We start from the raw sequence: 69701 nt of genomic DNA, 5'->3' as shown, positions 1-69701 counted from the left end.
ACATAATGCCAACCACAAACTGCCAGTGACCGACCTATATAACAGCACCGCCATTCAAAATGCGAACACCAAACAATAGCAGTACAGGGTAGGCAAAAACACCCCCGAAACATGGCCAATCGTTCGAGGGCGAAAAATTCCTACCCGGCCCCTAAAAAACAGGCGACCAGCCTCTGCCTGTACTGCTTGAAGGGCGGGCGGGCGGGCCGAGAGCAAATTCCAAGTGCGTGTTAGGGGGCGGGGGCAGCCTTTTCAAGGCTGCCCCTAGCCCCCTCCCTACCAGGGATAACCCATTGCCTCTGATCCGCGTGGGGAGGCAATGGGCGGCCCCCAGCCTCAGCAGTCAATGGACTGCTCAGCTGGGAAGGGGCCAAATTTTATGTGGCTCATTGGCAACTAAATAAGTGCACCCTAGACAATGATCTACCTATTCTTTGTAGTTCAATCAGATTTACAAACCAAATTATTGATTTTAACTTTAAAAGCTAAGGCTGAAGACAGATGAGATTATAGTTTTTACAGAAATTTGTAAGAGAAGAATGAGAGGTGCTTATCCTACTATTAGCTCAAGTCAGAAAGATTTTTCTTGGACTATTTTTAAGTGTTTTAAACATACTTCAAACCCATTTGACCAAAGATGGTAATGTTATATGAACCATGTGTCTATACCAAAGACAATGATATTTATCACACCAATTTCAAATCTGTTTCAATTGATTCTGATGCCAGCATTTTAAAAAGCACTTATGATTCTTAGGCCCTTTCTGGGTTTGTGTTTACTATGGCTCTCTCCTCCCACTTCTGTCGCTTCAAAAACCTGCTTCCATATTCACTTGCACACTCAACTCACCCTCCCATAAGATTTTTCAATTCCTTCCACATCCTTTCCCCAGCATTCTGCTGTTACTCTGCTGTATCTCTGTAGTTTCCAAGAGTGGTTTTTCAGAGAAGTATTTTCCCCTCCTCTTCTTAATTCATTTCTAAGCCTTTCCTCAGATTTTTCCCTTCCCCTCCCCTGGAAGGCTAATTGGTCTGTTCTTATTGATCACTTTCACATTTTGCAGGGTTTTTTTTTTTTTTTTTTTTTTTAAATAGATTAGGAAAGTAATTGCCTTTGTCTGACTCATTTGCTTGGTTGGTTAAGATGCTGAGCTATTGCATGCAAGTTTGAATCTTCTTCGGGGCAATTTTGTATTTGGAAAAAAAAGTTTCCTTTTAAATTGACTCTGACCACAAACATTTCAAATGTGAGAATAATGCTGCAGAACCAACTTGTGGCAGCAGCAGCCTTTTTTATAAAGGTCTGGTCCATCTCAACATCTCTTTGCCTTTTGTCATCTCATTTCTAAATAACAATGAGGGGAACTCAGGCTGCAAAGCACTGACATCTCCACCTCCACCCTCTCTCACTAAATTCTTAAAACAGTGTCTGCCAGTGTGTGTTTTTCTCCAGCAAATTCCTTGACTATTGATAAGGGGGGAGTGGAGACAGTTATGGTGTTCCCACAGTAGATTCACCTGGAAGAAAGGCACGCCCAGTGTGAAACTAACCAATCAGGAGAAACCAATCCCAGAACACTACCCAGGTTTTCTCATTGATATGTAGACTATATACACCACAATTCTCAATAGAAATTGGAGAGAAAGAAAAAGATGTAGAATGCAGGCACAGCATTCGAAGTAAACCAAATGGCTTGACTTCAGTGAAAATCAGAAGTAAGCTGTGTATGCAGAATGGACCTTGCTTTAACTATTTTTCCTCATTTTTTTGTTTTGTTTGCCATTTGACATGCCACAGAAGAGAATGACCATTCTTTCTAGTGTAGGATTTCATTGTTTTAACCCATAGATTTACAGGGAAAAACAACAGATCTCACATATTAAAAATGGCTTTAGCAATTATTTTGTCAACATGGAGCATGGCTACACTACATCTGGGAAGTGCCTTTAAATGCTGGATTTGTGCAAATTCTGGCTGTGAATTCTCATTAATAAGATACGGTCACAGCTACATGCTCACATATTGTGCATATGCTCACAACCACTGTATTCTTATTAGTACATATTTTCCAGGAGTCAGTCCTGGCATTAAAAATAGGTTCCATGGGTGAGCCCTGATAAAATTAAACCTGGAGTGTATCATATCAAGCTGTACTAATACCACAGTTATAACTATGATTCCTCTTTGTTTTCCTATTTCAAAGCATCTTACTCTAAAGAACATCTGTTGGTACAACATTATGCATGGTTGCCTTGCAAATAAATTATTGACCAACTGGACCATTACTTCACACAATGAAATAGCAAGAGCATTGTACTGAATCTATTTATCCTCTAACAATGCCTACCATGACTTACCTGGGAGGCATGTAAGGAAGTATTCAGTACCTTTCTGCAGGAACAGCTGCTTTTGAAGATAATGCATTTGTTATTGAGTCACTGGAGGCTAGTCCCCTGAAGAAACTGGAATAACCAAGGGAGAGGGACATGATGATATATAGTGATAAAATACGTGATTAATTAAGTTTGTGTTAATGAGCTTGTCTCAAGTGATTTTTTTAAAATTTTGAATCTGAAGTGGGTAATTATGGGTTGGATATACACTTAATATGTTTCCTTCTAGCATCACAAATATCTACTGGTTTTGATATATATTGATAAACGGTTCTCTTGATTATGAGGAGCTTTCTGGTTTTTCCATTCATTTCTTTAAAGTTCCAGTCTGGATGATAATAGCCCAGATTCTCCCCCAGATCCTTAAATAGTATCACACAAGGAACAAGAATCAACAATGATGGCCATCAGGCACAAGGGTCTCACTGTATGTGTGTACAGAAGATCTGTATATATAAAATTGCATGCATATATACCTGTATACATAAAGTTGCCTTGCCTGAAGTTCTGTTTTTGTGCCCAGATTTTTTACTCATGGTTTGAAGAGGGTGTCATTCAATGGCAGTGATGCTTGTCATATATGTAATCTGTACTGGGTTCAATACTGTTGGGAAATGAGCTTTTTATCTCTCCTCACACCATCATAGTGTATTTGTACACCTGCAGGGTTTTCTCTGGTTTTTCTCCAATATTTCCCAAATGTGCTTTGCTGTGAAATTTTGGAATGCCAGAAGGCTGCCTTGTGGGTGGGGCAGTTCAGATTTTCTGGCTCCCACTCACACTGCAGCTATTTTCCCTACCCTTTTTGCCCACCACTTTTTAAAAATAAGCATTTAAATGTTACTATAGTGTTATGACGACCTATGCTTCAGGTTCTTGGGATTACCAGTTATCATTTTTAAAAGTATCTAACCTCTCTCCCTCTCTTGGATGCACACCTTAATGCAGTGAGGGGTAAGGTTGCCAGGTCCCTCCTGGCCACCCATGGGAGATGGGAAGGTAAGGTGGCCCGATCCAGGTTGGGAAATTCCTGGAGATTTGGGAATGGAGCCTGGGGAGGACAGGGATCTCAGTGGGGTACAATGCCATACAGTCCACCCTCCAAACACAACCATTTTCTCCAAGAAAACTGATCTCTGTAGTCTAGGATTGAGCTGTAATTGCGGGGGATCCCCAGGTCCTAAGGAGGCTGGCATCCTTAGTGAGGGGGGTTGTTTGTATCAGTGAAGCTGAGAGCAATACCATAAAGGGTCTGGACTTTGTCAAGAGGCTTAATGCCTAGCAGAGTCACTCAAGGAGGTATGTTCATAGCTGAGACACCAGAATAAGATGCATCCAACCATTTCAGGGATCAATGTCCACAACAGCAAAAGGAAACAGATAGCTCTAATGGAGATGATGGTGGAGGAAGGGAAGGTATTGGCCAGCAGCAGGAGTGGAAAGTGACAATGGCAGTGACACTTCAGCTAAGCTTAATTTTGTGTAGAAGGCTGCAATGGAAAACCAATTCTGATTATTTATTACCTTGAAAACTCTGTGATGTGACAACTGAAAACAAAACAAAAAAAGCCCTTTGGCCAGGCAGACGCTGCAGGATGTGTGTGGACATTGGGTAATGTCCTTAGTGTTGAAAGGTATTTTGTTCCTGCCTTTGGAGATCCTGTCAGGATAGGACACCCATGGCAATGACTGGCATGGCCCTCCTCCCTGGGTGCCATGGATCTGTTTCTGTATTTTGCGGGTGGAGATCTGACAGACAGGCTTCTGGGTATGGCAAGCCCCACCCCCCTCCACATTTTACCCACACTTGGGTAATGTCCTTAGTGTTGAAAGGTATTTTGTTCTTGAAAAAAGTATGCCACCGAGCTTTGGGAAACTGCACTTAATTAATTTTAATTGAGGCAACACCCTTCTTCATCCCTGGGACTCTCCAGTGTCATGGCTGAATCCAGGTGTATTACTTAGACTCCCCAAGTTTCAGATCCCCTGGCACTTAAGGATCTAACAGCACAATCCTAAGGGGGGGTGCTCTGGAAGCAAACTAACTCCTAGATTGCTGTAAATGCCAGTTATGCATTTATGTTGGTGCAAATGGGAGTTACATCGGTGCAAGGGTGCTTGAGCAGCTGACTGCTCATGGCTTCAGGCAGAGGGGTGCTGTGGTTGGCCAGTGGTGCAACTGGGATGTAAACAGCCATGCCGGCATAGGTGGGGGTGGTGTTGAGGACGTGGCCAGAGTTAATCAGCTTCCTAAGACCTTTCAGCCTTGAAACACCCCCTGCTACAGAAGTAAAGTTACAACAGTGAAAAAGCTGGTGTGCACAATTCGTTCCCATGGATCACAAAAATAAAGTCTGCCACCATCACTGACCTAGCCTCTATCGGTGTGTGCGTGTGCAGAGTGAGGAACAGAGATATGTACAATAGTGAGCTCCGGTAAGAAGGTGAGCCACACACCAGCACCTAGTATTAAAACAGTGTATTTACAGAATATATACAAAGTAACTAGTGCAGTGACAAACATAGATCTGAGCGACAAAGTGCTCCGCCAGCATCACCTCTCGAGTGAGAGAACTATACACAGGCAATGCAGTCCTTATATATGTACATCAGCCAATCAAGGCAGTCCATATTCTTGCTGACTCCAGCAGGTACTTTCCCTTCGTCATTGTCCAGCCAGAACCGGCTTGCTGACAAGGTTACTCTGACCTGACCTGTCAGATAGATCCACCTGCTGGCTTGTTGCTCCTGTCATGCTGTGTAAAGGAGGACTCCACACACACCGACAGCCTCAAAGCCCCTCAGGAATCCGATTATGGGATGCACCAATCCCCTCCTGCCCTGGACTGGCCAAGCCTCCTCTCCAGCACCCAATCATGGCCTCCCCTACAAAAACTTCTGCTCTGGCCTTACACAACTTTTTTGGTAGGGAACACAGCAGGGGACTGTCTTGGAGCTCTCTGCTGTGCTGACTTAGAGTGTGGGGTAGGCACTTTGGTGGTGGGTGATGCACAGAGAGGGCAGTTAAACAGCACAAGGCGAGCACTTCAAAATGCAAGGAGGAGAGCAAGGTCATTATTTGGTGGCTACCCTCTCCCCTTTCAGAATCCCAACAGATACCCAACCTCCAGAGGCTCAGAACATATAGGTGGTCGGACAAAGAAAGGTAGGTGCAAGCAAGCACCCCAACTTGCCTCCCCCTCCCCTCGCTCACAGCTGAGTGGCATGGAAGCATTTCTGGCACTCAAGCCCAGTGGTGAGCTCAGGCATGGTGACAGTTTTCCATGGGATGATCTGTCCACTGCCTGGTTCCCACCCTCAGCAGGGCACAGGATGGGGAGGAGTGGGTCTTGTAGCTGCTCTTGAGCTTGTGGTGAGCTAGTTTGGAAACTGTCCCTTTAAATCCTTCCCTTGCCGGACACAGCTGTGAGCTGCAACTGCCCTGGCTAAAGGATTGAAAACAATCCAGGAGCACTTAACCCCAGGACAGGTGAGTGCAAGTTGGTGGGTTCTATCATGTGCCAGGGGTGGGGTTGCATCCATCTCCCTGGGCTGCCTTTGCAGATCCTGTCAGGACAGGACACCCATGGCAATGACTGGCATGGCCCTCCTCTTTGGGTACCATGGATCTGTTTCTGTATTTTGTGGGTGGAGATTTGACAGACAGGCTTCTGGGTATGGCAAGCCCCCCCCCCCCAACACTTTACTCAGTCAGCTGTTTCAGCCCCCATCTTGGAGCGGAACCTCGTGCCCAGCAAGCCTTTCCAATTTCCACCCAGGATGCTGTCCTGCTTGATTCTAGTGCAATAAAGCCTGTGTTGTGCCCCAATGTTGCCTTTCCCGCTTGGTTTCTGCTACACAGACAGTTTCATGGTTCTTGCCACCCCACTCCCTGCTACACTCCCTCCCCACCCCATCTGCCATTCCCCCTGTGGGCTTATCAATCACTTTTCTATTGCCCTCATAAATTCATCTCAAGTGCTGTAGAAAAGATGTATGCATAGGAGGTACTAAAACAGGGCTTTAATTAATCTTCAAAGGCTGGTGGCTCACTCTCCTTTTAAACTTTTTTTTTTTTGTAGAAAGTAATTCTTTATTCCGAATTCCAAAATTACAATGACTATAACAATAAAAGTTGAATACATAATATTCACTTGAGATTCATACTTATAATACAATTAAACTTTTAACAGATGAAAGACACAATTGAAGCCATCTAATAGAAATGGTGCCAGACTGTTGCAAAACTGTAGTATTCTGATGTGAAACCATCTAACCCTGGTGATTTGTTGCTTTTCATTTATTTAATAACCGATACTAATTATGTTTCATCTATTGGCTTCCCCATTATGGAGATTTCACCAAAGACAAGGATCTGAAGAATTCATTTATAGACTCTACCGATGGGTTAGTAGAAGCATATAATTTAGAGTAGAAAGCCTTTGAAAAGATACGTGACTTACCTTGAGGATCTCTAAGACATTGAGCAGTGTTATTAGAAGCTTGCTTTCATACTCTCCGTGCTAAAATACGAGAGGACTGAGAGCCTTTATACCAAACTGACTGTTTCAGAAAAAGAAGACTCCATTTAATTTTGTTAATTTCTAGAGCCAAAAGCTTAGTGCGTTCAATCAAAAGCTGCTGATAAATTTTCTTGGAACAAGTTTTTTTTATGTTGGGCTTCTAGATTTTTAATGTTTTCAATGAGCTCATTGCGTAATTTGGTGTGAGACTTATAATAGGCTGTTGAAAGTGAAATGAGATGCCTCTGTAATACAGCCTTATAAGCATCCCAGACCACTGGGAGTGTAACATCATTAGTGAGATTAGATCTAAAATATTCCACAGTTAGCTGCTTAAATTGATTAACAGTGGCCTCATCGTGCAACAGCAGGTTGTCCAACCACCAGGTGAAGGTCCGATCTTTATTGTCATTAAGCTTTAAAGTGCAAAGCACTGCAGCATGATCTGACCAGCACTGAGGGTCTATGGTAGAGGTTTTCAAAGCATTAAGAAGCATTTTAGAACATAGTACATAACCTATTCTGGTATGTGTCTGATATTGTTTCGAGAAATAAGTAGTCGGGCTCAAGTGTCTCCAAGTGTCAATGAGATTAAAATCCTCTATAAGCACATCAAGACCTGTGAAATTAGGACAGCCATAGAAGGCACACTTTCTGCAAATGTTTGATTTCCTGTCAGCATTAAGATCAACCAAATAATTTAGGTCCACCCCCATGATAAGTGGGCCCTCCTGAAAGCCTTGAAGCTTAGTCAAAAGGTCCCAAATGAAACCAAATTGACACGAGTTAGGAACATATGCTGTCTCCAAAGTGATTGTAATGCCATTAAGAGCACCCTTTACAAAAATATACCTGCCACAAGGATCCTGGACAACCTCTTGACAAGAGAATTTGATGGAGAGAGAGTTTAAAATTGCCACTCCACGCGAATGTGAAGAGCCAGGTGCTGAAACACTAAATGAGAAATAACGGGATCTAAGTAAGTAATTAATGTCATTTTTAAGATGTGTTTCCTGAAGGAAAAATATATTAGCACCAGAATGTTTTAAATAAGATAAAACATGTTTGGTCTTAATAACATTATTTAAACCCCAGCAATTAAGAGGGAGGACTTTCAATGATCTCATGAGATAGGAAAAAGGAACAAATATAGGGCAAGTATTGAAAAAACTGAGGGACACAGCAACGGTGACCTTCCAAACAAGAAGGAGAGACTAAACAGGGGTAACAGTATAATTTGGAACCTACAGGAGAAATACCCACAGCAAACAAGCTACTTGGAATCTGCCCGTATGTTAGCTTTACACACAAATAATAAAGACACAAGAGACATCCTTTTAAACTTTTCAAGCACTTGTCATCAATGTGATCAAGCTATATTTAAATTTTGTTTCCAAATCTTAATTAAACCTTGTAAGTTCTACCTTGTAAATAGATAAGAATTTGGGCCAGTTCAGACAAAACAAAGTCCTCATGTACTTCCCAGTTCCTGACAACCAAATGTGCTCTGAGGGGTTACATCTTTCTTTCTTTCTTTCTTTCTTTCTTTCTTTCTTTCTTTCTTTCTTTCTTTCTTTCTTTCGGGAAAATAAAAATCCAGAAACCAAATAAAATGAACAATGAGGTATATATAAAACAGAAACAAAAGCATAACAACAGTGATGACAGATCTATTCCTAAGTTTCTATAAAAGATTTTCAAATATCTCAATATAAGTCCTGTGAGTTTTTGCATGGAGGGTCCATTTGTGTTGACCATCAGCTAGCCACCAAGAAACAGGCAAATCATTTAAAGGTACATAAACATCCTCAAAAATCAATAAACATTCTAATACAATATTGACATAAGTAATAATTTCCTCCCCAAAAAACACAAATGACTGGACATATCCAAAGCATATATTTCAGGGATGCATCCTGTGAGTTACTGTGGCAACAATTAGAAACTTTACTCATTCCTTTACTAAAGAGTCACTGTGGTGTCCGATGTACTCTGAACATGATTTTTCTGTTGAACATGTTGTAACTTAAGATCTATAGAAAGAGCAGGTATAGAGTTTAAGGCAACCCATAACAATATAGCTCCTTATTCCATTCAATTCATATCCATTCCTACACTAATGAAATGGGACAACTGCTGCTAGAGGTAGGGGTCAGATCATGGATCAAATCATAACTATTATCGAAGTGCTGCTCTGTAATAGTTCCAAAAGTTTTAAAATTTTGGGAAGAAGGATTCCTGAGTTCTGGTTTTCCTTGTGGGTAAACAAATATGGAATTATTAATAATGAATTGGTATGTGACTTTAAAAGACCAAGGAAGATCCTAAGAAAGGAAGGGTGTTGTTAAAATTTTAGTTAAACATACAGTTTATTTGGATCAATGTTAAAGACTGCAGACAACACATTTATTTTCACATAGCAAATTTATTCTTAGTATGTTTATTTGGTGAAATTGCTCATATTGATATAAGAGTTGGATTAATTGTTAAAAAGGCAGATAGAATAAATATTTTGTAATCTGGTAGATTTGTCTCTAATATGTTCCTTTGGAGAAACTGTTTATACTGAGAGACAAATTATTATGTTGTATCTTTTTTAATTTGTTAAGGATGAAGATATGATTTTTATGTGTTTATTTTAATAAGGATATTGTTAAACCAACAAATTAGTTTGTGCTTATAACATGGTTAAGCTAAAGACAGCTTTGTGTTGAGATGGCTTGAAATTATATATATATATATACACACACACACACACACCTATTTGTGTTCAAGAAGAATTGTTTAGATTCATATTGCTAGTATTAGTTTAGTAAAAAAATTTCTATAATGAAAGACAAAGATGGTAAAATATAGGGAGAACTTTATACTTGCAGGTAGAATGATCTGGGTATTTTATTTGGAGGTCGAATTATAATTGATATATTTGTACTTCTCTCTGTTTTGGTTTTTTCCCACTCTGTAAATGCCCTTTCCCCCCTTTTTAATGTATCTTTGCTTTTGCTCTTTTCTTTTGTAGTTAAAATTAATAAAATTATAAAATCTTGGGTTCTTGAAAAAGTGCCTTGCTCGAGTAATGTCCAAAAGATAAGAGGATGGTGTAAAATTCAAATCCTTTCTCAGACTCTTGTATCTTAAGGGGAGCAACTCCTCATCATTTTGGGCTCCGATATGAGTTAATCTCTGGATAACCAGAATTGTTGCCTTTGTTAATCCCATGTCAAACAGGGCTTCTGGATCTAGACCTAATTTTTATATATACACTCACACTGTGGCTAATAGCCACTGATGGACCTGTGCTCCATATTTTTATCTAAACCCCTCTTGAAGGTGGCTATACTTGTGGCCACCACCACCTCCTGTGGCAGTGAATTCCACACATTAATCACCCTTTGGGTGAAGAAGTACTTCCTTTTATCCGTTTTAACCTGTCTGCTCAGCAATTTCATCGAATGCCCACGAGTTCTTGTATTGTAAGAAAGGGAGAAAAGTACTTCTTTCTCTACTTTCTCCATCCCATGCATTATCTTGTAACCTCTATCATGTCACCCCGCAGTCGATGTTTCTCCAAGCTAAAGAGCCCCAAGCGTTTCAACCTTTCTTCATAGGGAAAGTGCTCCAGCCCTTTAATCATTCTAGTTGCTCTTCTCTGGACTTTCTCCAATGCTATAAAATCCTTTTTGAGGTGCGGCGACCAGAACTGCACACAGTACTCCAAATGAGACCGCACCATCGATTTATACAGGGGCATTACGATACTGGCAGATTTGTTTTCAATTCCCTTCCTAATAATTCCCAGCATGGCATTGGCCTTTTTTATTGCAAATGCACACTGTCTTGACATTTTCAGTGAGCTATCTACCACAACCCCAAGATCTCTCTCTTGGTCAGTCTCTGCCAGTTCACACCCCATCAACTTGTATTTGTAGCTGGGATTCCTGGCCCCAATGTGCATTACTTTGCACTTGGCCACATTGAACCGCATCTGCCACGTTGACGCCCACTCACCCAGCCTCAACAGATCCCTTTGGAGTTCCTCACAATCCTCTCTGTTTCTCACCACCCTGAACAATTTAGTGTCATCCGCAAATTTGGCCATTTCACTGCTCACTCCCAATTTAAGGGATCCTTGGTGTGAAGGGCAGAGCTCAAATTACACAACCAACCTGGAGTATGAGTCCTCACAAACCAACAGGGTAGTCTACCACCAGCCCTAACCCTATGATTAGAAGCCAGCGGGCAAACTCCTAATCTTTCTGGGATTAAACCAGAACATAAAACCAGAAAAGTAGGACACTTTCAGAATGAATTTCTATAAACCAGTTACCAGTAGGTGAATGCTTTGGTCTAAGTCAGGCACTGAATTTTGATTGCAACCTCTGAAGTACAGAACACCCCGTATAATCAAAATATATTTATTAAAGAGTGCAGAATATTTTCAAATGAATTTAGCAGTGATACAGTTAAGGAGCTACCAGTTAAGGTTCTAACTTCACACTTATATCCTAAGGCATAGTTACTAGATTATGCTTCTGGAATAAACTCAGGCAATAATTTCAAGTCTTCTTTGTAAACCAGGCATGGCTTAACCCAGGGGTGACAAATGTCCAGCCCACAGGCCACAACTGGCCTTCCAAGGGCTTTAATCAGACCTGTAGCTCTTTTTATCCTCCCTCCTCCCCCTCCTGTCCTCATCCTTTGAAGCTTCAAGGCTGTCGAAGTTCCCAGCTCCTTCTGCTTGCCTTTGCTAGCTGCAGCAGGAAGCTCTTCTGGGCTTGCAAAGAAAATGTGGAATGGATTTTCCATTAAGGTCTCTGGACCCAGATAGATAAATAGTCTATATGGGTCCAGAGACCTTAATGGACATTCCATGTTTTCCTTCCAACTTTGCCTGTGCTGCAATGTGTTTCAATGGAGTGGAGCTCAGTTTCACTTTCCAGCATTTCTATGGCCAGGTGAAGCTGTTGATTTCAGGAGTTGTGTCCTTGCAAATTAAGGGGTTTTGCTTTGAACTAGCTTGTCTCTGCTGAATGGACCTGAGAACTGGTTCCTAGTGAGTACTCTAACCTGGGAACCTGCAGCCAAAGGGGGATATTACACTGGAGAGTCATTGTCAATCTGAGTACACTGGAGCGGGGGGCGGGGGAGAAGCTTGCAATGCCCAGACATTTCATGTTTTCCTAGGTTTAGAGCATTTTATATTTTTAGTTTTGTTGTGATCCTTGTGCTCTTTCTTAATGTTTTATATTTAAAATTGCATTGCTAAATCCCACTATTCCCTCACCTTTCCATTTTAAACAAAACATTGCAAGAGTTTTAAGCATGTTTGTATTTAATTATTAATAGTATAACGGGAGCTACTATTCCTAATTCTCCCAAGCCCATACTGCTAAACTTTTGAGGAAATACAAACATTACTAAATTGTGGCAACATTTAGCGACTTCTTTACTACTTGCAGCAAAAATTGGAATAGCTCTATACTGGAAGAAAAGGTTTGCTCCTACTATTAGAAAACGGTTTATAAAAGTCTGGGATATCTTTGTTTCAGATAAATTGGCGTCACAAATTCTTACAACTGAAAATCCATTGTATAAATCAAATTTGGAAGATAAATGGTTTCGTTTTTTCAATATGTAACTTCTCAAAGTAATTCATATAGTAAATTACCAAGGAGATACACGAATTTCGTTTACTATTGATTGTCTGATGGTTTCTCTGAAATGCTAAACTATGTATTATTTTGCAGTCTTGCTCAATTTTGTTTAAGTTTTGCTCTGTAATTTTGAGGTTTAATTTTGTATTTTATTTTATTTTTGCTTTACTTTTGAGACTTTATTTAAACCTCAAAAAAAAAAAGTTTTAAAACCAATATTTTTAATTGTGTTTGTTGTGTCCTTTATAAAGTTTATATCTCCGCTACCTAGCATTACATTTGAAGACATGCATAGCCCAACCCCATAGACCCATTTATGTCAAATCCAGCCCTCTTAACAAATCCAGCCCTCTGGTTTAACCTATGGAAGGACTAACTCATGCCTATGGAGAGTTGAAGCAAGCTGCTCAACTAACAGCACAACAACAGAAATGCTAGCTTGTTAAAGGTTTGAAATTTGCATCAGCTGGGGACCCTCCAGGTAACACAAAATTCAGACCACTAAACTTTAGTTAATGTAACTGTGTTATAATAAGTGGCTCAGGGAATGGCCATTTTATGAGGGACTAGTAGCTTGAAACCAATGCTTTGCAATGACATATAACTACCTTTTAAAAGTTTTGTTTGTTTTAGATAGGAAGGGTGTTTTGTTTTTGGAAGATTTATAAACTCAATCACCACATTGACTGTTTTGAAAAATGACTATTCTGGTTTAGAGCTGACTTCTCCTTTTGGCCTGCACAACAACTCTCTGAGGTGGAATTTCTAAAAATCCCTTCTTAGTGGGTGCTTATGTCATGGAAGGAATGCAATCTCTGAATTGTGGGCATCTAGGTCCAGGGGTTTGGGCTGGGTATTGATGAGTCAGTCAAGACACTTGCTTTTATATATATAGATGGAGAGATCTAGAATCTGTCTTCTTTCCTTGTATAGAGTATAAATCACAGCATGAATTGCAGGGGTGTTGTGAAGCAGGAAGGCACTGGTGTCTTAGTGCCATCCTGGTAGACAAATGATGTTGTGATCCCTGAAATGTTTATCCAGACATACAAAGGTGACTTGCTACTCTTTCATGACAAACACCAGATGTCTCACTTTGATCTGTTCCCCATTTTCCCAGCCTAAGTTTTTATAGAAGCCTGAACCAAAGTCCAATCCTATGTCTAATGAAAGAACAAGAAAATAGACTAGAGGGCTATTTTTCTTTAAATCCCCCAAAGCACTTTCCTGGGGCCATCTTCTTGGGGGGGACTAGGCCTCAGATTCAGCAGAAGCTCATAGGAATGCAGCTCCTGAACCTTTCTAATGGTTCCTCCTCTTCCTCTCCACCTGCCTTGTCCATTAAATATTAGGTGCAGCTGCATAACAATCCCTGGATTAGGAGAGTGGGCAGCTAGTCAGCCACCAGGAGCTTTGCCATGCCCCCAGCAGCCCTTATTAGCCCCTGGGGAAGCCCCCCCTTTTGACTGGGGGGGGCTGGATCTCTAGCCAGCCCAAGCAGGCCTCAATCTGTCAGGGCTCTCTATTCTTGCATTGGGTTGCTTTTGGCTGGTGGGGGGGGGGCAGCATATGCTAATGAGTTCTGCTAATGAGCTCCACCACCTATTTTTCTACAAAACGACCCCTGGGGGGGGGGACCATAACTCAAGCTCCCTGAGTCCAGCCAACACAATTTAGAGGACATGTAGAGGAGCATCAGCAGTAGGTGTCCAGTGAGTCTGATGTCTCTAGCTTGCACAGAGTCTGTTCTATACACTGCTGAACATCATGAACCTGCACTTGTCATTTTCCCAGAAAGCAGTTTCCAGAAGGGCACCTTCTTTGGGGGGCTTAGAGATGTGAAGGCCCGGGAAAAAACCAGAAAAATCTGGGAATAAACCAGTTTTTTCCCGTTTTTTTCCCTGAAGCCTTTTTTGTTTTTTTCCCAAAAAATTGGAAAAATTGAAAAAAATAAAAAAGGCAAAAATTGACCATGAAACGTTTTATTTTAACATGATGAATAAAATATTTTAAGACAAGGTGTTCAAGTATTTTCCAGATCATTTCTAAAAAATATGTATGGTATCAGATTATTTTAATTTCTGTGCACTGAGGACAAGCATGTCCTAGGTCATGTCCATTCATTGAAACTTAGTTCTACGCTCCCTTCTATACACTTCCCTCCTCTTCAGTTCTTTTGATGAGAATGAGTTTTTAAGTTTTTATTTAATACTGTGGAGAGGAAATATGAATAATTGTTACTTCTGGGTTTTTAAAAATTGTTTTGTGGAGGTTTTTTTGTCTGTTCCACATAAACTAGTAGACAGTTCAGGAGATTGATCCCAGTAGGCAGCCGTGTTGGTCTGAAGCAATAGAACAAAGCAGTAGATAAGTGCACCTTTAAGACCAGCTAAGTTTTATTCAGAACGTAAGCTTTCGTATGCTCTTAAGCAGACTTCATCGGACAAAATGGGAATGGCAGGCAGCAATTCTTAATATAAGTGGGCAGTGTGGAATCATGGGAATGTTTTTAGCAGATTAAAAGAATCACACATAGGGATCTGTGTTTGTTAGTGTAGGACAAAACAGGGCTGAAAAAAACACTAGAGGGTGATAAAAAGCAGGCTGCTGTTGTAGGTGCGGGTGCCATAAATCTAGGTAACATTCTGGCTTTGTTCGTTTAAACAGAGGACATGATTTTCTCAAGAGACTATAACATCCATATAGTTTGCCATAAGATGGGTTGATATATGCAATAAGACAAATAGCCAATATCCCCCATTTGAGTATGTCAATACAAAAAAGCAAAAAACAAAATCAAACCACCAAAATATTCTGATACACTGTTCTAAAAGAGAAATAATATGTGTTAGCCCTTAGAACAACAGGGTGCATTAAAGTATAGTGGAAGGTGGGTTAGTATATGTAATGAGAAAAACAGCCCACATCCCTCATTTGAGCATGTCAACACACAAAAAACCCACAACATTATTCTGATACACTGTTCTAAAAGAGAAATACATTGGAACATTGTGGATGCACAGCTATACTCAGTGAGAGTTGGTTTAGCATATGTAATGAGATTGTTGCTCTATTTGTTACAATTACAAATAAATATTATTTAAAAAGTACATTCTGTTTGTAATAATTGTTTGGATACGCTATATTTTTAATATGCTAGTTGTGATAATTTCATGCCAAGTAAAATTTCCATGGTCATATTTTATGTCCCTAAAGTAACAGAATGACTTTCAATCTGGAAAAGAAAAAAGAAGTGCTAATGTAGCATTTTTTTCAATTTTTCTGAAAATTTCCGTTTTTTCCGGAAAAAAAACCCCAGAAAAAACCTGGGTTTTTTACCAAGCTTCAAAATTTCCGGAAATTTTACATCTCTAGGGGGACAAGGCTGTAACTCAGACCCCATAGATCCAATGCGCATCAAACCTGGAGGGCAAGCCTGGAGGGCAGATGGAGTAAGATGGAGATATTACAGTATGGACAGTAAGATGGAGATATTGAGTCTGATGTTTCTAGCATGCTGGGGAGCCACTCTACTGTATCACAAACATCACAAATTGAACCAGTTCATTTGGTGTCTAAAAGTTCATGACAGTTCATGGTTCGCAAAGTGGGCACACCATGAACCACAAACTGAAATGAACTACATTTTCTCAGTATGTGCCCATCCCTAGTTAGGGTTGCTCTCTAAAAACAATGGAACCAATACATCAAGGCACTGGCCAGGCTGGTAAGGTCTTTCTTAGTCTAATCAAGATTGACTACTGTACATTAAAAGACTTTGCATTATGTGTTGTTCACTTTGTAATAACCGACATATGAAAAGGAAAGACTAATCCCATATGGAGGCTCTTTATACAAACATATTTAACTGAACTTGACCAGTTTCTCTTGTATTATCATCAGTAATATTTATGCAACATCTTTACTATGTGTGGTGAAAAATCCTATTCAAAGTCCATTATTTTGATTTGTTAGCATCTGTTTAAAAAACATTGACACAAAATGGTTGGGAAAGATTTTTTTCTGGTAAATAACAAATATTACCTTTATGAGAAAAAGGAAAATTGATCCATGCAAAATGCTATCATTAGAACCCAGAGTTTGGGGTGAATCCTACAGTGTTACCATAATCCAGGCCTCATTTTGGGAAGGAGCTCACAGGAATGGAACTCAGGAAGCTCTACATTTTATTGTGCTCTTTCTTTCTCCCCCCTCCCCCCCAAAAAACACCCTTGCTTCTGGGCTCCAGTTTCTCTTGTATTATCATCAGTAATATTTATGCAACATCTTTACTATGTGTGGTGAAAAATCCTATTCAAAGTCCATTATTTTGATTTGTTAGCATCTGTTCAAACCCTCTGTGAGAATTTTGCTGAACTCTAAAATTCAACAAACTTTCTAATATTTTCTCCCCCATAAAAAAATGAGAAAATAACCAAGACATATAAAGCAGACAGATGGAAATCTTCATCATGCCACTGTGGCCACATAAGAGAAAGTGTTTTTTAAAAGTATGATGGGAGTAAGGTTTTATTATGACAATTATAATTCAAGAAGCATTTAAGGTAGATGCTGAGCTGATAGAATTTAGTGCATTTTCCAGTGATGTCAGGGGTGTGTGGCCTAATATGCAAATAAGTTGTGCTAATGAGCTGTGCTAATGAGCTCTGGAACCTTTTTTTCTATTAAATGACCTCTGCCATAATCAATGACATCACTTCCAGTTTCTCATTGCCCTGTCAAGCGACAGAAGGCTATGGGAATCCAAAGTGAAAGATTACTCATTGTCCCCACAATGGGTCATATTATGGGCGCTCCCACTCCTGACACAATTTATTATTATGAGCGCTCCCACGTTTGACACAACATGGACACCTTAACAGATGTTGCAAGTATTGTATTTTTTTAAACATTTGCACATGTTCAAAAAAATGTGGGGATAAGCATTTTCCTCCTCAATCTTTATGTATAATGACAAGCATTTTCAACTTGTGACAAATATGGTATTGAAGGGGCAGCCCCTGAATAATTAATTAATACCCCCAATAATAATATTTGTCATATTGAGTAAAAAATATGCCTCATCTTCAAACTAAGGGGTCTGTTGTAAAACTGCCGTTAGACTCTACCGCCCAGCGAGTGTGAGCTCCAGCTGTAAGATTAGATAAGGGAACAGCCTCCTACAGGCGACTTGCTGTATATAGATAAGTAAGGAAACTTAGTCATGGAATTTTACCAGGGGGAATTTAGTGGAGGCAGGACCCTTTGAAATCAGATAAGCCTGTGTGCCTGCCTGCTTGTTTTCTGTATGAATAAAACTGTATGTATGTAGAATGATTTTAACTCAGTCATTTTGGGGGGCCCATGTCCAACTGGGTTCTGCTTATGGTACCATAGAGTAAACCTCGCTTCAAACCAGTAAGTCTGTGTGGACCTCGTTATTTTTCTGCTTCAGTATCTGGTGAATCTACTTAATTCCACCAAAATAATTGACAACACAAATGGTAAACTGTTTTATATCTTTCAGAACTGCCAGTTTATGTTTCTTCTTCACTAAGGGCGTTTTCGCACTCACCTTCAAGTGGCGCGACCACACTCTTCACGCCGGCGGATCTGCAGGGATTTCGCATAAGAAGCACCGGAGCAGCGAAAAGAGCCGGCGACTTCCGTCGCAAAAGCCGCTCAAACGTTTTCCTGCTTCTTGGCGGTTTCCGTTTGAGCTGGTTTCATGACAGAACTTTCCGGCTCTTTTGGCTGCTCCGGCGCTTCTTATGCGAAATCCCTGCAGATCCGCCGGCGTGAAGAGGGTGGTCGCGCCACTTGAAGGTGAGTGTGAAAACGCCCTAAGAGTGCCAAGACTAAGAGTGCTAAGAGTGCCAAGACTTATATTACAGACTTAAAAAGCATCCAGGCCTTGAATTCAGCAGGAGCTCACAGAAGCACAGCTCTTGAACCTTTCTGAGGGTTCCCCCTCCTTCTTCCCACCTTAGCTATTGAATAGTAGGTGCAGCTGCATAATAATCCCTTGATGAGCTCCAACACCTATTTTTCTACAAAATGACCCCTTATAACATCTACTTGGATGTAAATTCCTAACATTTTAACTGAAACACTATGCCTTTCAGAACTGATAAATGGGTAGTATTGTGATGGATCGATGCATTATAATTTCCTTTTCTATAGCTGTTTAATCCTACTAAAAATTGTCAGGCACTAACCATTTTTTTGAGGCACAGCTTTCTCCAGATAACACTCCAGGCATCCTTCACCTCCCTGTTTCTCAGGCTGTAAATCAGTGGGTTCAACAGTGGGATTACAATTGTGTAGAACACAGAAAGAATTTTGTCACTCACCTCTTGGATGGAGGATCCATTGCTAGACTTGGGTCGGAAATGCAAAATGAGAATTGCCCCATGAAAGATGGTGACAGCAGTCAGGTGGGAGGTGCATGTAGAGAAGGCCTTGAACCTTCCTGCAGCTGAGCTGATCTTCACAATGTTAGCCAAAATGTATGCATATGAAACCAAGACACTCAAGATGGTCATTGTTTCCACAAGACCAGCAACATAAAAAATCAGGAGTTCATTGACATGCGTATCAGAACAGGAGAGTAATAAAAGTGCACTGATATCACAGTATAAATGACTGATCTTATTAGAACCACAGAAGGAGAGTCTGAAGGTAAAGACTGTATGAACAAGAGAATGCAAAAGCCCAAGGATATATGACCCAATCACCAGAAGAATACAGATTCTAGGGGACATGAGGCTTGGATACAACAGTGGTTTACAAATAGCTACGTATCGATCATATGCCATAGCAGCAAGTAGAAAGCACTCTGTGCTCCCCAAACCTATTACAAAATACATCTGTAGAGCACATCCAGTCAGGGATATGGATTTCTCTGCCAGAAGGTTCATTAATGTCTTAGAGGTAACCACAGTTGAGAAGCAAACGTCCAGGAAAGAAAGGTTACTGAGAAAGAAGTACATTGGTGTATGAAGCCGGGGACTAGACCTGATTATGGCAACCATTCCCAGATTTCCAAGCAAGGTGGTTGTATAAATAAGAAGGAACAACAGGAAGAGAATGATTTGGAGCCTGGAGTTGCTTGTTAAATCTACAAATACAAATGCATTGACCTCTGTGGTAATGTTGTCTTCACACATTGCATTCATTTTTCTCTTCAGAGCTGCAGAACAGAGGAACTTGGAAGAGATCTGCAAAACAGAGGGACATGGCACAGGTAGATCCTCAGTTTCTTCATATTCTTATGTCTTTTTTCCAATTATTCTGTCTCTGGCCAAGTATCCAAAGTCTCTGTGTGTGCTAATTAGGGTTGCTAGCCTTCAGGTGGCACTTGGAGATGTCCTGCTTTTACAATTGATCTCCTGCTCGCAAAGATCAGCTCACCTGGAGAAGATGGCAGCTTTGAAGAGTAGACTCTATGGCATTGTACCATGCCGAAGGCCCTGCCCTCCCCAAAGCCCACCCTCTCCTGGATCCATCCCAAAGTCTCCAGGTATTTTCTATCACAGACTTGGCAACCCTAGTGCTAATGTAAACCAGAGTGATTTACATTAGCACACACGGATGGAGACAATAACTGGAGAGAGACACTGTCCTCTTTGCGGGTTGTCTCAGAATTGTATACATACCTGACTTTCACATGAAGCCCACCCTCATATTAAAATACTGCAAAACTGCCTGGGCCTTTTACAATTTTTTTTTTAAAGTGTTTGCTGCTTGACTTTAGGCCACTGAAGAAGGCTCTTATGACTGAAACGCTTCTGGCTTTTTATGAGATATTCTGTTATGTGATTCATGTTCAGTTGATGAACGATTTCTATAGGTTGGATTTTAGTATTTCTATGTATCTATCTTGTTTTTGGCAAATTTTACATGCGTTGGATAATGCACTTTCAATGTGCTTTATGTGCAGCTGGGTTTTACTGCGCAACATAGGAACGTCTACTTGCTACAGTGCATCGAAAGTGCATTATCCGACGTGTGCGAAATTAATCTTTAATTGTCAGTTGTTGCACTGTGTAATAAATACTTTTTAATTTTTAAGTTTGTTATATTCAGCACTTCAGAGTACCCACAATGTGAGTGATTAGACACAAATATTGTGCTGCCTTCTTGGAGAAAAGGTGAGGAGGCTGCATTGCACAGATCTTAGGGTTGCCAGCCTCTAGGTGGGGCCTGGAGATCTCCTGCATTTACAACTGATTTCCCTCTCCTGGATCCAGCCCAAAGTGTCCAGGTATTTTCTAACACAGACCTGGCAACTCCAGTCTTACATTATGTCTGGACTGAGATAATCAATCAGTCCTGAGTACACTTTATCATTTCCTATGTTTATAAATATTTGGTACCAACAATATAAAACTGCTGAACAATTCAAGTGCTTACTTTAAGTTCTCTTTTAATTTTAATTAAATTAGTTACTTTAATTACACACAATACAAATTAATAAGTTTTTAGGCTTACCTTGTATAATAAATATCTGCAGCTTCAAGATAAGTAGCTGTGTTAATCTGGGGTGTGTGTGTGTGTGTGTGAAAGACAGAGACCATACCTTAAAACCCACCAAACTCTGCAGTAGATTTCAGAGGCAAGTGTGCACATGGTACATGCATTGTGGATAAGATTATGTGTAATGTAACAAATATCAGAAAATTTAATCTACAACTGCATCTTTAATTTAACAATCATTTTCCCCATAATTGTTTTAAAAACTGTGTTTTGAGTTGAATTAACACATCAGTATTTTCTTACTACAATTTCTTCTTCCTGCTCAGCATTTGCCAGTATCCTTTTCTCAGATGAATGGATTATATGCTGCAGAACATTATTACCTATTTTTCCTTTTTAGCAATAAGCGTAATATCATTCAGAACTGAAAATGTCATCATTCTACCTTACACTTTCTCTGGAGCTCTCTATGTTACTTGATGTCAAATATGTAGCCAATAGATTCCACCTGCTTGTCTTCATGCTATGCAGTCCTCTTTACATTCCCCTAAAAATGAAAATGATTCACAAGTTGCTGACCTGGTATATGTCACAGCTAAGGAAGAACAGTTCCTAGTAATGGGGGGAAAGGGTACTAATGGTTCTGAAGCAACAATGCACATGTATATTAATGCCACTGATGCAGTTAAATTCCAAAGGCGTGACTATGTTGGTCTATTTTGCCTTTAACTACAAAGATGATTTTGACATCTCAAGAACTACTGTTTAGTAGGTTTGCTTGGACTAGATGCATAAATGGTATTCTAAATTGGCAAGCATATATAGTCAAGGAGCTGAGTTCTTCACAAACCGTATCTCCCAAAGCTGTGTGTCTCAAGAGGACTCCTCAGAATCCACCATAAACCCTTGTGGCAGAAATGAACCTGTGCCGTAAAGACCCAAAAGTATTAACGTGCAGCAGCTGTTCCTTGTTTCTGATTAGAAAAGCAGTTATTTGATGTGAAAGGGCAAAGGGAAGAAGGGATAGGTTCCATTTGCCCTTTGGTATGAACTTTTAAATTTAATTTTATTTATACCTTGCCTTTCCCCCGTGCCTTACCTCTTTCTTATCTTCTCCATTTTAGCCTCACAACTACTCTGTGAGGTCGGTAAGGCTGAGGTAGGTAAGGCTGTGAGGTAGGTGTGACTGGCCCAAGGTCACCCGGCGAGCTTGCATGACATGAGTAGATGGCAGACCTGCCAGTGTAGAGAGGAATATGATTGCTACTATATAGGAATGTTAATGATAACTATATAGTCTGTTAATGATAATGCCAGCTACAGCAAGGAATCTGAAAGAGGTTCACTTCCCGTGCATTATAGGGGACAGGGATTATCAGAAGTCCTTGTTTGGAGATTGTGAGTTATTCAGCCATATTCCTACAGAATACTTCATTTCAGGACACCTGAAGGATCCCTTCCCCAGTAACAACTTCAAATGACTTGTGTGGCCTTGTAGAAGGCTAGAGAGAGACCATAATCCTGCTCATCAAAGGCTATATGATGTCATAAGAATGTAAACAGAGTCCTTCTGGATCAGACCAATTGCCCATCTAGTCCAGCATCCTGTCTCACCAACCAATTCCTCTGGAGGGCAAACACCAGGGCATAAAGGCCAAGGCATTCTCCTGATGTTGCCTCCTGGCTCCGGGATTCAGAGGTTTAGTGCTTCTGATTGTGGAGGTTACTCTCAGCCACCATGGTTAGTAGCAAACGATAGACTTATCTTCCATGAAACCAATAGAAAGAAGCAATAGTTCTCTTTTTAGATATAAGAAACGCATTTGACAGTTTGCGGATAAATTACTTACAACATATACTTGAAATTATGGACTTTGGTCCTAACTTTAGAAAAGGAATAAGTGCTATATAGAAATATCCTACTGCTAGATTAAAAATTAACAAGTATTTATTGGACAAACTTGAACTGCACTGTGGTACGTGACAAGGTTGCCCACTCTCTCCACTGCTTTTTGTGGGATTGAGCCTTTGGCACAGTTTATCCATGATAATCCAAAAATTGAAGGGGTCACAAAGGCACCACGCATAAAATTGGTTTATATGCAGACAATATAATTCTTTATCTGTCAAATCCAATTTTGTCCACTTCTGAAGTTTGACCACCTTTCAGGCCTATAGGTCAATCATACTGAATCAAAACTCTCCCCAATTTCCCTATCAAAAGAAGCAATCGTTATTTTACATAGCAATTTTTATTTTAAATGGATATCTATTATTTCAGGTTCCAACTCAGTTTTGGAGCCTTTAGCTAAGTTTGTTGATTTTTACCTTAAGCCTTTTGTTGTCCAGACCCGTCATATATTAAGGACGCTAAAGAACAACAAGTGGTTGTTCCACTGTTGGAGTGGATGAATGGGATACACACCACAATTAAGTTTACAGGCAAAAGTGATAGGTTTGAACTGCCATTTCTAGATGTAACAGTGTATAAGACATTCACAAATCAACTGGCAATTCGACTTTACAAAAAGTCTTCAGACTGGAGTTCTTTTCTCCACTATCGCTCCTTCCACCCTTTACACTTACGGAGGAATCTGCCTTATAGTCAGATGTTGAGAATTAAACGTAATTCAACAGAGGCAGTAGATTATAGGAGGGATAGAAGAGATTTAGCCCAGGATTTTAGGAAACAGGGTTTTCCAACCCAAGTGGTAAATTAGGCTATTAATAAAGCTGACTCCATAGCCAGAACATATCTCTTTCAGAACCATGAGGATAGGCAGGAAGAACAATTGACTTGTGCTTTTGACTATACTCCCCTTTCTTCTAAAATTTGATCTATCATAAATAAACATTGCATCTGTTGAGTGATGTGCCAGGGTGTAGCAATAGACCATACATAGGACTTCGAAGAACTCATAGTATAAGAGATTTGATTGTGCACTCAGACATCAGAAAAAATAATCAAAACAATAGTGAACCTGCAGTTGGAAATTTTCCATGCGGCAGGTGCAAAGTCTGTCCTCTAGCGATACAGACTAAAGAGCTCGTACACCCCACAAGTGGAATGAAAATTAAGTTGAGACATGGCAGTTCTTGTTTGTCACGGAATGTGGTGTATGTGATTCTGTGTGGCTGTCCAAGAATTTACATAGGCAATACTACTAGACAAATAAGGGTCCGGATCCTGGAGCACCATTCTTGGGTTCATCTCAAAAACATGGAGGCTCCTCTCACGGAGCACTATGTATCTGCAAACCATACTGATAGGGACATGAGGCTTTGTGTCCTATATAAATATCAAGGGACTAACAAAACTCAAAGTGAAATCCAAAGGATATCACTTAGGGAAGAAGTTGCCCTGATCTTTCAAATGAATGCGTTAGAACCCATAGGTTTAAATTCAGCCCTGGATTTTTCTTGCTTCTTATAATTTACAGTTATTTTGGTATTTGATTTTCAGTGATGACTTAAGTGGACATAATAATAAGGCTAGGATTCCCAGCCCTTAGGTTTGAATGTTGTTTTAAAAAGTTTTACCAGCTGTTTCCAATTTGTAAATATAAAGGTCAGATTGTGCAGGAAGATCCTTTGAGGTTTTCTCCAGAGCTAGTGTCACAGGAATGTGGTATGCTGGGTGCTGGTGAGTTGTGATGCCCTGGATGATTCAGATAAATGGTATGAAGTGTTGAAATACATGTTAGAATGATGCATTGTGTTGGTTACAGATAAGTGGAATACGTCGCTTAGATGAAGACACTTGAAACAGTATTACAGGCTTTACTGTTAGAGGCTGATGACTATCCACTATATATCAAACTTCTTTAAAGGATGAAAGTCTAAAGTAACATCTTAAAATCAAAATCCTTTTTCCAGAAAAACAAGAACTATCTGCATTTGCAACACGGTTGACACTGGCACTTTATTTGTCCCGTGGAGTCGGGTGAATAGTCTTCAAGCGTCTTAAGTTGGCAATGGACATGATTATCTGCAACCACTTTTGAAAATTTATTCTCTGCACTTTATACCTTGTATTCATGAATTCTTGTTAATATGCAATAATATCTGATGTTGTAGTGTTTAAAAATTAATTAATTATATTTTTGAAGTAATTTTCATGATTTATTCGTTATTTTCCACAGTTTTTTGTGTTGTTATATAAATCTCCAGTTGGATGCAAGAGATCCCCTGATTTAGAGGCCCTCTTCCCACTTCAGGCTTATCAGAAAGCTGGGGTGGGGGGAGTGTCCTTTGGCACTCCATTATACCCTATGGAGTCTGGTCCCCATAGGGTATAATGTAGAATTGATCCATGGATCTCGGGGGGGGGGGTCTGTTTTTTGAAATAGAGGCACCAAATTTTCAGCATAACATCTGGTGCCTCTCCTCAAAAATACCCTCTAAGTTTCAAAAAGATTGGGCCAGGGGGTCCAATTCTATGAGCCCCAAAAGAAGGTGCCCTCATCCTTGAAGGCATTTAAATGTGATGGCCAGAATTTGAATTCGATTGCATTTGTCACACAACCTTGCTCCTGGCTCCGCCCCCAAAGTCCCCAGATATTTCCTCTGTTGGATCTGGCAACCTTACCTCAGCTGACAAAACAGATAGGTGTTTCAACCATGCTGTCTTTTCCCTTGCCACCCATTCTTTGCTTCTGGAACTGGATAGATGGTCTCTGCATTCTGAGTTGCACAATCAGAACATTCATGTACAGTATAGAACAAGCCATGCGTACCCTGTTAAGTGTCTTGACCTCTTGCAAGAGTTCCTGGTTTCCTAAGATATTGGATTTGAACTCTTACTTGACTAGCATCTGTCTGTTTTACCCTGTGGAGGAATGCCATAGTCTTCTTCACCCAGACCAAAAGATTCAGTCCTATTCATCCCACATCATATTTCTGAAGGTGAGGACATCAAGAACAGGGTCTTTTAGGAAGATCTTAATGTGTGGGCGGACAGGCTCATTACAGAAAAGTTCTTAAGGGTATCTAGCACCTCGATCATCAGAGCCTCGATCATCAGCACTTTGGTTTGGATGTGGACATCAACTGACAATTGATACAATTGTAAGAGCAACATGATGCATTGGATCCAGTGGCAATATTTTGCTGACAGAGTTGATTTCTATCAACAGAGCAGGACTCATTCCATTGCAGCCCAAAGGCTGCTTCTGGGTGACCAACCCCCCCCCCCCCATATGCATAACAGGGAAACTGTAGGTCTATCTCTCCTTTCATTTGTGGATCTCTACCTCTAGATTCACCCTAGCATGTTCCATGCAGTCTGAACAATCAATATCCCAGCAGTCTCATTTGGCAGTTTACTGGCACAAATTAATAGAACTGTCAGAGAGTTGCTTATGTGCTGTCATCACAACTGGCTTTTAGGAAGAAGTGGCATCACCTGTCACCAAATAACACTGACCTTCTCTATAGATGGTCTGATTGTTCTGTCTTCATGACTGACACATGCCACCAACTTCATTATTGGATACAGTCATGATGATGATATTAAAGAGGAAGACCTGAGTTTGAAACAACAGGAAATAATGTTTTACATGTTTATTTAATTCTTCAAATCCTATTTGACCAGAGGTAATAAATTTTAAAAAGAATAAGTAAGTACGCCACAGGTGATATTGGCTTTATCATTCATTTTATCTCATTTACAAAATATATACCCCACCTTTCTTCCCTCATCAGGGCCAGCAAGGCAGCTAACAAAGTGAACACATATAGAATAATAACATGTCTTAAAAACCTTTAAAATCAAAATGAAACACATCACTGAAAAATAAAACCAAGCAAACTAGTTTTGCTGGTTGCAAGCTATATAGGGCCTGGATGCCTCACTTTCCAGGGAAGCCCAGGTCACAGCAGTTGCCCGATCTGCTTTTTACTATCTTTGGCAGATCAGACAGCTAACAACCTACCTATCCCCCCCCCCAAGACTTAGCTACAGTGATCCATGTGATGGTCACTTCTAGACTGGATTATTGTAACTCGCTCTATACAACCTTGCCCCTGGGGCTGATCCGGAAACTCCAGCTGGTGCAAAATGTTGTGGCATGGCTGTTAACTGAACTGCCTTTGTGGGCAGGCATTCAGCCAGCGCTATACCAATTGCGCCAGCTACCAGTTGAGTACCAGATCTTTCATTGAAATCTGTCTCCGTTCCTAAGGACTGGAAGGTAGCAAAGTCACCCCCGTGTTTGAAAAGGGTTCCAGAGGAGATCTGGGAAATTACAGACCAGTCAGTCTGACTTCAATACCAGGAAAGTTGGTAGAAACCATTATCAAAGACAGAATGAGTAGGCACATTGAGGAACGCAAGTTGTTGAGGAAGACTCAACATGGGTTCTGTAAGGGAAGATCTTGCCTCACTAACCTGTTACAATTCTTTGAGGGGGTGAACAAACATGTGGACAAAGGGGACCCAATAGATGTTGTTTACTTTGACTTCCAGAAAGCTTTTGATAAAGTTCCTCATCAAAGGCTTTTAGTAAGCTTGAGATTTGTGGAGTAAAAGGACAAGTCCTCTTGTGTAGCGGTTCCCAACCTTTTTGGCACCAGGGACTGGTTTTGTGGAAGATAATTTTTCCATGGACTGGTGGGGGTGCTGGGGTTTTGGCTGCCCCCATGCCCACACCCCATCTCTGCCCCCCTTGGGGGTCTTTAAATGAGGAGTAGTCAAAGGTCTCTGCCTCACTCCATGGCCCAGTTGCTAACAGGTCATGGGCCAGCACCAGTCCATGGGCCAGGGGTTGGGGACCCCTACTCTTGTGGATCAAAAACTGGCTAATTAAAAGGAAACAGAGAGTGAGTATAAATGGGCAATTTTCACAGTGGAAGATGGTAAGCAGTGGGGTGCCGCAGGGCTCAGTAATGGGTATCATGCTCTTTAATCTGTTCATTAATGATTTGGAGTTTGGAATAAGCAATGAAGTGGCTAAGTTTGCAGATGACACTAAATTGTTCAGGGTGGTGAGAACCAGAGAGGATTGTGAGGCACTCCAAAGGGATCTGTTGAGGCTGGGTGAATGGGTGTCAACATGGCAGATGAGGTTCAATGTGGCCAAGTGCAAAGTAATGCACACTGGGGCCAAGAATCCCAGCTACAAATACAAGTTGATGGGGTATGGACTGGCAGAGACTGACCAAGAGAGAGATCTTGGAGTTGTTGTAGATAACTCACTGAAAATGTCAAGACAGTGGTCGTTTTCGCACTTAGCGTTTGCTCCCCTTATTCCGCGGCGCAATTATGTCCGGATCATTTTTCTCGTTTTCGCACTAGTGACTCTTTGCGGAGTCGCCTTCCCTGAAGCCCCGGCTCAAATCGTTTTCCCACTGGCATCGACTTGAGTTCGATGCCCTGTCAATCATTTTTTTTTTAAGCGCAAGTCTGGTTGCGTAAGGACGTACTAACGTACTAACGTAACATCGAGCAGGCACAGCTGTTCCCTCCCCTTCTTTTCGTGGACAAACCGCATCACGTGTGCTGCTGCTGCTTATGGATTGGCTGCAGCTGTAGAATCCTCCACAGCCCTTTATGTATTAACAGAAGCATTCACAGTGGAGAATCCTAGCACTAGATTCCCCCCCCAAATTCTGAAGTTGCGAAATATCGCAATAACGAAGAGAGAGAAATCGAGGGGTTTGTGTGTGTGTGTGTGTGTGTGTGTGGCAGCTTCTTCCTTTCCCAGCCTCGCTCCCTCCCGGGTGGCGAAGCTGGGATTTCCTCCGCTCTCTTTCCCCTCCCCGGCTGGCGCTTGCAACGGGGACCTGACTGATTCCTGCTGCCAGAGCTCCCCCCCCCCCGCCCCATTCTTTGTATATACTTTAGTGCAACCAGGATAATCACAGTAGTGAATGCGTCTCTTCTCCAAGTCCGGATTACTCCGCCTGTTGTACCTCACCGTCGGCATGGGGGGTGTATTCATCGGGAGGTTTGCGGGCAAATTGGGGTTGTGAATCACCATCTTGGAAGCGATCGTGGCGGCGTAGGACGGAGGAGGTGTCAGGTTCTGTAGCAATTCAGCTTGCCTGTCGGGACTGCCGGGCTCCGAGCTCGGGGGCGAAGGCGGGAAATAAGGGGCCTGCTGCTGAAGGAACTGATTGGGCATGGTGTACGTGCACTGAGGGATCCCTTGGAAAGGCTTCATGGTCGTCTGGGGCATCCCGGCCGACAGGGTGTTAAGGCCTGCCATGGTGGATGCCATAGAAACCCCGCTGAGAGAGTCCATCACCGCCGCCTGCGTGGTCGGGTTTGGCATATCTAAATCCGAACTGAGGAGCTGATAGAGCTGGCCCTGCTGGAGCGCCGAGATGGAAAGGGGATAGGGGGGAGCTGGGGCGTCAGGTACTTCTCCATTTCACACCTGGTCTGCACCATCTCCTCGGCGGGCAGGCGCTCTCCTCCCCCAGCTCCGGGCGGCGGCGGCTTGAGTTCCCCGGGGCCGCCGAAGAGCATGGCCTCCCGGGCCCCCAGAACTGGCTTGAGCTGGGTGAAGACGGGCTCCTCTGGCCCCAGGCGGGCGCTCATGCTCAGCACCCGGGTGGCCATGCGAGCCACAAAGAGCGACAGGCAGCAAGAGCCTCGCCCGGGCCCGTCGCAGCTCACGAGCCGCGTCCTCCTCCTCCGACAGCTGTGCCTTCGCGCATGAGGCTGCCCTCCACCTGGCCCGGCACGTCCCTCCTGCCGCACACATGAACGCTTTGGCCCGCACCGGCACTAGATTCCCCCCCCCAACAATGGTCGTTTTCGCATTATCGAGATAACGCAACAGCGAAATAACGCAACTAAAGTCAATAATAATAATAAAAAATTCTAACGAAACCAATTGAAGTGGCAATTGAGGCTATTCCAGGAGGGTTTTTTTTTTCTATTTGTTAATTTCGAAATATCGCTATTACGCAAAACTGTGAAGTTTAAAAAAAAAATGGCCGTGCTGGCACTTTGGGGAAGCGCCGCGAAAGGCTGATGATTGGCCAAGGGGGTGGATGGGGTGGGAGGACGGAAAGGGAGAGGGTGACGCCCACAAAGCAGTCGATCCGGCGTGGATGGATTTCCCACAGCAAACTCCGAGGAGTGGATCCGGTGTGGATCCGGAGGTTTTCAAAAACTCCGGAAGGAGGTGGATCTAGATACTCTGGCGTGAAACCCCTGCAGCGCCGGAGCAAACCGCAGCGCCGGAGCAACAGGTGGGAAAACCAGGAAAAGATCCGGAGGTAAATGGGGTGCTACGCCGGAGTAAACGCTAGTGCGAAAACGGCCAGTGTGAAATTGCAATAAAAAAGGCCAACCCCATGCTGGGAATTATTAGGAAGGGAACTGAAAACAAATCAGCCAGTATCATAATGCCCCTGTATAAATCGATGGTGCGGTCTCATTTGGAATACTGTGTACAATTTTGGTCACTGCACCTCAAAATAGATATTATAGCATTGGAAAAAGTTCAGAAAAGGGTAACTAGAATGATTAAAGGTTTGGAACACTCCCGATGAAGAAAGGTTAAAACGCTTGGGGCTCTTTAGCTTGGAGAAACGTTGACTGCGGGGTGACATGATAGAGGTTTACAAGATTATGCATGGGATAGAGAAGGTAATACAAGAACTCGTGGGCATTCAATGAAATTACTGAGCAGTCGGGTTAGAATGGATAAAAGGAAGTACTTCTTCACTCAAAGGGTGATTAACATGTGGAATTCACTGCCACAGGAAGTGGCGGTGGCTACAAGCATAGCCAGCTTCAAGAGGAGATTGGATAAGCATATGGAGCAGAGGTCCATCAGTGGCTATTAGTCACAGCATATTGTTGGAACTCTCTGTCTGGGGCAGTGATGCTCTGTATTGTTGGTGCTGGGGGGGGGGGTAAAGTGTTTTGAACCTTTTGGACCTCCTGATGACACGGAGGGGGGGGGGGGTTGGCCACTGTGTGACACAGAGTATTGGACTGGATGGGCCATTGTCCTGATCCAACATGGCTTATTTTATGTTCTTATGTTCTTCAGTGTTCTGGTTTTGACATTTAAAGCCTTATGTAGCCTGGGACTGACATACCTGCGGGACTGCCTCTCCCCATATGTGCCCCAGAGATCACTATGATCTGTGTCACAACATTTTTTGACTATCCTTGGCCTGAATGATGTCTGTCTTGCCTCAACCAGGGCCAGGGCTTTTTCAGCCTTAGCCCCGGCCTGTGGAATCAGTTCCCCACAGAGGTCTGGGCCCTATCTGACCTATTATCATTTTGTAGGGCCTGTAAGACAGAGCTATTCCACCAGGCCTTTGGTTGAGGCAGTGGGCATCCATATTAATTTAATTTAATTTTTAGATTTATATCCCACCCTATCCTGCAAGTGGGCTCAGGGTGGCTCACAACAATAAAGCAGAGTTAAAACAATACCATAAAAACAGACATTACAAAACAGGAGCAGCACAGTAAACAGTCTTACAAATATAGGCGGTAAACAGCATGCGACTGATGGCTAATAGGACAGGTTACATTTTAAAGTACACCAGTTGAAGCCCAAGTAGAATGCATTCCACAGGTCAGGAAAGTCACTGCCAAGTCTAAATGAAAGACTTCATGGTTAACAATGTAAATGAAGGAAGCTATAAATAGTAAACAGACTTCTTTTAAAAACTGAAGGTCTGCCCCAATGAATTAGCATAACATAACACCATAATGGTGAAATGCTAGGGGAGGTGATGACTTTCAAAGGACACCCACTAGATTAATTGAAAGTCTGGTGGAAGAGCTCCATTTTACAGGCACTGCGAAACCTTGATAAGTCTCGCAGGGCCTGGATCTCCAGTAGGGTTGCCAATCCCCAGGTGGGGGCAGGGGATCCCCCGGTTTGGAGACCCTCCCCCCCGCTTCAGGGTCATCAGAAAGCAGGGGGAGGGAAATGTCTGCTGGAAACTCTGTTATTCCCTATGGAGATTTATTCCCATAGAAAATCATGGAGAATTGATCTGCGGGTATCTGGGGCTCTGGGGGGGGCTGTTTTTGAAGGTAGAAGCACCAAATGTTCAGTATAGCATCTAGTGCTTCTCCCCAAAATATCCCCCAAGTTTCAAAACAATTGGACCAGGGGGTCCAATTCTATGAGCCCCAAAAGAAGGTGCCCCTATCCTTCATTATTTCCTATGGAAGGAAGGCATTGAAAAGGTGTGCCGTCCCTTTAAATGTGACGGCCAGAACTCCCTTTGGAGTTCAATGATGTTTGTCACAGCCTTGATCTTGGCTCCACCCCTAATGTCTCCTGGCTCCACCCCCAAAGTCTCCTGGCTCCACCCCCAAAGTCCCCAGATATTTCTTGAATTGGACTTGGCAACCTTAATCTCCAGCGGGAGCTAATTCCACCAAGTAGGAGCCTGGACCGAAAAGGTCCTGGCCTTTGTTGAAGCCAGCCAGGTGACAAACAATAAAAAATTTCAAATAAATCTGGAGAAGAAAACCAGCCAGAGAAGCAGTGAGGCTGTTGAATGATAGAAGAATGAAAAGATTGCTAAAGGAAGATGGGAAAATGGCAGAGAAGCTCAATGACTTTTTTGCTTCTGTGTTCAATATGCAAAGTGTAGGGCATGTACCCATGCCACGGCCCCTATCTTTAGGAAAGGAGTCTGAAGAACTGAGCCAAACTGAGATTCTTCAGAGATGCAGTTCTAGACCTACAGGGAAATTAAAAACCAATAAGTATCCAGGTCCTGATGGCATTCAACTGAGAGATCTTTTAGAAACTTGGATGTGAGATAGTTGATCTACTAACCTGTAGATGTAACCTATCACCAAATTCAGCTGCAAAATAGCAAATGTAGACTGGAAAGTAGCAAATGCTACACCAGTTTTGAAAAAGTGTTTCAGAGTGGAACCAGGAAATTACAGGGCAGTAAGCCTAATTTCTGTCCCAGGCAAATTAACTGAATTTGTAATCAAAGATAGAATTGTTAAGCACATAGAGGAACAAAGTCTGCTGAGGGAAAACCTACATGGCTTCTACAAAGGGAAGTCCTGCCTCACCAAACTTTTGGAGTTCTTTGAGAAAGTGAACAAACATGTAGACAATGGTGACCTGGAAGACATTATATACTTGGAATTTCAAAAGGCTTTTGACAGGAATGTCATCAAACACCCCTGAGGAAATTTAGAATACAGGATAAGAGGACGGAGCTCATAGATTAAAAACTTGTTAAATATCAGGAAACAAAGAATAGGAATAAATGGACAGTTCTCACAATGGAAATAAGTAAGCAGCGGGATCCCACAAGGATCATTATTGGGGCTGTCAACCGGTTTTGGGGGCAATGCCCCTTCTCCCAGATACCAATTACCAGGCTGGAGGCTTTGTTGTTCAGAGAAAATCATTTTATTTTCACTTCTGCAGAAGGAGAGAGACATAGAAATCAAGGCTGCCTCTCTGCCAGTTTGGCCAAGCCCCTTGCCTTATAAGACATCCCCGACGTCACACATCCCTATCTCACTCTGAGGCTGTCTGCCATTGGTCAGAGCTCACAGTCTAGCTTCAACGGCCGATTAGGCTGAGGGCTTTAGCCGTATAAGGTAAAAGTTACAAATATCTCTGCCCAGCAACACTTCCTTTTGTCAGAACTTGTAACTTTATCTATATGCTTAGCTAAAATGGTATTCAGTTAGCACAACTGACTCCATATTTGTGAATTTCATTAACCCTGTGATTCTGCATTTCAAACAAACACTAACCACTGAAGGGTGACGGATAAACATTTGCAGGTGCCCTTTGATGTTTCCAGTTCTGACACCTCTTATCTATGCAATGCGCATAATCCAACTGAGTATACAGTTCCAAAAATAATTTTGCCCTAGTGGCTAATTATTTGTACCATATCTTACCCTACTCTTCATGCTAAATATCATAGATTTATAACAGTTTGGCTTGTTTAATTCATGAAAAACATTTCCCCAGAAATAGGTAACTTATGGTGGCTAGAGAGATATGAAGAGCAGGAAACAAGGGAGGGTTCTAACGCTAAACTTCTGAGAAACTGCAATAGGAAATGGCCTAACCACCAAGCCACATCGAGGGAGGCAGGAAGCCAGTAACAACAACAACAAAAAAAAACACAGAGCTTCAACTGCTAAAAAAAACTGGGGAAGGGTGGGGGCCTTCTGACTTTTATATCTCCTTCTTCATTGAATTAATGAATCTTATATTTATTCTATCAGGGCCAGTACTATTTAATTTATTCATAAATGATCAGGAACTAGGGATGTGTAGTGTAGTGGCCAAGTTTGCAGATGACACAAAATTATTCAAGATGGTGAAAACCAAGGCTGACTGTGAAGAGTTCCAAAAGGACCTCCACAAACTGGGTGAGTGGGTGACGATGTGGCAAATGAAATTCAATGGTGGTACGTGTAAGGTAATGCACATTGGTATTAAAAAAAAAATCCCAGCTTCAAGTATAGGTTAATGGGGTCTGAATTTATTGAGATTGAGAGGGGAAAAGATCTTGTGGTCTTAGTAGATAGCTCAATGAAAGTGTCAGCCCTGTGTGATGTATTGAAAAAGGCAAATTCTTTGTTAGGAATTATTGTGAAAGGGATTTAGAATTTTTTTTTTAAAAAAAAAACAAAAAATAAAACTTGATATTGTAATGCTCCTGTGTAAATCTATGGTGCAACCTCATTTAGTCCCTGTCTCAAAAAGGACATTGCAGAGCTGGGGAAAGTACAAAGGAGGGCAACCAAGATGATTAGGGGGTTGAGTGCCTTCCCTATGGAACAAGGATGAAGAGTCTTGGACTTTTCCATTTAGAAAAAAAAAAGACAAAGGCGAAGGACATGATAGAGGTTTCTAAAATTATGCATGGGGTTGAGAGAACTGTCAGAACCCTTCACAGTTTTCTGCCACTGTTGCTTTGTGATGTAGTATTGTACTCTCATTGAATATGTTATCAGGCAAAGATGCCTTTTCTGTTCTTTGTCGCTTCCTTTGCCTCCCTTCCCCGCTCCCCTTTCAACTGTCAGTTCCTGCATCTTTCCATGTCTGGCCACTTAAAGCTATCTTATGTCCTTGAGGGGAGTCAGTTACAACATGAAATGCATTCGCATGCAAATTGTCTGCAGCCTGGAAACACTCATGTGTTAACCCCTCCTTATCTACTGTAGGAATGAAGACTCTCGACTCGTGTATTGAGGAAGAAAATGCATCTGCCTTGCCTCTCTGAGCAAGGGTTTATTTATCGCTGCATCAGTTGCGCTAAAAATAAACCAGTTTACAGCATTAAACAGACAAAAGCACTAACAGGAAGACATCTGCCCATGAGGTCATGTCTAATACCAGCTCAGCAGTTGTCAAGAATACATTTATCTAAGAAATAAAAAATGCGGGTTGAACACGGGTGTAACGATCTTGAGGTCTTGTGTCATCAGAATTATAGGGAAGCAGGCTGGTGTGCTGATTGCATGATCCTCCCCTATCTTTGTGGGGTACAAGCAAAGCAAACATCATTCCTACTGCATAATCCCACATCTACCATCTGGCCACAGCCTTTGATAGCACATTATCCCCTTTGAAATGTGTAGTGTTTTGCTTAAAAGCGAAAATACTGTATTGCTGTGACTAAGAGTTGAGTAGTAACGCAGGAGGGAAGGAATGTTTGGGGTATTTTAGAGTGCTTTGCCTAACGTGGGTTATTCCTGGCTATGTCCCAATGGGAGCTAGAATGCCTGTAACAAATCATAATAAACCTTCATCTATTAGGGTTGCCAAGTCTAACTCAGAAAATATCCGAGGACTTTGGGGGTGGAGCCAAGAGATTCTCACATTCCCTAAAACAAATAAGTAAAATACAGCAGTGCAGTTCCCCTGAATACAGTCTTCATTTCCTCATCCCCAACCAGCTGCACGTCTGGTGTACTCTCTCTCTCTCTCTCTCTCTCTCTCTCTCTCACACACACACACACACACACACACACATGCACACACACAAAGAGCAGTCAAAATAAACAGTTTGCAATCCAACACTTGTTTGGCCTCACTGGGGCAATTTACTGGGGCAATGAGTCACTGAGTTCCAAGTTTTTCAGACTAACCCAGAGAAACCGAAGGTTCTAGTTTACCCTTAACTATGCAAACAACTTCTGAAAAGATTGTAAAACAAATGGAGGGTCTTGGCTGCTTTCCCTTGCTTGCTTACAGTTTCACAGGTCACTGTGAGCAGCCATGTTGTTCTGCCGGCTCACCCCACCCCCATTCAGCCTGGCTCCTAGATTTAAAGGCACAGACATATAATCTAAAAAGCAAGTCTTTCCAAGCATCTTCTTAAGTCTTCTGAAGTAGAAAGGCACATGGGGGCTGTTGGGGTGGGGCTTCCTCCCACCGGCCAGCTGACTGCGGGTGGGAAGGATCCTGCAAAACAGGGAGATCCTTCACTGGGACCTGGGGATTGTCAAGTCTAGAAATATGTCTCATTTATGGCTTAATGGAATTTGTTTACCACATCCAGACCCACAAATGGAATGAACTTTTTATGAACTTTGGAATGTGTGGGACCTAGGTAGATAGAATTTAAGAAACTTTAATTGTGTACTGCTTTGAATTTTTGTATATTGCTTGGTGTAACTGTGTGAAAGTGATTAAGTCGCCCAAGGGTGTTTCTCAGTTGCCAAAACTGTCACTGCCAGCTCCCTGTAATGTTACTTTATAAGAGGTTTCTATTAAAGATTCTATAATTTGTATAAATAGAATTGGTTTAATGAAGATAATGTTTGATGGTGCTCCTCAGTGATAACATTGTTTTGGCTATCTTCTGGACTTGTGCAGATGTTTACCAAGGATTGCTCCTACATCTTATTTTATGGTCTCCCAAAACTGGTTATGATGTAATGCTTCTTTAACAGGAGCAGCCTCCCAACACAGCAGTGGTATAAACTGTGAAACCTGAAGTATTTATTATCTTGTTGATTTGGTACCAGCCAAGTTGTTGCTGGTAACTGGCTCGTTTGAGATGCTAATAAACTGAGCTGATTATTCTTTTCAATGCTTGAATTTTATTTGGGTACTTCTGTGGTCTTTGACAGACATAACACTGGTGATGGTGAGCCTCTGAAAGACTTGTCTCAAAATGAAGTTCAGTTCAACCCAGACAGAGAACTACAGAGATCTAATGTTCCAAACATTTATCTAGGAATAAAATAGAAAACTGAAGCTTCAGGCCTCGAAAACAATAAATAATAGTATTACTTCTGTGGAAGCATCTTGTTTTCTTTTTATGAACTGTAGATTTGTTACATATACACACACATATAGAAATTATTACTCAGAATTATTGGTTAATTCTTATTACTGGAAATTTGGGGTAGTTTTCATACACAACTTCCTCTGAACAGCATTTAAGGCATCCTTCACTTCCTTGTTTCTCAGACTGTAAATCAGTGGGTTCAACAGTGGGATTATAACTGTGTAGAACACAGAAAGAATTTTGTCACTCACCTCTTGGATGGAGGATCCATTGCTAGACTTGGGTCGGAAATGTAAAATGAGAATTGCCCCATGAAAGATGGTGACAGCAGTCAGGTGGGAGGTGCATGTAGAGAAGGCCTTGAGCTTTCCTGCAGCTGAGCTGATCTTCACAATGTTAGCCAAAATGTATGCATATGAAACCAAGACACTCAAGATGGTCATTGTTTCCACAAGACCAGCAACATAAAAAATCAGGAGTTCATTGACATGCGTATCAGAACAGGAGAGTAATAAAAGTGCACTGATATCACAGTATAAATGACTGATCTTATTAGAACCACAGAAGGAGAGTCTGAAGGTAAAGACGGTATGAACAAGAGAATGCAAAAGCCCAAGGATGTATGATCCAATCACCAGAAGAATACAGATTCTAGGGGACATGAGGCTTGGATACAACAGTGGTTTACAAATAGCTACGTATCGATCATATGCCATAGCAGCAAGTAGAAAGCACTCTGTGCTTGCCAAACCTATTACAAAATACATCTGTAGAGCACATCCAGTCAGGGATATGGATTTCTCTGCCAGAAGGTTCATTAACGTCTTAGAGGTAACCACAGTTGAGAAGCAAACGTCCAGGAAAGAAAGGTTACTGAGAAAGAAGTACATTGGTGTGTGAAGCCGGGGACTAGATCTGATTATGGCAATCATTCCCAGATTTCCAAGCAAGGTGGCTGTATAAATAAGGAGGAACAGCAGGAAGAGAATGATCTGGAGCTTTGAGTTGCTTGTTAAATCTACAAATACAAATACATTGACCTCTGTGGTAATGTTGTCTTCAGACATTGCATTCATTTTTCTCTTCAGAGCTGCAAAACAGAGGAACATGGCACAGGTAGACGCTCAGTTTCTTCATACTGAATATGTCTAAGCTATGGTATGTATGGCTACTGGCTTGGGAAAGTTAAAAATACAGTTTGACAAATCCATGAACATGTCTTATCAAAGGTTATTTCCTGAAAAGGCAGCCCTCCCTTGCATATACATTATAATATTTGCTACCAAATGGTGATATCAGGAGTGGGTGCTCTTATCATGTATTCTCTGTAGAGCTTGTCAAGGGCATGATTTTGGTTATTGTGGGTGATTGGACATAGGAATTGTGCTATCTTCTTGGAGCTTGGGTGAAGGGACTGCATCTCATGGTAAAACTAAGAGTGCATACCACAGAATTTTGCAGAAGTACACAATATTTTTTTTCTTCTTAAACTGGTAATAATTTACAAAGATGAATCAGAGCACAATAATGAGTGACTCTGAATATGAACATAAAAAGCATCCTGCTGGATCAGACCAGTGCATTCTGCATCCTGACTCACACAGTGGACAGCTAGTTATTCCTGAGGGGCAACAACAGGGCATAGAATCGGAAGACTTACCCCAGTGTTACCTTCTAGCACTGCTATTCAGCGTTTTACTGCTTCTAATCATCTCTACTCCAAACTGTTTTCCAATCTTCTGCAGCTATTAAGCTCTCAGTTAATGTAGGTTGTTAGAGATATCAGAAGTATTTTAAGATCCTAGCCTGATGTTTTGTTTCATGGAAAGTGAATCCTGATTTGTGCATCTGCAGCCATTCTTGGGGGGGGGGGGGAACCCTAAAAGGGAATTTTGGAGTGGGAATTTTGGAGTAAAAATCTTGAGAATATTAATTACAAATTTTGAAAAGAAATTTAGATTCAGATAATTTACTCTAGATTCCTTTTCTGTTTCTTCTCTAGGCCACAGATAATTCAGATCTATGACTTTTTAAAACTAGCTTCTGAAACCAGGATTCAGCTAAGTGAATGTCACTCAGATCCTGGTTTGCCTTGACATATATCGTTTTCATCACCTTCACCCTGGCTAAGAATCTCTTCCACCAGGGAGCCTACAAGTGTATCTCCAGGAAAGTAGCCAGGGTTAGGCCAGGATGTCCATGCCTGTACATCATACACAACCATAGTTAACATTAAACATCATTAATTACCCAGCTCCAAACCATAGTTTCAGACCCTGCTTTGACAGATCCTAACTAGCCATAATTAGTACTGTGACCCATATTCAGACAATTACAGTAACCATAGCGTAGTTAAACCATGATCTTACATTGTATCTGAACCAAGTCTATATAATCAAAGCACCCTTATAGTTAGGAAATGCTATCATTACCTGCATTTGTAAATATTTGGTGTCAACAATATAAACTGCTAAACAATTCAAGCAGCTGCACACAAATCAAATTAATTAATTTTTAGACTTACCTTGTATAATAATTATCTGCAGCTTCAAGATAAGTAGCTGTGTTAATTTGTGTGTGTAAGAGATAGAGAGCACACAGCGGCACCTTAAAATCCACCTGTAGATTTCAGAGGCAAGAGTGTACCTGGTATATGTATTGTGGAAAAGATTATGTGTAATGAAACAAATGCCAGAAAATTTAATCTACAACTGCATCTTTAATTTAACAGTCATTTTCCCCAAGATTATTAAAAAAAACTGAGTTGAATTATTTTGAGTTGAATTAACACATCAGCATTTTCTTTCTACAATTTCTTCTTCCTGCTCAGCAATTTCCAGTATTCTTTTTCTCAGATGAATGGATTGTATGCTGCAGAACATTTTTAACTATTTTTCCCTTTTAGCAATAAGCATAATATCATTCAGAACTGAAAATGTCATCATTCTACCTTACACTTTTCTCTGGAGCTCGATGTTACTTGATGTCAAATATGTAGCCAAAGGATTCCACCTGTTTGTCTTCATGCTATGCAGTCCTCTTTACATTCCCCTAAAAACTAAAATGATTCACAAGTTGCTGACCTGGTATATGTCACAGCTAAGGAAGAACAATTCCTAGTAATGGGGGGAAAGGGTACTAATGGTTCTGAAGCAACAATGCACATGTATATTAATGCCACTGATGCAGTTAAATTCCAAAGGCGTGACTATGTTGGTCTATTTTGCCTTTAACTACAAAGATGATTTTGACATCTCAAGAACTACTGTTTAGTAGGTTTGCTTGGACTAGGTGCATAAATGGTATTCTAAATTGGCAGGCATATATAGTCACAGAGCTGAGTTCTTCACAAACCATATCTCCCAAAGCTGTGTGTCTCAAGAGGACTCAAAATCCACCATAAACCCTTGTGGCAGAAATGAACCTGTGCCGTAAAGACCCAAAAGTATTAACGTGCAGCAGCTGTTCCTTGTTTCTGATTAGAAAAGCAGTTATTTGATGTGAAAGGGCAAGGGGAAGAAGGGATAGGTAGGCCATCTGCCCTTTGTAGGGTTGCCAAGTCCAACCCCAGAAATATCTGAGGACTTTGGGGGTGGAGCCAGGAGACTTTGGGGGTGGAGCCAGGAGACACTGGGGTGGAGCTTGGGGGAGGGGGGAAATGGCGCTGGGGAGCGTGGCGAGCTGCCCCGCAGCTGCCGCCTCTTTTCCGCTCGCCGTGGCTGCTCCTCCAAGATGGGCTCAGCCTGAGCCCATCTCGGAGGAGCAGCCACGACGAGCGGAGAAGAGGCGGCAGCGGTGCGGTGGCCTCGCCCGCTCCGCCTCTGGGGTGGAAGCAGAGGGGGGGTGGAGGCGGGCCGGGGGCGTGGCGAGCCGCAAGTCCGGGTCCTAGAAGGGCCCGGATTCACGGCTTGCCATGCTCCTGGCCTGCCTCGCCCTCCCCTGCGCTGCTGCCGCCTCTTGGCTGCTCCTCCGAGATGGGCTCAGCCTGGGCCCATCTCGGAGGAGCAACTGCGGTGGGTGGGGAGGGAGCGGCAGTGGTGCGGCGCGGCAGCCTCGCCCACTCCAGGATCGGGCGGCTCGCCATGCTCCTCGGCGCCATTTCCCCCCTCTCCCCCCGCTTCCATTTTTTGGGGAGCGGGGGAAGAGGGTGGAAATCCTGGGGTCCCTCGCCAGGGCGGGAGGGTTGAGAAGCCTAGCCCTTTGGTATGAACTTTTAAATTTAATTTTATTTATACCTTGCCTTTCCCCTGTGCCTTACCTCTTTCTTATCTTCTCCATTTTAGCCTCACAACTACTCTGTGAGGTTGGTAAGGCTGAGAGTGTGTGACTGGCCCAAGGTCACGCAGCGAGCTTGCATGGCATGAGTAGATGGCAGACCTGCCAGGGCGGAGAGGAATATGATTGCTGCTATATAGTAATAGCCTGGTCACTGGCACTGCCCAATGATAATACCAACAACAGTAAGGTATCTGAAGATGGGAGGAGGTTCTTTTTGGGAATTGGCATGAACTGGGAAAATGCAGTTTGTGACAGATCATGGCTTGTGGCGGACCTATGAACCAAACCACTAACCGTCAGAAACTAAAATGGCTTTATATGAATTGAAACAGTTTGTGACATGGAAGATCCCCTCTGTGTGCTCACAAGGGATCTCCAGCTAACTCTCCTCTACCTTCTCACCAGGTTTGGTGAGGATTGGGCTTAAAAGATTCACATTATACTGCCCCTCCCCCAAAGAAGGTGCCCCCAGGAAAGTGCTTTGTGGAGAAATGCCAAGGGACACTTCAGGAGTATATAGAGTGGACCCTGTGCAAGTTAGAGACATCAAACTTGCTGTGGATCTCCCCAGGATGCTCCTCTACATGCCCTCCAAGTTATGTGCAGGATGCATCTGGGGGATCTAAGTTAACACCGCTCCCCAAAGAAGGTTCTCCCAGGAAATGTGATTTGACAAAATGTCAGGCACAGTTACTGGAGTGTATAGAAAGGACCCTGTGCAAGCCACACTGACCAAACATACAGAAAACCTTGGTCTGCCACCTGCTTGTCTACAACCTCTTGGGGAGGGGAGAGATCACATCCCAGTAACCAACCCCCCCCCCCAATGGTCTCTCATGTTTATACCCATTCAGCCCTCCTAAGTGTTAACCCTCTGTTTGCAGTCAGGAGTACGCTATTCATGGAGGGACCAGGAACTTGTCACACACGTTACATGATTACTGAGAATTGCTGACCCTTCTCTCCTGAGCACAGGAGCCAGGCACCTGCTATAAAGAAATACAAATCAAATTTATCCAGCCTTTACTGGTGAAATTTATGGGTCTTCCAGACTCTGAATTAAGGAATATACTTCTGGCAGATTCTGATTCCCAAGTTACACTTGCTTGCTCCAGATTTTTGGCTGCAGCCTTTAGAATTCACAAAGACTACACAAAGGAGTGATAAAAATATCCCTAGTGGTAAAGCTGCAGTACTGCAGTCCTAAGCTCTGTTCACAACCTGAGTTCAGTCCCAGCGGAAGCTGGATTCAGGTAGCTGGCTCAAGCTTGACTCAGCCTTCCATCCTTCCGAGGTCGGTAAAATGAGTACTATGCTTGCTGGGGGGGAGTGTAGATGACTGAGGAAGGCAATGGCAAACCACCCCATAAAAAAGTCTGCCGTGAAAATGCTGTGATGCGACGTCACCCCAGAGTTGGAAACAACTGGTGCTTGTGCAGGAGACTACCTTTTCCTTTTTAGCAAAGACATAGAATTTATAAAGGACACAAGCAGAATTAAAGTTTCTTTTTTAAAAAAAAACCGTAAAACATGCTTTAAACGTTAGCATTCTTGTAATATTTTGGTTATTTAACAGTCTCTGATAACTGACACCTCTTTACCTGTGGCACAGGTAAAGTAGAAACTATCGAACATACTCTGGTTGTGTGTAGTCTCTATAAAGAAATACAAACCAAATTTATCCAACCTTTACTGGTGAAATCTTCTGGACTCTGAATTAAGGAATATACTTCTGGCAGATTCTGACTCCCAAGTTACAGTTACACTTGCTTGCTCCAGATTTTTGGCTGCAGCCTTTAGAATTCACAAAGACTACACAAAGGAGTGATAAAAAATATCCCTTAGGCTTTGCATTCTTCTTCCTTTATTTTCTTCCTCCCCCCCCCCCCCCCGGTCAAGAATGCTATAAGATCCTCTCTCCTCTTAAATACCTCCTTCTTAATTCCTTGTATATTGTACTATAATACTCTCATTGGCTGTGCACTTCTGTATTTTATGTAAATTAGTTTGTTTTGATCTATGCTGGCCGTGGGCCATAATAATAATAAACTGAAAATGAAACATCTGGCATGACATTTGCAGATCTAGAAGGGCATGGGTTGGGCTTGCCACACTGGTCTATAGTTCGACAGGAATTCTCTGGTTTGACATTGTTTCTCTTGGGCTTGTTGGTTCTGTTTACATTGGTAATCTTGTAACCAGCCATTGCTCTTGTGTTTTTGGCTATTGGCTTCTTTGTCCTGGAGAAAGCATGGATTTTTTTCCCCATAGGAAACAATGGAGAAAACTAGGATGGCTGGAGTCACCTTTTTCAGGGGCCCATAGAACCGGACCCCTTGATACAATTTACGAGAATACTGGTGGGTATTCATTGGACAAGTAGGACCAAGGTCCCTACAGTTTTGGTGTTATTTGGTTGCAAAACAGCCACTCCAGTCCCCCAGAAATAGTCCTCCCATAGGGAATAAATAATAGAATCATAAAGTTGGAAGGGTCATCTATAATTACAGAATCTCACCCCCACACACACACCCTAACCCTGAATTCTGAAATACTTCAGAACTGATGGATGGGCCTGGAGCAAGGAGATAAAGGAATGGCAAATATTGGTGGAAAGGGGCCAGAAAACTGAAAGAAAATGGAAGGGGTAAAAAGAAAGAAAAAGAGCAGGAAGGGGGCAGAAAAAGTGACCAAAATAAGGTGGTGTGTCTCTGTGTGTGATTTGTTAAATCACAAGGTGGATAAGTAAAGCAAAGGCCTATTTCAGCACTTTACTTTGCATAGAGATTACAAATGGTATTAGTATTCATGAAAAAATAGTTTTAACACAAACCACAATAATGAATTAATGGAAATACAATATCTGAAAATAAAACATTCCATCAAGATGTTCAAGTAGTTTTTAAACTCAAAAGGCCCTCTGAATGAAAGAAAATACTATTTAGCCTCAATGGGAAAACAATCATTTTAAGCAGAATTTTGTTTTGGTAATTGAAGGAAGAGAAGCAAGCAGAGCCCTCTGTTTGTTTGAAGGTGCTCTGATTTCATTTCCCTGTTAGTCTTAAGAAGTTGATTGAAAGACAGCAGATGGTTACATTCAGCAGTTCCAGTGAGTAAATTGTTCCAGTGAGATCACAAAAGTGTGTGCTTGCAAACTGTGTTTATTTGGCTGCTTTGTGTGAGTGTGTGTGTGTGTTCATTTTCATTTAGTGGAAGTGCAGTCAGCTGCTTGGGAACTAGGAAATTAAGACTATATTCAGGGGAACAGTGTTGTTGTATTTTTATTTTTGGGGAAGGAATGGAAAGTCTCCTGGCTCCACCCCCAAAAGCCCCCAGGTATTTCTGAGTTGGACCTGGCAACCCTACAGCCAAGCTTGGTTCTGTCAGTAGAAGGGAAGTAGAAGGCTAGGGGAGGGAGCCCTTTCCAGGCCTATTTTGGCCTTTGAGTGAGAGCTCATTGGGGTTAGTCCTGACTAGGACTGCCAGTTTCAAGTTGGTGGGAAATTTCTGGAGATATTGTGGTGGAGTCTACAGAAGCCAGCCTTTGTAGAAGGGAAAGGCCTCAGTTAAATATAAAGTCACAGAGTTCACTCTCCAAAGTAGTTATTTTTTCCAAGGAGAAAGAGATCTGTTGCCTGGAGTTCAGTTGTGACACCAGGATATCTTCAGCCTCCTCCTGGAGGTTTCCTACTCTAGGCCTGGCAGCACCCTCTGGGTGACTTGATGCCACCTGATTGGCATGACTTACCATAACTAGGGCTGGATGCTTGCTTCTGTTCAGAAAATAAAAAACAAACACTGTGATGTATTTGCTAACAATAAGTTTACAAGATTGCAAAGAAAAGTTCATCCAATGAGCTCCTGGATGTAGGCTCATTTCATCAAAAGCCTTCATCAGAAGTATTTCTATTTTCTTTAAAGTTATCAGCTTCTTATTATGATTCAGTGTTAATACTGGGAGCCAGCTAGGCCTTAACATCTTCTCTAAAAAGATGCAAAAGCTTTCTGAATTTAGCTGGTAAAATGCTCTCTGCGATCTCTTTATTTTCTTCAGAATTTCTCATCGTGAAATAAATTTATTTATTATTTATTTATTTATTACGTTCGACTTATATCCTGCCCTCTCCGCAAGCGGACTCAGGGCGGCTCACAACATCATGTCAATACAATTAAACCAATAAAACATATAAAACCATAATTTACATTTTTAATTTTTAAAACCATTCTCTGGTGCTGCATCAGTACAATATAGGCGGCATTGAATTTTTGAACAGCGATCACCAGCATTCTATATGATGTCCGGTGGCAGCCCTCTTTCAGTTAAGCATCGAAGGCCTGCTTAAACAATTTGGTCTTACAGGCCCTGCGGAACGCAGACAGATCCCGCAGGGCCCTTATGGCCTCCGGAAGGGTGTTCCAAAGTTCTAATGCTGCCACCGAAAAAGCCCTAGATCTTGTCACACATAACCTGGCTTCTTTTGGTCTGGGGGCGGACAGTAAGTTTTTTGCCCCTGAACACAGTGCTCTCTGGGGATATATGGAGAAAGGCGGTCCTGTAGATAGGCAGGTCCCTGACCATAAAGGGCTTTAAAGGTCAATACCAACACCTTGAAGCGAACTCGGAACACAACAGGTAGCCAGTGCAGCTCTTTCAGCACTGGCTGAATGTGCTCCCATCGCGGCAGCCTCATTAACAGCCGTGCCACAGCATTCTGCACTAGCTGTAGTCTCCAGGTTAGCGTCAAGGGTAGCCCCATGTAGAGAGCATTACAGTGATCTATTCTTGAGGTGACCGTAGCATGGATTACCATTGCTAAATCGTTGTGCTCCAGGAAAGGAGCCAGCTGCCACACCCGCCAAAGATGAAAAAAGGCAGATCTAACAGTGGCTGCTACCTGGGCCTCCATTGTAAGGGAGGACTCAAGGAGCACGCCTAAGCTCTTGACCTTAGGGGCTGATATTAGTGGCACCCCATCAAGAGTCGGCAGATGGATCTCTCCCCTTGGACCACCCCGACTCAGATAGAGAACCTCCATCTTCTTTGGATTCAGTTTCAGCCGACTCAGTCTGAGCCAAGATGCCACGGCTCATAGAGCCAGGTCTAGATTTTCCAGGGTACAGTCAGACTGGCCGCCCATCAGTAGATAGAGCTGGGTGTCATCCGCATATTGATGGCAACCCAGTCCATACCTCCTGACAATCTGAGCAAGGGGGCGCATGTAGATATTAAATAGCATAGGGGATAGGACCGCTCCCTGTGCCACCCCACAGCTAAGAGAGTGCCTCCGGGATGCTTCCTCCCCTATCACCACCCTTTGTCCCCGATCTTGGAGAAAAGAGGTCAGCCACTGTAACACAGATCCCTGAATCCCCACATCGGCAAGGTGGCTAGTCAGTAGCTGATGGTCAACCGTATCAAAAGCGGCTGACAGATCTAATAACAACAGCACTGCTGAGCCGCCCCGATCCAGATTTTGCATGAGGTCATCTATGAGAGCGACCAGAACCATCTCCGTCCCGTGACCTGGCCAAAAGCCGGACTGGAATGGATCCAGTGCGGAAGTGTCCTCCAGGAATCCCTGTAGCTGAATTGCCACCGCCCGCTCTATGACCTTACCCAAAAAGGGAAGGTTCGACACTGGCTGATAGTTTGCCAATGCGGCCGGGTCTGCTGATGGTTTTTTTAAGAGAGGATGGACCACTGCCTCTTTAAGAGGTGTGGGAAAGATCCCTTTTACCAGGGACCTGTTGACAATAACTTGTAGTGGTTCACACAGCCACGTCTGGCTCGCTTTTATAAGCCAAGACGGGCACGGGTCCAACCTACAAGTCGTAGGGCGTGCAGCTACAAGGATCCTGTCGACTTCCTCCAGACTGAGTGGATTGAAAGAATCCAGAATTGGACCAGAAGACGCGCTTGGTGCCCCAAGTTCTTCTACTGCATCAATTATAGCGGGTAAGTCGTGTCGGAGTGACGAGACCTTATCTGCGAAAAAACTCGCAAAAGCCTCACAGCCTATTTTTAATTCTCTAATATTTTGTTTGCCCTGCTGCAAATTTGTTAATGGCCGAATAATACTAAACAGTTGTGCTGGGCGCGAGGTCGCGGATGCAATTCTGGATGCAAAGTGGGCCTTCTTTGCGGCCTGAACTGCCATCTCATAGGTCCGCATAAATGACCTATATGATGTTCTCGTAGCTTCGTCACAAGTGTGGCGCCATTGTCTCTCTAGTCGTCTTAATCGTCATTTCATTGATCGCAACTCCGGGGTATACCACGGAGTGGATCGTGATCGAGGATGAAGAGGACGTCAGGGAGCGATTTTGTCGATGGCCATGGAGAACTGGTCATCCAGATCTCCACTAGCTCATCCAACAAGTCGCCAGAGGGCCAGGGATCCCGCATGGCCATTTAAAGTCACAATGGGTCCATCTGGCTACACGGGCGAGCTAAAACCTGCTCACCGCCTAAACAGGATAGGGGTGGCATGTCCACACAAGCCTTCAAGGCCTGGTGGTCAGACCATGGCACTGCCTCGGCAGATATCTGATCCATTATTACTCCCGCCGCAAAGATCAGGTCTAGTGTGTGCCCAGCCTGGTGCGTGGGCGCTGTTATATATTGGGAAAGTCCCAGTGCTGCCATGGAAAGCACTAGGTCCGTCGCACGAGTGGAAGCCGCGTCCTCGGCATGGACATTGAAGTCACCCAGGACTATAAGTGGAGGGTGCTCCAATGCCCAGCCTGCTACAGCCTCCATCAGGGACAGTAAGGCACTGGCCGGTGCGTTAGGCAGACGGTACACCAGCCAGATTGCCAAACTTTCCCCAACATCCCACACCAGGCCCACACACTCCACGCCCTTGATCTCTGGTGGCAGAAGTATCCTGAAGGAGCAATCCTCCCGTATGAAAAAAGCCACCCCTCCCCCCCGCCCGCAATCATGGTGATTATAGCAAGATACAACACAAAGCTGAATAGAAGTGGATAATTCTTAACATTTTTAAATAAATAATAAGTCAATCCTAAATCTCTTCCTGTTGTTCAGTCGCACAGTTGAGACCAATTCTTTGAGACCCCATGGACCAAGTCACGCCAGGCCCTCCTGTCTTCCACCGTTCTCTGAAGTCTGCTCAAATTTCTGTTAGTTACATCAATAATGCTGTCCAACCATCTCATCTTTTACCTTCCCCTTCTTCTTTTGCCTTCTGTCTTTCCCAGCATCAGGATCTTCTCCAGTGAGTGTTCCCTTCTCATTTGGTGGCTAAAGTATTTGAGCTTCAGCATTTGACCTTCCAGGGAACAGTCAGGGTTGATTTCCCTTAGGACTGACTGATTTGATCTTCTTGCCATTCAAGGGACTCTCAAGATTCTTCTCCAGCACCACAGCTGGAAAGCATCTATTCTTCTGCGCTCGGCCTTCCTTATGGCCCAACTCTCACAGCAATACATTATTACTGGGAATACCATAGTGTGACAGACTTGAAAACAGTCCGTGCAGCCAAGCTTGGAGTGAGTTAAATAGCAAGCTCATTGGGATTGGCTGGACTGCCCCCAAGCAACCAAAGTGACTTAAATAGAGGGCAGGGCCGAGACGAGGGGCTTTTTGCTTCAGTCTAGAGTTGCACAGACAGGAGAAAGACCTGTTTGAGCATTGAGGGCTGTGAGGGACAGCGCTTGTGACAAATAAGGCTCTGTTCTGAGGAGATTTTTCTTTTCTTTTTAGAGGTCAAGTAAGCCTCTGGCTTAGGAGTGCTGACAGGCCAATAGTCACTCCTATGTAAAATCAGAACATCATACACACACTGATAGCTGAGGGGTTGAAGTATGGTTATCAGAGGGGAGATCCAGGACAGACAAAGGCTTCAGACAAAAAGGGGCTTGACTCTGAAGTTGTGGGTTAGTGATAAAACCCTGAGGGAGAGTCAGTGTCCAGGGGTCTGGAAGCAGGGTCTGAGGTGGCCCTTCAGGGATAACCAGTATCTCAGGACTTGAAGTGCTTTTGTGTGTGTGGAACAGTATAGTGTCAACCAAATTTATGCTGGGCACAGCTGATTTTTGATTTTATTTGAGTTATCCAAACTTAGGATAACCTAAGCTTCAGTTCGTTCGTTTGAAGGCTCGGCCGCCTTGATAAGCACCCAGCAGGAGTGCTGTGGTTTTCTTTGTATACTGTGGTTTTCTTTGTATGTTTTATTCCTTCATTTTATTTCTGTAAATACATTCCCATTCCCTGCCTTTAAAAAACCGATAAACCTTTCTTTTGGTTTTAAAAATTGTGTGTGTGCCACTTTCTGCTCAGGGTGTTTCTGTCAGATGGCCAGGCTGGTTTGTGAGGAGAAAAGTTTTTATTAAGTGACCACCTGGGCTGGGAAGAAGCCTCGGCTGGATAAAGGCTTCTTCACACATAGCTTTGACTATATGGACTTTTGTTGGCATGGTGGTGTCTCTACTTTTTATTATACTGCCTAGGTTCACCATAGCTGTCCTCCCAAGGAGCAATGTCTTTTAATTTCATGGCTACAGTCACCATCTGCAGTGATCTTGAATCCCAGAAATGTGAAGAATATCATGACATCCATGTCTTCCCCTTCTATTTGTCAAGGTGTGATGGGATGGGATGCCATGATCTTAGGTTTTTTTTATGTTGGGTTTCAAGCCAACTTTTGTGCTCTCCTCTTTCACCCTGAGCAAGAGATTCTTTAGGTCCTCTTCACTTTCTGCCGTTAGAGTGGTATCATCTGCATATCTGAGATTGTTGATGTTTTTCCCGGCAATTTTAATTCCGGCTTGTGTTTCATCCAGGCCGGCATTCCACATTATGTACGCTGCATATAAATCAAATAAGCAGGGTGACAAGCAGGTGTTCTCTGGAAATCTGCATTCAGTTGGGTGAATCTTTCCTTTTCACCTTTGCCTTTCGCTTTCCTTCTTTCCTCAGCTATTTGTAAAGCCTCATCAGACAGCCACTTTGCTTTCTTACATTTTTTTTTCCTTTGGGATGGTGCTGATTGTTTCCTTCTGTACAATGTCATGAACCTCCGTCCATAGTTCTTCAGCCACTCTGTCTATCAACTCAAGTTCCTTAAACCTATTCTTCACCTTCAACTGTATATTCTTAAGGGATGTGATTAAGGTCAAACCTGAATGGCCTAATGGCTTCCCCAGTTTTCTTCAGTTTAAGCCTGAATTTTGCAATGAGTAGCTCAAGACCACCCTCTTCAAGTTAGCATATATGGACTGCTGAACAATGCTGTTAATTAAGGATCCGCCAACACGGCCCTGTTTAAGGACCTATGTCATCATGAAAATCATACAAACTGACAGAAACTAGCGTCATCACTGTCAGATTAAATTAAATTATATATTTTAATTATATTGACTGGTTTTTAAATGACGTTAAATTTAAAGTTTATATGGTTAAATTTGAAGTTTTAATATTTATTATTGTATGTGTATGAAATGTTGTTAGCCGCCCTGAGCCTGCCTAGGCGGGGAGGGCGGGATACAAATAAAATTTTACTTACTTTTACTTACTATGATCTGAGCTGCAGTCAGCTCCAGGTCTTGTTTTTGCTGACTGTAAGGAGCTTCTCCATCTTTGACTGCAGAATATATAATCAATCTGATTTCTGTGTTGCCCATCAGGTGATGTCCATGTGTAGAGTTGTCTTTTAGGTTGTTGGAAGAGGGTGTTGCTATGACCAGCTTGTTCTCTTGACAAAATTCTATTAGCTTTTGCCCGGTTTCATTTTGTTCTCCAAGGCCAAACTTGTCAGTTGTTCCAGTTACCTTTTAACTTCCTACTTTGGCATTCGAGTCCCCTATGATGAGGAGGACATCTTTTTTGGTGTTAGTTCTAGAAGATGTTGTAGATCTTCATAGAACTGGTCCACTTCAGCCTCTTCTGCATCAGTGGTTGGGGCATAGACTTGGAATACTGTGATACTGAATGGTTTGTCTTGGATATGGACTGAGATCATTCTGTCATTTTTGAGATTGTATCCCATTACTGCCTTCCTCACTCTCTTGTTAACTATAAAGACCACACCATTTCTTCTATGGGACTCTTGCCCAAGTAATAGATGAGTTTAAATTTGCCCATTCCTGTCCATTTTAGTTCATTGATTCCCAAGATGTCGATGTTCAGTCTTGCCATCTCTTGTTTGACCACATCCAGCTTACCTTGATTCATAGATCTTACATTCCATGTTCCAATGCAGTATTGTTCTTTGCAGCATCGGACTTTCCTTTCGCTGTCAGGCACATCCACAGCTGAGCGTCCTTTTGGCTTTGGCCCAGCCGCTTCACTCTTTCTGTGGTTACTTTGACTTGCCCTCTGCTCTTCCCCAGTAGAATATTGGGCACTTTCTGACCTGAGGGACTCATCTTCCAGCGCCATATCTTTTAGCCTTTTGCTACTGTCTATGGGGTTTTCTTGGCAAGGATACTGGAGTGGTTTGCCATTTCCTTCTTCAGTGGATTGAATTTTGTCTGGGTTCTCAGCTACAGCCTGTCCATCTTGGGTGGCCCTGCATGGCATAGCCCACAGCCATGTCCTGCCATTTCTCCGTATTCTTATAGTCCTGCCATTTCTCCGTATTCTTTTATCTTAGCTATCAACAAAGGTATCACTTGGATCGGATTCTCAGTTATGAACACATTGTCATCTGCAAATGCTTTATATTTATAAGAAAATCCTCTAATTTTCAATCCTTCTTTCTCTTTGTCATCTTGTATTTGCCTTAACAAAATTTCAAGAGTCATTATAAACAACAATGGTGAAAGCGGACATCCTTGTCTTGTACCTTTGCTCACCTTCATTTCTTTTGTAAGGTCTGCATTTATACACAATTTTGCATATTGATCCGTGTATATTGCTTTCGTCACTCTTTTCCATTTGCCACAATTTTGTTAAGGATTTTATTTTCTTTCTTTTTCTTCAATTGCCAGGCTAAATACTTCCCAGATTTGTTCGCACCTTCAAACGATTTCTGTTGCAAACTTTTTAAGTTCCATTCTAGTTCTTTGTTCAACAAATGTCTTACTTGGGATTGTAGTATTGTAATTTCCTTTATTAATTTCTTTTTCCCTGGCCTTTTTCTTAGTTCCCCTTCTTTTTTCTTTATTTCATTTTGTATATCTAACATCTGCTTTTCTTTGGCCCTCTTATCTTTATTATTCAATGTGATTAATAGTCCTCTCATTACTGCTTTATAAGTATCCCAAACCATCTGGAATTCTATATCATCGGTGTCATTTATAAGTCGAAATATAAATAAATAAATAAATTTATTTGAAGGAACGCTGTAGTTTCCTTTTCTAGAAAAGTCACAATATCTTTATCTTGTAGCAAGTCCTCATTTATTCTCCATCTTCTTGTTTTCTTTTGCAATTTTGTAATCCAACATATTGGGTTATGATCTGCACAAACCTTTGGTAGAATCTCCACTTTTCTAGTTATGAGGCCCAAACTTTTGGAGCCCCATAACATATCTATTCTGGAAAAAGAATTATGTCTTGCTGAAAAGAAGGTATAGTCTCTTACTTCAGGATTAAATTTTCTCCAAATATCTTCCAAGCTTTCTTGTTTAACCAACTCAAAAAATGATTTTGGCAGTGTTCCTTCTTTATCATTCCTCTTTTGGCCCGATCTATCTATATTGTTTTGTATTGTTCCATTAAAATCACCCATCATCAGGATCTGGTCATATGACATTTCATCCAACTGTCGATTAATGTCTTTTTAAAAAGTATATTTCACTCCATTGGGCGCATATCTATCATCACTTCCACTGCTATATATCTTCCATCTTTATCTTTAAATATCAATTTTGGTTTTAATTGTTCTTTAATATAAAAGACCACACCCCTTTTCTTTTGATCCGCCAATGAGAAAAATTCCAATCCCAATTGTTTATTCCACACAAATTTATAATCCTTTTGTTGTAAACAAATTATATTACATTTTTGCTTTTTAATCCAATGAAATGTTGCTTTTTGTTTTTGTGGTGAATTTAGTCTATTTATATTCCAGGATAATAACTTGTACTCCATTCTGATGCAGAGTCTTTATTCTCTTCAAAAAAAGTGTACATCTCTTGCTCATTCCTTATTGTAACCCTTCTTCCATGTTGTTCAAAGCCCAAACCCTTGGGTAGTATCCATCTGTATCTCGTGCCCTCTGCACGCAGCTTCTCTGTTAGTCTCTTGTATTTCTTCCTTTCGTTTATCACTTGTCTTGGCAGCTCTTTCATTATTTTGACTCTACTCCCTTCTACTGTCAGGGCTTTTTGAAAACTTTTATTTAGAATTTTCCCTGCCATATCCTTGGACCTTAGTCTTATAACTATATCTCTTGGTAGGCCTTTGTCTTTTGCATATGATGAATTAACTCTATAGACACTGTCCATCATGTTTCTAAATTTTTCAGGATCTTCCTCTAAATAGTCAGCAATTATTTTCACCATATAATCCATTAAATCAATTCCCTCCCCTTCAGGTATTCCTCTCAGACGCACTTGAGTTTCCATTAATCTGCAGTCATGAATTGTTACCTTCTCTTGAAGTTTTAATAAGGCGGAAGCATGTATATCAACTTTCTCTTCAACCTCCTTGACCCTGTTTTTAACCATACCCAGTTCACCTTTAAAATCTTCAACTTCTTTTTTAAGATCTCCAATATTCTTCTTAAACTCTTTTTTGCTAGCTGTTATCATCTTCTCCACGCCCTTCATAATCCTGGCTTCCATGGTATCAAACTGGCTTTGCATTTTGTCCAAAGAATGAGATCTTGCACGAGTTAATCTTCCTTCTGACATAAAAAAAACCCCCAAAAAACTCAGAGGGCTCCAATTCTAAATTCAGCACCAAGTCCTGTAGCTTAGAACTTGCTGTTTAAAATAAGACTAATTTCGTCTTTCTCCTACCTTCCTGGGCTGAGATATTGACTTTTAACAGTTTTTGGCAATTTTCCCTCTTTCAAAATGGCTATTGTACTTTCTCTATGGTTAAAAATCCCTAGCAAAGACTTTCTTCTTGCTCTTCTCTCCTTCAACTTTTACTTCCTGGTTCACGTTCTCCAACTCTCGCAGTCTTTGGAATCCTTGTTACGTTGACTGCCAATACACCTTCAGCTTTTACTTCCTGGATCACTGAGCTCAGCTCTCGTTCTCCAAATATTGCAGTCTTTGAGTACTTGTTATGTTGATTGCAAGTACAGAGCCATAACACAGAAGCCTATGTCACTGACCACAGGTATTCAAAACAATTTTCTTCTTTCCCAAATTCTATCAATGCCTTTAATTTAACAAAGTCCAAATTTCATAGTTTCTCCTCCTCCCCTCACTTTCGTTCTTGTTCAAGTTTTCCCACCTTCTACTGTTATTTAGATTAGCTTAGAAATGTCCTGGAGTGAGAGATAATGATCAAAGTACCTTAGCAGTTATGTTTTTAAAACTTCGGTCTTCCTGGTCTTTCAGATGCTTATCAGTCCCAATAGAGAGTGAGATCCAAACATGCTTAAGCCAATTGAATGGCTCTTAATCCTTTGTAGATGCTGGACGATGCTCCTTTTCCTTGCCGGATCTTCAAAGCCTCAGAAAAATCTCCTCTGGAATCAATCATTAGCTGAGATCAACGGCTCAAAGTATTTTTGATGTCATCCTGGGCAAAACTCTAACTGAGAAATGCAGGCAGAGAACCCGATAAGGCTCTTTACTACCCTGAACAAAGGATTAAGTTTTCCCCTTATTCAGGAGACGACAGCTCTGTTGGAAATTCACACCGGAAGTCTTGCCTCCTAAATATTGTATGTTGCTCTGTATAACTATTGGCTTACCTGTGAGATGTGGCATCAATGTAGTATATATATCCAATATCCAAATAAACTATTCACAATTTATTTATTCATGTTCCCATTTCTTCTGGGGCTTGGTCCCTTCAGCATTGTATATGTGGTGCTGAAGATGACTCAGATTCAGTTAGGGTGTGGATCAATCTCATCATCTGCTAAAGACATAATTTGCTGTCATCATTAGGAAGCATTATTGAACTGGATTTGTCTTAATTAGAAAGGTTCCATAAAAATCAGTGACTCTAATGAAGCCCAGGAAACTTGACATCAGGGGAAACTATTGTTTTGTAAAATAGGGTTGCCAGGATGAGCCTGACAACAGCAAGAAGAGACATTGCTGAGCATATAATGGGGGGAAAATCAATATCTTCTAGTGAGGGAACTCTCTCTCTCTCGGCATCAGTACATTATGTATTTGATGCAACATGGGCTGAGCAGCTTTCTTGCATCACTGTTCTGCCTTCCTGGCAGTCATGGCAAAAGTGAAGAAACATGATGCACAATGCAAATAATCTAAGAACATAAGAACATAAGAGAAGCCATGTTGGATCAGGCCAACGGCCCATCAAGTCCAACACTCTGGGTCACACAGTGGCAAAAATTTTTATATACACACATACACTGTGGCTAATAGCCACTGATGGACCTGTGCTCCATATATTTATCTAAACCCTTCTTGAAGGTGGCTATACTTGTGGCCACCACCACCTCCTGTGGCAGTGAATTCCACATGTTAATCACCCTTTGGGTGAAGAAGTACTTCTTTTTATCCGTTTTAACCTGTCTGCTCAGCAATTTCATCGAATGCCCACGAGTTCTTGTATTGTGAGAAAGGGAGAAAAGTACTTCTTTCTCTACTTTTTCCATCCCATGCATTATCTTGTAAACCTCTATCATGTCACCCCGCAGTCGACGTTTCTCCAAGCTAAAGAGTCCCAAGCGTTTCAACCTTTCTTCATAGGGAAAGTGCTCCAGCCCTTTAATCATTCTAGTTGCCCTTCTCTGGACTTTCTCCAATGCTATAATATCCTTTTTGAGGTGGGCCATGCTTCATGTTAAGGCTGCTGCACAGAGAGCATCTCTCATTAAGAATTTGTTTCAAGTGGTTTATATGTGATATTTGTATTCTGTATACAAACCATTACTCAGGTCAATAATTTGCACAGTACACATATTTGTATGATTCCTCTTTATATAACTAAACATTCCGTTAGAATGACTGGTGAACTGTTCCAAACCCATTTCTCATGCTATGCTGGCTGTAGCCATAGAGTACCTCAGACTGTACATGGTCTTCCATTAAAAAAAAAAAATCCCTGAGCATAGTAAATGAGATGTTGGGGAGTCTAGCTCACTCCTCGTGCTAGTTATCTAAATGGAAGAACATTCAATCATGGGAGCCCTAACTACATTCTGAATTAATCAGCAATTAAAGGCTCTTCTTCAGAACTCTTATACAGGCTTCCTTTACATGTTTATTCCTCAGGCTATATATCAAAGGGTTCAGCATGGGGATGACCACAGTGTAGAACAAAGAGGCCACTTTATCTTGTTCCAATGCATAACTGGAACTTGGCCGCAAATACATAAAGAAAATTGTCCCATAAAATAAGCTAACAACAATCAAATGGGAAGTACAGGTGGAAAAGGCCTTATGTCTGCTCTCAGTGGAATGGATTTTGAACAAGGTGGCTAAGATGCAGACATAGGAGATTAAGATGATCATTGTAGTGCCTATACAATTTATACTAACTTGTGTAAATATCACTATCTCATTGGTATGGGTATCAGAGCAAGAAAGTTGTAGGAGTGGGGGAATATCACAGTAATAATGATTAATCACGTTTGACTTACAATAGGTCAAATTAAAGGTGAACACAGTATGTAAAACCGCATAGAAAATACCCAGGACATATGAACCAGATACTAGCTTAAAACACATTTTCCTTGACATTAGGACAGCATAATGTAGAGGCTTACAAATAGCCACATATCGATCGTATGCCATCACAGCCAATAGGATGCATTCAGTACTACCCCATATTACAAACATGAACATTTGAGTCGCGCAGCCAAAAAACCCAATGGTTTTCTTCTCTGCTAAGAGATCCACCAATATTCTGGGGGTAATAGTGGAGGAATAATTAACATCTACAAAAGCCAAACTACTGAGAAAAAAATACATCGGAGTGTGTAGCTGTGAATCTGTCTTGATTAAAATGATCATACCTAGATTTCCCACCAAGGTGGCAATATAGATAAGTAGAAACAATATGAATAAAGGCAGCCTTAACTCAGTTTGATTTGTGATTCCTAGGAGAACAAATTCTGTGATGACAGTGTGATTAAAAAGAGGTGTTTCCATCAATCTGACCTATCTGTAGGGAACAAAAGATAAAAAAGGGGAAAAAATCAATACTACATACTGAGAGATGTGTAAGTTGAATGTTACATCCAAGAGCATAAAGCAGCATAAATAATTTCTATTCTGTATATGATTTGAGATTGTAGTCTCAGAGAAGCACAAATATTATGGGAAGGAGACTTTCATTAACTCACATCGCAGCGTTGCAACAGATATTCAATTTCAATTTACTATCATGCCACAAACTAAAGAACACAAGACTTTTGTGACTACCTAGATACAGTTTCCTAGTTATCATTTTGAAGAAGAAGAATACAGCAGATTTATACCCCACCCTTCTCTCTGAATCAGAGACTCAGAGCAGCTTACAGTCACCTTTTTCTTCTTCCCCCACAACAGACAGACACCCTATGAGGTATGTGGGCTGAGAGAGCTCTCACAGAAGCTGCCCTTTCAAGGACAACTCTTGCTATGGTTAACCCAAGGCCATTCGAGCAGCTGCAAGTAGAGAAGTGGGGAATCAAACACAGTTCTCCCAGATAAGAGTCTGCACACTTAACCACGAAACCAAACAGGCTCTCTGTTTAGACACTGTTCTCAATGTATAACCCTCATGTTCCTTCTTAGGGGAAAATCTGCTATCTGACTGTGGAATTTCCTACCACTTAAAATAATTGCATCCACACTTAAAAATTTCACAAGAAATAACACTGACACATTGCAGTGTTCAAGCAAGATGTTGAATTTCAAAGACACACATTAACATCTAAACACTTACTTTTTCAGTTTGAAATGTTTTGCTGAAAAATCTCATTCAAAATAGCATGACTTTCCTCTGTCTAAGATGTCCTTATAATGAATGTTCAAGGAAATGAACAGCTTAGGCTATGTTCAGCCCTGTGCCTGGAAGATCTCATAATAGTTTTTCTTTATTACCAACTTGTTACACTGATCGTAAGAAATAAATACAGGTCAAGTCAATTGGCTTCTGCTAGTTGTCTCTGCAACACCAAATTAGTGAATGTACCAGTCAAATGGAGCACCAGATGCCTCAGAAGAATATTTTACAAGTGAGGTATTCATGGTGTATTTATTCATGTTGTTATTTCCTCTGGGACCTTCTAAGTGTTCTTTTGATATTATTGCCTGTGTTGCTATGGAAGAATTAAGTCTGCAATGATAGGCATCTTTAAATAGTTGTATATCATTGGCATATATTTAGATACTGTTCATCATAAATGAAAATGTACATTCAGGCAATCTTTAATAATGCCCCAAGAAACTATCAAAGATACTCCCCACTTTATAAACATCCAAGCTGTAATTATTTATGGATCATCAAAAAGCCATAATTAAAATACAACCCACTGGAATTTAAGACCATGTGTCTGTTTGTTTGTTGGATCTGAGACTCAGATTTGAGCCGTAGAAGATCTGCCGTGGAAGCTCACTAGATGACCAGCATAACCTATATCACAGGATGACTAGCATAATTTATATGTCAGCATACCCTATACCACAGATTTGGTGTTGTGAGGTAAAATGGAAGAAGGGAAAATGAGGTTGTAAGCCATTTTGGGTCTCTGTTGGGAACAAACCAGGGTATAAATGTCTAAATAAATGGCAGTGGAATTCTCAAGGGCCCAGAGATGAAGGCAGCCAGCCACTGGCACAACAGTAATTCCTTCTCTAAGTGCCCTAGCAGAGGCCAGGGAGTGGGCAAAACTCTCAGAAGATGGACTGCACACACAGAAGGTCCCAGGTTCAATCCCTGGCATCTCCAACTTTAAAAAAAGGGTCCAGGCAAATAGGTGTGAAAAACCTCAGCTTGAGACCCTGGAGAGCTGCTGCCAGTCTGAGTAGACAATACAGACTTTGATGGACCAAGGGTCTGATACAGTATAAGGCAGCTTCATATGTTCAAATGTAAGCTATTGATCCGAATGCAGACAATTATAAAAACCCTTTAGGGAGGGATGGTGGCTAAGTGGTAGAGCATCTGCTTGGTAAACAGAAGGTTCCAGGTTCAATCCCTGGCATCTCCAACTAAAAAAAAAGGGCTTCATATGTTCATATATGTTCATACATTCACATTTTAAAATCGTAGCAAATACATTCTGTGTCCATTTGTCAGACAAAACAGACAGGATGGTGAAAACTACAGATGACTGCAAAGAGCTCCAGGAGAATTTTCACAAATTGAGTGAGTAGGCAACAATGTGAAGTCCATTACTAGAAAGTGTAAGGAGCTATACATTGAAACAAACAAACAAAAAAACCCGCACAACCACTCATCAAAACCAAACAACAATTTCAGTTACAAGAAACAATAATGACTCTTAAAGTGACCACCATTAATAATCATGTGAGTCTACCTAAAGTACCAGTAACACTAAAAAAAGTATTACTCTTGAGTCAGGTAGATGACTGGCCCTCCAGACTAAATCATCTCAAGTGCATGACAAGAGATGCCATAAATGGCAGATAACAATCACAGCAAGACTACTATCAAGGAGTTCATTCTTTTGAGAATCTCTGACAATCCAGACCTGCAAATCTCTCTCTTTGTTGTGTTCCTTCTTATCTATGTTATCACTGTGATTGGAAACCTGGGAATTTCAGGAGTGCTGTACTGGTTTGGGTTTCCTTTATAAATACTTTTTTTTAGATTTTGCTATTTTAGGAATATTGTTTGCTATGGAAGACAAAAAATCATGGGATTTGGGCGACTGTTTGTTAACCAAATGGCACCATATTTGCAATTCATTTTGGGTGCTATTTGTGGGCTTGGGTTATGTTGAATAATACACCTTTCTTTGATGCCCCGGCCCCGCTGTGACAGGGGACATGTCCATGTAATTTTGATTACATTTAAGATATGTATGTTTTTAGCGATTTGCTCTTTTGTTGGCTTTGAACTTACCTTTTTGGTTCTTGATTCAATTTGGGGGGGGGTTAAGTCCCCGCCGTTTTATTATTTTCTCTTTGAGTACTGGGGCCAGGTCCATAGTTACAGTGGGGGCCCCAGGGTCTCGGCCTCACCACTTGAACTCCAACATAAGGGACCTCCAACTTCCCAAGTCCCGGTGGGTTGAGCAAGTACCAGCCTGGTGTCCATGTTCCTCCTTGGACCCAGTATGAACACTGAGCTCTCAGCCCCGCCCCCCCTCCGAACACTTCTGCCTGGGCTCAGCTTGTACTGTCCCTCTGGGCAGGGGTGGGCAAGCAGGGTGAGTTTGGGCCCCAGAGAGTGAGTCAAGCAACTAGAGGGGGCCAGGGGTCCCAAGCCTGGCTTGTGTGGGGCAACTCAAGCATCCATGAAAGGGCAGGGAATGGCCAGTGTACACTGGTGGCAGGCCAGGTGCAGAAATGTTCATTAGTCTAGGGGAACTGGTGCTGAACTCCAACACAGCCAGTGCACTTTTGAATCTGGATATGCAGAGCTGGACTATGGGGGAGGGGAGAGAGGAGTCATACACCACTTTCTAGCTCTGGCGCACTTGACCCTATCCTACACCCCTCTCTTGCCTGTTGCTTATACGACTCCCTCCTCCCCCTGGTTCCTTCCTTCCCTCCTTCAGCCACTTTTTCTTCCAGGATCTACCTGTCAGTGTGCCTCCTACATGTGTTCCACTTGGTATGGCCCACCTGGAAGATCATGGCAATTGATGGTAAGTAGACCAAGAACTGGCTGCTCTCCTTTGGAATAAGTCCCCCTTCCTCTCCCTTTGCCCGTGCAACAGGTGCAGGGAGCAAGGGGGAGACACAAGCCCAGAGAGCTCTCACAAAGGAGACAGCAGGAAAACTGGGGAGGGAAATGTTAAGATGGGGGGGGGGATATGTGGAAGTGTTGTGAAAAGGTAAAGGTAGTCCCCTGTGCAAGCACCAGTCGTTTTCGACTCTAAGGTGACGTTGCTTTGACAACATTTTCACGGCAGACTTTTTACGGGGTGGTTTGCCATTGCCTTCCCCAGTCATCTACACTTTCCCCCCAGCAAGCTGGGTACTCATTTTACTGACCTCGGAAGGACTGCAGTACTGCAGCTTTAATACTCTGAGCCATGAGGCTCTTGGAAGTGTTGTGGCTACTCCCAAATAACCATCTGTGGGGCAAAAGGTGCACAGACGGATGTTCTCATGCTGGTGCCAGGCACTGTCCTGGTCTCAGCTTATTCAAATTTGCTTTGCTTGCTGAAAGAGAAAGCCTTCTGCTATATGAAGCATTTTAAAACTTTTGCAATGTCATTTTTGGCCCCACAGCCCCCACCACTTTCCCCAGTGTGCCCCGTATTCAAACAGGTACCCCCCTGGCAACCAGCAGAGACCTAGGCAAGCAACACATGGATGCTCTGGTATTTGGGCAAAACCTCTATGATATAAGTCAAGTTTACCATTTTTGATCAAATACCAAAACTTCCCTTCTTCACTAGTGACACGATGATGTCACTTTTAGTTCCTGTCAGAAGTGAAATCATTATGTTGCCATTGATGCTGGTTTAGGCCTCCATTTGCTGCCAATAAGTACCCACACTGGCCAGAGGAGGAAGGGACCTCAGGGTGGGGTATTGGCCCCCAAGAAGGATTCCGGGAACTGCACTTGTTCTATTTGCAGAGACCATATTAAGCCCATTCTCTTGTTCTTTCAAATCCATTCCTGCTTTTATAGGTAACTGTTAGGGATGGGCACAGACCCGAACACTGAACTAAAATCTGGCCTGGACTTTACCTTGTTTGAGGTTCAGACAGTTCGGTTCGAAAGTCACGTTCGGACCAGGATGTCTCTGAACTTTCTGCCCGTTTTGGAACCTCTTGTGCACTCTTGCAAAGAAACTCCACCCTTGGAGTTTTGCGCTGAAAAGTGAGTATGGGTGGGATATTTCCAGCCATCGAGGGACCAATAGTGACAGTCTGAAGCTGACAGGCAAGTCTGATTTCCAATGACAGGCATTGATCTGACTTCCTCAGGATGGGGGGCGGGGCGGAAATGTATATAATCACTGGAGGTGCATTCCTGTCCTCTGTTTGCATCTGTTTTTTGCAAGTCTTGTTCTCCTTGCATGTGAAAGAATATCTTTCCTTCTGGGGGGGGGGGGGAATTACTGGGGTGGGTGGAGAAACCTGTTGAATTGCCTGGCCTCTATACAAACTGCCAGGGTAAAAGCATCACCTCTCTCTTTTTCCTCCTTTCCTTGCATTCAGAGCTACATTTCTTCCTGCCCCGCCCCTCCTTTTTCTTTGCTGTGAGGAGTGGGAAACATGAATAGATATTTTTCTTTTAAAACATGTTTTTGATTTGAGGGTGGACTGTTCACTTTTGTGGGTTCTGAAAACTGCCTTTTCTCTGCATGTTGGCTGTGGGGTCCCCTTTCTGCTCCTTCAAAAAGCACCCTGTTTCTTCCTGAGTTGCTTGAGACTCTGCCTGGGGGGGTATCCTCTCTCCTCTTTCACTCAGGCACCCAAACTACCTACAGATTTCTGGGGGGCTTGGCTAACTGCCCTCTTTCTTGGCTGTGGGGTCCCCTTTCTGCTCCTTCAAAAATCACCTCGTTTCTTCCTGCGTTCCTTGAGTCACTGCCGGGGGGGGGGGGTGGTATCCTCTCTCCTCTCCCACTCAGGTACCCAAACTGCCTACAGATTTCTGGGGGGCTTGGTTAACTGCCCTCTTCCCTGTCAAGTGTTCTGAACTACGTAACCACATGGTTTGGGCAACCTGATGGAAAATGTCTGAAAGAGATCCTAATATCCAATAGTGCTGTAGACTTTCACTTGAAAAATTACCGTATTTTTCGCTCCATAAGACGCACCTGAGCATAAGACGCACCTAGTTTTTAGAGCTGTTTGTGTGAATTTAGAGGCATTTGTGTGAATTTTTTGCAGTATTCGCTCCTTAAGACGCACACACTTTTCCCTCCACTTTTTTTGGGGGGGAAAGTGAGTCTTATAGTGCAAAAAATACGGTATATCTTCAATTTGGTTTGTGGAAAACAATGGATTGTATCTATTAAATCATGTGTTATAAAATGTGTTATATATTTAATTTATATTTTTATTAAGTTTTGATTTTTTTTTCAGATATTAGATTAAGAAAACCTTTAGAAAAGAGAAAGGGTGCAGTCAGACAGGCTTTTTGGCCCACCACGGCCACCCCCACGCCTAGATTTAATGTTAGCTCAGGAAGGTTAAAGTGTTCTCCAACAGGTTTCTCAGTTCTGTAATCCCTGATGTCAGATTTGTGACCATCATTAAATGCCAACAATGCCCCTCAGTTCTCTACATAGGGCAAACAGGACAAACCCTACGCCAAAGGATAAATGGACACAAATCTGACATCAGGAATTTCAGAACTGAGAAACCTGTGGGGGAACGCTTTAACCTTTCTGAGCATTCAATGGGTATCCTCAAAGTAGCTGTTTTACTGCAAAGGAACTTCAAGAACAGAATGGAGAGTGAAATCGCTGAATTACAACTTATCGTGAAACTTGGAACAAACACCTCCCCAGGACTGAACAGGGATATTGGTTTTTTATCTCATTACATATGCTAAATCAACTCTCACTGAGTATAGCTGTGCATCCACAGTGTTCCAATCTATTTCTCTTTTAGAACAGTGTATCAGAATAATGGTTTTTGTGTGTGTTGACATGCTCAAATGAGGGATGTGAGCTATTTGTCTCATTATATATACTAAACCACCTTCCATTATACTTTAATGCACCCTGTTTTTCTAAGGGATAACTTATATTATTTCTCTTTTAGAACAGTGTATCAGAATATTTGGGGGGGGGGTTGTCTTTTTGTATTGACATACTCAAATGGGGGATATTGGCTGTTTGTCTTATTGCATATACCAATCCATTTTATGGCAAACTATATGGATGTTATAATCTCTTGAGAAACCATGTCCTCTTGTTTAAACTAACAAAGCCAGAATGTTACCTAGATTTATGGCACCCACACCTACGACAGCAGTCTGCTTTTTATCACTCCAATTTTTTTTAACCCTGTTTTGTCCTAACACTAACAAACACAGATCCCTATTGGTGACTCTTTTAATCTGCTAAAAACATTCCCATGACTCCACACTGACCACTTATATTAAGTATCGCTGCTTGCCATTCCCATTTTGTCTGATGAAGTCTGCTTAAGAGCATACGAAAGCTGACATTCTAAATAAAACTTAGTTGGTCTTAAAGGTGCACTTGTCTACTGCTTTGTTCCATTTCTCTCCCAGTCAACCCCTGAGGCCGTTCTACTGGTTCCAATGCAGCTGAACTGTTTGACTTCCCCAGCACAGCACCTATCTGTGAGCAAGTGAGCATGGCAGCCCTGGACATCATTACCACATAGTGGAGAAAGAGGGTGGCATGATGGGGGTGACTTTCCAGCTGTGTGGGGACCAGGAACCATCACCTGGGACACCAAAAACCCTTGGGCCAGCCCTGATTTGACAAATAGTATAGAGTACACACAGCACCTCATTAAACAATGCACAGCGCTAATAAGCTGGCTTCTTTCCCCCCCTCAATTGAACACCTATTGCTTATTTTGCCAGCTAATTTTGGTATCTCTCAGTAGAGCTGAATTGTTGCAGACTCCATTGGAAGCAGCTTGCTGAGGGATCTAAATGTATGTATAAATATGTGTGTGTCAGAGGCAGTTTGAAAGAACGGAGTCATATCATGAAGAAATAAATTTACAGGTAACCTGAACAACTAATGTTTTTGGTCTAAAGTTAGTACAGGCGAGGTTTACATTTTGCATTTTTCAAAATTATGCCTTCCATGTAGATAAAGATATTGTAAACAGAAGTCCTGGATTCTTGGACTTTACAATAATTTCTTTTATATTATTTTGTGCTGGCTCCTATATAACATTGGCTGTTCTGGCAGTCAGAATTGTGCAGTCTCAGCCCTCTGCAGGCTCAGAGGCTGTTGACTTCACTTTTGTTCTTCTTGAACCAGAAAACCTTCTTGCTATTTTCTTGGGGGCTTTGGAAGTTTTGCCTAAAGATCTCTTGCACTGAATCAACATACTTTACCCAGTTCAAAGACAGATGATAGGCCAGGGCTTTTTTTTGTAGAAAAAGCCCAGCAGGAATTCATTTGCAAATTAGGCCACACCCCCTGACATAACCATTGTTTCACACAGGGCTTTTTTGCAGAAAAAACCAAGCAGGAACTCATTTGCATATTAGGCTACACCCCCGACACCAAGCCAGCCGGAACTGCGTTCCTGTGCGTTCCTGCTCAAAAAAGCCCTGGGTAAACAGCTCTGTTCACCTCTTTTTTTCTTAAAAACTCTTTCTCCCTTCTTTAAACCCTCCTACTGTTACTCATGGCCACTCTCTGGCCATTTCTCTTTCTCTCCTCTCATCTCTTCATATGCATGCCCTTTTGAACACAACAATTTCACAGTTCTTCTGCTTGAGTATGTTTTCAATTCCTGTACCCCTAAAGTCTCCCAATAAATTCTAAGCCTTGCTTTGGAAAAGATCGGGTTGTTTCATGGTTAGTGGTAGTCTATTAAAAGTATTTTGAGGATGCCTGCACATTATCCAGATAAAGATCTCTAAACCACATGTTCTGATCCTCTTAATTGTCTAGAATGTCAGTTTTCCAGGCTAGCCAGGCTGTGGAAGAGGTTTCCCCAACACTGAATTTAATTCCTTCAGATAAGTTGTGGTGCTGGGTGAGTATCCCAAACTTGAGTTAGAAGTAAGCACATATGGTAACAGAAAGTGGGTATCATAGTTTGATAGGCAGGTTGCCTGATGTTGGATCTGTGTCCCATGCTACACCAGTGCTCCTGTGGTTGTATCCAATAAGACCTGTGACCTATTTCACTCCAGTCATGGTCTCTGATTAGTCTGTCCTCCCCTTCACCTTTACTCCCTCCCATGCCTCTAGGACTGCAACTACATTTGTATGGCCAATCTTAAGGTAAATGTTTATTTGTCTGAAAAACACCCTAGTATCCAGTACTGGGATGTTTTGCTTGAAAAATTATATTTTCAGAAATCAAAAGGTATGAGGTGAAAGATTGCAGAGCTTTGGCTAAGTTTGATTTGTGGAAAACAATGGCGTTCATAAGTGCTTTATACAATGTTATATACTCTAAGGACCCCCGACAGAAACCCCTGAGTGAAAATATTCAGTGAGTAAGATTAAAAGCAAAGTAGAAAACTTATTAAGAAGCTGACCTCAGTGAAGAACTAACTTCAATGGAAAAGCAGCCTAAAAGTTGTTCCTTTCTGAAACAAGACAATGTACATATCTGTTGGAATTTATATAATTGATTTCTACAACTAATATTGCATGGAGATTAGGCAAATTTTGCATCTGGGGGCAGAATATGTCCCTGTGAACTGAGAGTAGCAACTTGTTCTTGTTAAGACAGAGAATGCATTGCCCATGTACTGTGAAATGAAGACATGACTCCAAAATGTGAATTAAGCTAGGTTTATTTATGGCACCATCTGCATCATTAGTAGAACACCATTTAGAATTTTAGTTCGGGTTACACCTGATACAGTCTGCTCTGTCTACCAGAATATGGGCAACTTAAGCATAGTTCCACATACATCCAGTGCTTCCACTAGCCTTCTATATCATCATCTGCATAGAAAAGGTACCAAGAGGTGTTAGGCTTCACTTCATTCTACATTCAATGCCATGTCAAACAAAATGAATCCCCCTCCCCACCCAGTCTCAGATTTGTAAAAGGAACCATTTTGTAGAGTGTATTTGTTTGGCCCCAACTAGAAAGAAGGGGGAAAGGGAGCTGTAGAAGGAAGAAACTAAAGCACTCTTGCTTTCTGAAGTGTTTGTTGATTTTGCAAAAGAAATATACCATTTTGTGATTGGCACTAATTCCATAGTGCCCCTGCACTTCATTACAATGCCAATAGTGTCCATTGGCTAAACAATTCTTGGCCTCCTGTGGAAGGTGAAACCATCTTCCTGTCCAGCTGGCAACAAAATGGCTTGTGTGAATGGCATTTCCTGTGTCAGGAAGAAGCAAACCTAAGATTGCTACTAAGTGTACAGTCAAAATAGAGCTGTGGACAATTTGCATTCTGTGAGCATATCAGTATGATGCATATCCTTCTAACAATCTTTCTATTTGACGAAGACAGAATACAATAACTTGTTTGCCAAACTGATAGCACCCCAGAAAATCACTGTGTTGTAGAAGAGGTTAGGAACTAGGAGAATTTTGCTCACATATTTGTTGCACCCTAAAGTTTACAGATAGCTTTCTCTCTAGGGTTTGTAGAATCTTTCGGGCTCAAGTGCCGTGTTCTACTGGAGAAAGCTTTCCTTCCAGATGTTTCGTTCTCAGCTGCGGAGAACATCCTCAGTGGCGTTGCAGCCGGAGCAGGCGCTCTGACCTTCTTGGCTGCTGTGCATTGAGTGGGACCAGGGCTGCTGGAGAGCTGCTATTTCTAGGCTGGAGGGGGTGTGGTGAAAGGGCAATTGGTTTGTGGATGTGCCCATTGTTTGGTGGGGCTTCCTGGAAGGGTAATGATAAGGAAACTGGCTGTTGAATGTGACCATTGTTCTGTGTTAATTGCTGGGAGGGTTGGAAGGGGTGTGAAGATAAGGAAGATGGAAGATGGGCACATCCACAAACCAATTGCCCTTTCACCACACCCCCTCCAGCCTAGAAATAGCAGCTCTCCAGCAGCCCTGGCCCCACTCAATGCACAGCAGCCAAGAAGGTCAGAGCGCCTGCTCTGGCTGCAATGCCACTGAGGATGTTCTCCGCAGCTGAGAACGAAACGTCTGGAAGGAAAACTTTCTCCAGTAGAACACGGCACTTGAGCCCGAAAGATTCTACAAACCCTAATGATGTTACCAGCCGTGAAAACCTGAAATCTTTGATAGCTTTCTCTCTCTCTCCTAAGCTATTGTATAGGTTCCTGCAGGTATTATAAGAATATAATGCACATACCAATACGGTTCTTCATATTCCTGAAAAAGATAAATAATATTTCTAAATTTATTTTGGCAGTAATTCATGAAGAAATTGAATGAAGATTATTTCATCAGCACCCAAAAGATGGCAATCACAAGGGACATGTAAAATTCTTAAAATAGGAAAATAAGAATTTATCAGCCTGGAATGTGACAGGATCATACCTAACAGTCAAGAAGTGCTACTATCAACTGTTTTCTTCTTGAAGTCATAGATAAACTGCCACCCAGACAATACAGTGACCTCATCAAGATGATTGAGATTCAATAAACGGTGGACACAACCACATTAATACCACTGTCAAAAAGCTCATTCCCCTGGGGATCACTTCCTGCTCAGATCTACAGATCACTCTCTTTGTTTTGTTTCTTCTGACCTGTATTAACACTCTGATAGGAAATCTAGGGAATCATTATCTTGATCAGGACCGATACTCATCTCCATACTCCCATGTTCTTGGGAACTGCTGAAGTAGATAATTGAGATGGAATAAATGGCAGATGCCAATCACACCAAGAGCATAGTCAAGGAATTCATTTTGTTTGGAATCACTGATAATCCAGATTTGCAGGTCCCTCTCTTTGTAGTATTCCTTCTTTTCTATGTTATCACTGTGATAGGAAATCTGGGGATCATTATCTTAATCAGGACTGATTCCCAGCTCCATACTCCCATGTACTTCTTCCTCAGCCACTTGGCTTTTGTTGACCTTTGCTATTCCTCTGTCATTGCCCCTAAAATGCTGACAAACTTTTTAGCAGCTAAAAAAACCATTTCTTACAATGCATGTGCAGCACAGTTGGGCTGCTTTCTAACATTCATGATCACAGAGTGTTTCCTTCTGGCAGTGATGGCATATGACCGCTATGTGGCCATCTGTAACCCACTGCTTTACCAAACTATCATGTCCCAGAAAGTGTGTATCCAGCTAGTAGCTGCCCCTTATATAT

The 69701-nt window shown here is 42.1% G+C and overlaps 4 protein-coding genes and 1 pseudogene across 5 annotated transcripts in view; 1 reads left to right on the top strand and 4 right to left on the bottom strand.

Annotated features, from left to right (window-relative positions):
• Positions 1-18777: 18777 nt before the first annotated feature.
• Positions 18778-19749, bottom strand: LOC132589699 (olfactory receptor 5T7-like). Its single transcript, XM_060262428.1, has one exon. It carries the CDS (start codon positions 19747-19749, stop codon positions 18778-18780), a length of 972 nt encoding a protein of 323 aa, XP_060118411.1.
• Positions 19750-26505: 6756 nt separating this feature from the next.
• LOC132589698 (Krueppel-like factor 5) lies at positions 26506-29612 on the bottom strand (annotated as a pseudogene).
• A 7765-nt stretch (positions 29613-37377) lies between these two features.
• Positions 37378-38352, bottom strand: LOC132589697 (olfactory receptor 5T7-like). The gene has a single exon (XM_060262427.1). It carries the CDS (start codon positions 38350-38352, stop codon positions 37378-37380), a length of 975 nt encoding a protein of 324 aa, XP_060118410.1.
• A 13303-nt stretch (positions 38353-51655) lies between these two features.
• Positions 51656-63688, bottom strand: LOC132589129 (olfactory receptor 5AP2-like). Of its 2 annotated transcripts, none has more exons than XM_060261799.1 (2): positions 56868-57777; positions 51656-51845 (listed from the first exon to the last, which is right to left on the bottom strand). In XM_060261799.1, exons 1-2 carry the CDS (start codon positions 57772-57774, stop codon positions 51814-51816), a joined length of 939 nt encoding a protein of 312 aa, XP_060117782.1. In that variant the 5' UTR covers positions 57775-57777; the 3' UTR covers positions 51656-51813. The 2 variants fall into 2 exon arrangements, with proteins under 2 accessions (XP_060117782.1, XP_060117783.1); XM_060261800.1 differs by lacking the exon at positions 51656-51845 and adding an exon at positions 63664-63688 and having other exon boundaries at positions 56839-57743.
• A 5547-nt stretch (positions 63689-69235) lies between these two features.
• LOC132589127 (olfactory receptor 8U3-like) overlaps positions 69236-69701 on the top strand; it is a 957-nt gene continuing 491 nt past the window's right edge. Inside the window, exon 1 of the mRNA XM_060261798.1 lies at positions 69236-69701. This exon is cut by the window's right edge and continues 491 nt beyond it. Within this exon, the coding sequence (XP_060117781.1) occupies positions 69245-69701 (457 nt within the window). The 5' untranslated portion in view covers positions 69236-69244.

This window comes from Heteronotia binoei, chromosome 21 (assembly GCF_032191835.1).
Source record: "Heteronotia binoei isolate CCM8104 ecotype False Entrance Well chromosome 21, APGP_CSIRO_Hbin_v1, whole genome shotgun sequence".
Taxonomy (NCBI): domain Eukaryota; kingdom Metazoa; phylum Chordata; class Lepidosauria; order Squamata; family Gekkonidae; genus Heteronotia; species Heteronotia binoei.
This window is presented reverse-complemented; position numbering and strand designations above follow the sequence as displayed.

Coding starts and splice junctions, on each gene's coding strand:
- LOC132589129 (XM_060261799.1), bottom strand. CDS start 57,774: ATGGAAACACCTCTTTTTAATCACACTGTCATCACAGAATTTGTTCTC. Junction 51,846..56,867: donor TAAACATGTAAAGGAAGCCT/GTATAAGAGTTC, acceptor GCTGGGCCAAAG/CCAAAAGGACGCTCAGCTGT.
- LOC132589699 (XM_060262428.1), bottom strand. CDS start 19,749: ATGAATGCAATGTGTGAAGACAACATTACCACAGAGGTCAATGCATTT.
- LOC132589697 (XM_060262427.1), bottom strand. CDS start 38,352: ATGAATGCAATGTCTGAAGACAACATTACCACAGAGGTCAATGTATTT.